This window comes from Lactuca virosa, chromosome 4, assembly GCF_052849685.1.
Source record: "Lactuca virosa cultivar CGN04683 chromosome 4, Lactuca_virosa_CGN04683_v6, whole genome shotgun sequence".
In the NCBI taxonomy this organism is placed as follows: Eukaryota; Viridiplantae; Streptophyta; class Magnoliopsida; order Asterales; family Asteraceae; genus Lactuca; species Lactuca virosa.
Window position 1 is genome coordinate 264,499,225 of NC_136429.1, and position 72,089 is coordinate 264,571,313.

At 37.7% G+C, this 72,089-nt stretch overlaps 2 protein-coding genes across 10 annotated transcripts; both read left to right on the forward strand.

Annotated features, from left to right (window-relative positions):
- Nucleotides 1-18,245: 18,245 nt before the first annotated feature.
- LOC145168826 (exopolygalacturonase-like) lies at nt 18,246-20,018 on the forward strand. Its single transcript, XM_079087502.1, has 4 exons — nt 18,246-18,379; nt 18,499-18,807; nt 19,041-19,556; nt 19,666-20,018. The coding sequence occupies exons 1-4, from the start codon at nt 18,251-18,253 to the stop codon at nt 19,891-19,893; spliced, it is 1,182 nt and encodes a 393-aa protein (XP_078943628.1). The 5' UTR covers nt 18,246-18,250; the 3' UTR covers nt 19,894-20,018.
- Nucleotides 20,019-37,562: 17,544 nt separating this feature from the next.
- LOC145108261 (protein HIGH CHLOROPHYLL FLUORESCENCE PHENOTYPE 173, chloroplastic-like) lies at nt 37,563-40,010 on the forward strand. 9 transcript variants are annotated; one of them, XM_079045283.1, is made up of 6 exons: nt 37,563-38,158; nt 38,420-38,576; nt 38,649-38,836; nt 39,408-39,536; nt 39,632-39,688; nt 39,783-40,010. In XM_079045283.1, the coding sequence occupies exons 3-6, from the start codon at nt 38,822-38,824 to the stop codon at nt 39,963-39,965; spliced, it is 384 nt and encodes a 127-aa protein (XP_078901409.1). In that variant the 5' UTR covers nt 37,563-38,158; nt 38,420-38,576; nt 38,649-38,821; the 3' UTR covers nt 39,966-40,010. The 9 variants fall into 9 exon arrangements, 5 of the variants coding, with proteins under 5 accessions (XP_078901409.1, XP_078901411.1, XP_078901410.1 ...); XM_079045285.1 differs by having other exon boundaries at nt 38,420-38,530; XM_079045284.1 differs by having other exon boundaries at nt 38,420-38,509.
- The last annotated feature ends 32,079 nt before the right edge of the window (nt 40,011-72,089 follow it).

Genomic DNA, 72,089 nt, shown 5'->3' on the forward strand with positions numbered 1-72,089 from the left:
ACGAGCACTCTGATGGTAGCGGTCCATCAAGTCATGGTGCATCTCAAAAGGGAAGTAGTCCTCATAGGACTTTTGGAGCTCGGCTGTCATAGTGGCCAACATGATACATGTCACTTTGGTAGAATCTCTCTCATGTGCCTGGTATTCAACGATCTCCTCAGGAGTACCAGATGACTCATTAAGTTCCTTAAGCTCCTTGTCGAGGACATATTCCTTGTCCTCATACCGAGTGACCATCCTGATGTTTCTGATCCAATCCATAAAGTTGGATCCATCAAAGATGACTCTCCCACAAAGGTTCATGAGAGAGAAGGAGCCAGTAGGGTTTGAGCCAGAAGCAGCATTGTTGGAAGACATCTGAAAGGAAGAAAGACAAGTTTAGTTTAGATATAAAGATAGTCCTTAACAAGACACCCAAATGTAATATTAAGGCTAGGACCCAACACAATATTTTATAACTTAGAAGAGGGATGTCGTAATCTAAGCCATAAAATATTTGAAGGTAGGTGAATGACGATTCACCAATTTCCACCATGAAAAACGAAATAAATTATTAGGTTTTAATTGGTTTTGAAACTCCTAGATTCTTTTGAGATTCATTGAACTTTTCAATGTCATATTTCAATCCCGAGTGTGCTCTTCAGGTTTTGTGACTGGGATGCCGAGGATCACAAAACAAGGTGTGAAGTAACCATCCAAATTACTTGGTACCCTTAATATTTACCCCTTAATCGATGTGCCGGTTAACCACACGGGCTCCATCGATACTATGATAAACATTAAGTTACCCTTTGCCTACCTTGTTAAGTCCAGGTTAGTGTGTCGGTTAACCACACACGCTCCACTAACGACTTAATTAAAGTGCAAAGTGTAATTTCTTGGGTTGGCACCTTATTCACATTTTCCTAAAGTAACTAAGATTGGGAATTTTATCAAACATTTAGTTACTTTATATTCCATCATACTTTTAATGAGGATTTAAAGTCCTTGTCCTACCCGTTCGGCTAACAACCCTCCACCAGTCAAGGAAGCGGTGGGTGAGAGTGGACACCCATTAAGCTGTCATTTTATAGGCAACAACCTTATACCCCCCTTATAGACCGGCTTCGTGAATGAGGCCTACTAACGGTAAAATGACTTGTTCTTATACATATATATATATATATATATATATATATATATATATATATATATATATATATATTATTAACTTATAGTATTATAAAGTAGAAGGGTTGAATTTTAACTTTTAAAATTCTAAGGGTTGGAACTAAAGTTTTTAAAGAGACTTTACATGTTCCAAAACTTGAGGGCAAGTTTTGTAACTTTCAAAACTTTTCATCTTTCATAACTTATGAGTTAATGGATTAATAAATGAGAGACTTTTCATTTTATGTAACCTATGTGTTTAATAATGGACTTTAAAAGAATGACTTTTGGTAATCCATAACTCGAGGACAAATTATGGATTCCATTAAAACACATAATGATCAAAAATTATACTAACAAGCAAGTTACAAATAATTCCTATGATCTTCTAAACTCATAAGTTCATGAATGTTCATATCAACAATTTCAAGAATCATAAATAAACCATATAAAACTTGAAATTTTTATAATAGCCATTGAAAATGGATTAGCATAACCACTACACCATCTAAAACAAGTTTTATAACACCCAAACAGTTTAGGGTAATGTTTCGAGTCCATTTCCAGCAGCAAAACTCGAAAATCTGCATTCAGGGGCTCCAACTCGTCGAGTGCACGAACCTACTCGACGAGTAGGATGAATTTACTCATGGACTCGTCGGGTCCCCCCATGGACTCGGCGAGTTCATGCCGCAGAATGCAGAAAACTGAGTTTTTTCAACAAGTTTGCATCAAGTATCAAACAAACAAGTCTAGGCTTTGATACCACTGAAGGGTTTTGAGCATTCTAACACTCCTATGGTGTGCATGCAACCCTAGAAACATTGGATCTATCTTTTACTATGATACATGCAAATTTGATTTTGCAAGGTTCTTAACCTATCTAGCATACATGGGGAACTTTTAAACATAAATGCTAGAAGAAGAACATACATTTTGTGGTTTGGATTCCTTGAGAACCTTGTGATCCTAGCACCTCAAGTGTGATGCCTCAAATGTCTCACACAACACCACAACACTTGGAATAACCTTGAGAGAAGTTTCACTAAACCTCAAAATCGGATTGCCCACTCTTATACAACTAGTAGTCCTGATTTTGCTAGACTAGGGGTCCTTATATAGGTGCGACACAAGTAGGGTTACACCATGTAAACCCTAATTGTCATGGCTTTCCATATTCCATGATCCATGGGTTTGTAACCTCCATGGACTATCCATGGAGCACCTTATAGGTTTTAACCCAATCCATACAAACCATGGATCGTTAGCCCACTACACAAGAATAGATGATTTACACAATCAACCCCATATATTTAATTAGTCTCTTTTTAATCACTTAATTATTTCCAAATTAATTCTTTGATCAATACTAATTAAATAATATTATTAATATATTAGAACTTATAATATATTAATAAACCTTAAGTGTCCATTCTCTCAATTTGGTCTATCCAAGTATTGAAATGCCATGCAACCCAAATGGACCATGCAAATCGGGTCAAGTACATTCCAGAAATAGTTATGAACTTAGACACCTAATCCAACAGATTGATGGTCTCTTCAACCAGTTACAGGGGGAATCTTGGTTTTCCAAGATAGATTTACATTCAGGCTACCATCAGATGAGAGTCAGAGACAAGGATGTACAGAAGACTGCTTTCTGGACTCACTATGGCCACTACGAGTTCGTGGTGATGCCCTTCGGGCTCACCAATGCTCCTGCCGCGTTCATGGACCTCATGAACCACGTATGCAGACCGATGTTGGATCGGTATGTGATAGTTTTCATTGATGACATCTTGGTTTATTCCAAGACGTAGGAGCAGCACGAGGAGCACTTGCGAGAGGTGTTAGATACCTTGAGGAGGCAGAGCTTGTATGCCAAGTTCTCCAAGTGTGAGTTCTGGTTGCACAAGGTGCAGTTTCTTGGGCACCTTGTCAACCAGAATGGTATTTTGGTTGACCCAGCCAAGGTGGAGGCTGTGTTGAGATGGGAGGTTCCGAAGTCTCCATCTGAGATTCGGAGTTTCCTGGGATTGGTAGGCTATTACCGGAGATTCATTCAGGACTTCTCCAAGATAGTCGTACCCTTGACTCGGTTGACGAAGAAGGTCGTGGTCTTTCGTTGGGGGCCTGAGCAGTAGGCAGACTTTGAGACATTGAGACAGAGACTATGTGAGGCGTCGATCCTAGCCCTGCCAGAGGGCGTGGAGGATTTCGTAGTGTTCTGCGATGTGACTATATTAGATTTGGGCGCAGTACTGATGCAGAGAGGGCACGTCATCGCCTACGCCTCGAGGCAGCTGAAGCCTCACGAGGCGAACTACCCGGCGCATGACTTGGAGTTGGGGGCGATCATCTTCGCCCTCAAGATATGGCGACATTACCTCTATGGGGTCCGTTGTACCATTTACCCGGATCACAAGAGTCTGAGGTACCTCATGGATCAGCCGAATCTGAACATGAGGCAGCGTCGGTGGCTAGATGTGGTGAACGATTACGACTGTGAGATCCTCTACCACCTGGAGAAGGCCAACGTCGTGGTCGATGCTCTTAGCCGTAAGGCAGCCCCGATCAGAGACATTTGCTTACGGATGACAGTAGTGACTCCACTGTAGGAGCAGATCCGAGAGGCCCAGTAGGAGGCTATGAAGGAGGAACATCAGAAGAGCGAGTGTATTGTGGGTCAGGTTTCCTCCTTCGACTATGATAGCTGTGGGTTGTTGACACTGCACCGTAGAGTGTGGGTTCCATATCATGGAGGGGTGCGCCAAGCTTTGATGGAGGAGGCGCACAAATCCCAATTCTCAATTCATCCTGAGGCGACGAAGATGTACAGAGATCTTCGTTCTGATTACTGGTGGCCCTGCATGAAGCGGGATGTAGCCCGGTACATTGAGAGATGCCTGACCTGTAGGAAGGTCAAGGCCGAGCACCAGAGGCCTCACGACAAGACACAGCCGTTGGATATCCCTATGTGGAAATGGGAAGATATCATTATGGATTTCATCATGAAGCTTCCCAGGACCGCACAGGGAGTGGATTCGATTTGGGTCATCGTGGATCGATTGACCAAGATTGCCCATTTCATACCGATCCAGGAGAGCATCTCGGCCGAGAAGCTGGCCGATATCTACATCTGAGAGGTAGTATCTCGACACGGAGTGCCAGTTTCCGTGAATTCTAATCGAGACGTGCGGTTCACTTTCCAGATTCTGGAAGAAGTTTCACGACGAGTTACGTACTCGTCTGCACTTTAGCACCGCTTTTCACCCGCAGACGGATGGTCAGAGCGAGCGGGCCATCCAGACTTTGGAGAATATGTTGCAGGCATGTGTTTTAGACTTCAGTGGTAGTTAGGATACCTACCTTCCCTTGGCAGAGTTTTCCTACAATAATAGCTACCACGCGAGCATCGACCGTCCTCCCTTTGAGATGTTGTACGGGAGAAAGTGCAGGACCCGGATTTGCTAGGGTGAGGTTGGGCAGAGAGTCCTGGGGAGTACCGAAGTGGTACTCAAGATGACAGAGAGGATCCAACAGGTCCGTAGCAGGCTTCAGACTGCTCATAGTCGGTAGAAAAGTTATACCGACAAGCGTCGTTCGGACCTGGAATTCCAGGTCGGGGATATGGTTCTCTTGAATGTGTCACCTTGGAAAGGTGTCATCCGGTTCAGGAAGCGGGGCAAGTTAGGCCCCAGGTACATCGGTCCTTTCAGGGTTGCTGCTCGGGTGGGCAAGGTGGCATATAGGTTGGATCTGCCATCCGAGCTTAGTCAGATTCATAGTACCTTTCACGTCTCCCAGCTGCGAAAGTGCCTGGTAGACGACTCTGCAGTGGTGCCTCTAGAGGATATTCAGACGGATGACAGCCTGAACTACATTGACCGACCAGTAGCTATCCTCGATAGGAAGTCGAAGGATCTAAGGAACTAGAGGGTTGAGCTGGTAAAGTTGCAATGGCAGCACCGAAAGGGCTCGGAATGGACTTGGGAGCCGGAGGACGAGATGAGGGAGCACTACCCCGAGCTTTTTCCTGATGCAGCAGCTGACTTCGAGGACGAATTCTAAAATAAGTGGGGGGATATTTGTAACGCCCGGTTCCCGGTACGTATTTTTAATTTAAGTTTTTGCATCTTTACTCTGGGACTCGACGAGTTGGAGGCCCAACTCATCGAGTAGATGTGAGTTTTGGGACGCGGGTGGAAGAGTCTACTCGCCGAGTCAGAAGCCCCGACTCGACGAGTAGACCTGCCTGGATGAAACCGTAAATTTGAGGGTTTGCACCCTATTTAAACACATTAAGTGGCCTCCACTCCAGCCTCCATCACCCTCAGACCCCATTCTCAAAACCCTAATCAGTTGTGAGTGTTCTTGAGCTATCTTGGTGCCATTTTTGTGATTTGAAGCTTGGAGAAGGAACGAAAGGCTTGGAGGTTCAAGAAAAGGGCAGTAGATCCAGAGTCTTGGTTGCATTTCCAGCTTGTTTAAGGGAAAAAGCTTCAACCTTGACTTCCCATTTGTTAGATCTTCTTTAGGGCTTGAATCTTGTCGTTTTTTGTGCAATGCTAAGTCGCTTTCTGGTGTAGAGTGTATAGTAGAGTGATGACTTCAGATCTTGAACCTTGGAGGGTTCTCATGGCATAAATGTGCCAACTTTATGGCCATGAGAGCCCCATGCATCTTGTAGACTTAATTTTTGGGCCTTTTGAGCTTGAAGACCCATGCATGGACGTAAAGTTCATGACTTTACGTGTTATATCGACCCTAGGAGGTCAGAACTACACTTTGGATGCAGTGAGCCCAACTGAAATTGACTTGGTAGACTTGGACTTTGGGGGACTCAGCGAGTCGCTAATACGACTCGGCGAGTCAGATTATGGTTCCCCAACCTTTTCAGTTCTGATCAATCTAGTTGAGTCTAGAAGAGAACTCAACAAGATGGATGTAAATATGGACTTGAAGATCAAAAGAACTCGACGAGTTGAAGGATGAATTCCACGAGTTCAAGGCAATGTCCCAACCGAGTTCAAGGAAGAACTCGGCGAGTCAAGGGCTAAACATTTCAACTTGGATGAAGAAGGACTCGACGAGTTCATGGATGAGCTCGGCGAGTCAGAAGCAAAAGGGTCCCGATTATGTATGAAGGAGAACTCCACGAGCTCTTGAAAGATTCAACGAGTAGGAGAGAAGTTCCAAGATTTTGGTGGATTATGGAACTCGACGAGTTGGTGGACCAACTTGGCGAGTTGAGTCAACCAAATGTTGACTTTAACCAAAACGTTGACTTTGACCAGGGTTTTGACCTTGACTTTGACTTTGACCTAAGTTGACCCTTGAAAGGGTTAAGAGTATGAAATGGTAATTAAGGAAGGTCGTTATGTGTAGGAGTTGAGAGGAGTTGATCCCAGCATCGAGGACAATTCAGACCCTTCACTACATTGAGGTGAGTTACCTTCCAGTAGAAGTGGGTCTACGGCCACAATGTCGGCCCACTAGTAGGGATTTGTTTGTTAGGTAATTGTCTTTGTGATAATTACTTAGGTTTGCCACTATCTGATATGTTCCATATGCACATATGTTATGATGCTAAGTGATAGTGGTCGTAGGGGGAATAGTCCCCATGTTATGGTTGTAAGGATCGAAGGGGTAGGTCGGGCACCCTAGTATACCTGAAAGTATGATTATGTTATGTTATTATGTGGTAGTAGTAGGGGTGAAATAGTCCCCGTAACTGGTTGAGATAAACCGGAGGGGTAGGTCGGATACCACAGTATGTCTGACAGGGGTACGTTAGGCACCCCGGTATGCCTAACAGAGTAGGTCGGGCACCCAGATATGCCTGACAGTATGTTTATAGTATGATATGTAGTATGATGGGGGAACTCACTAAGCTTTGTGCTTACAGTTTCCAGTTTTGTTTTCAGGTACCTCTTCTTCGAAGGGGAAGGAGCCGGCATGGTAGCAACGCATCACACACACAGGATTTCCGCATTATGAGATTCTCGGGATTATACTCTGACATTATTACTATTTTATGATTTGGTTTGAGACACGTGACTATGTTTTATGAAATGATATGATTTGATGATGTTTTTCAGTAAACCGTTTGATAAGTTACTTAATTAAAAACAAAAATTTTGGTCTGTAAAATTGGGATGTTACAAAAGGGTTGAAGATTCGGGTGATATGTCCAGGATAGAAGTTTCGGTTGCCTTGGGAAGGCCATTAATTGTGCAGGGTGATGGTTGTACCCTCAGGATGGTGGGTGTCAGTACTCGTGGGAAACATCAGTTGGTTCATGGAAAATAGTGGGAGTCGCGGGCGTAGCATGTGAGCTGTTTTCGGGGTAGGTGATTACAATGGACTTCGAGGACGAAGTGTAGTTTAATTAGGGGAGATTTGTAACACCCAGAATCTAGAAGGCCAGTTAAGGAAAGATAATCTTCATTCCTAAAGGTCAACTCGTCGAGTTTGGGCAAGAAACTCGACGTGTTGGAAAGTTGGGCCGCATGTTTTTGGAAGACCAACTCGACGAGTTGGACGAGGTTTGGAAACCCTAAAATCGGGACTTTGCACCCTACTTAAACAACTTAAGCCCTAGGATTTGGCCTTATTTCTAGCCTCCAAGTCCTAAACCCTAAAGCTATTTTGAGAGATTGTGATCCATTTTGAGTGTTTTTGGTGTGTGCTGAGGCAATTGGAAGAAGGAAGAGCTTGGAGACACAAGAATGAGCATATAGATCCAGAATCCTTGCCTCATTCTCGACATTTTGGTGGTAAAAATCTTGAACCTTGTCTAGTAGTTATGTAGATCTCCATTTAGTGTCCTTTTGCTTGTTTTGGTCCAAAGGAGATGATTATTGAGGAGTTGGACGTCCCAAGTGGATAACACTTCAGATCTAGGGTCTTGAGGGGCTTTCATGGCATAAATGTGCGAACTTTGTGGCCCTAGAAGCCCCATGCAACATCTAAGCTATTGTTTTGACCTTTCTAGCTCCAAATGGTCATGCATGTGGGTAAAGTTTAAGACTTTACGTGCCCTTCTAGTCCCTAGAGTCCAAATTTATCTTCTTATGCCCTATATTGAATTTTTGAGGACATTTGGATTTAGATTTAAGCCTTTTTGAAGTTAAGTTTTGAGCTTAATCTCTTTAGGGAGGATATTAATGGGTAAAGTTGGAAACTTTACCCTTATAAAGGCATTTCCAGTCGAGATCTGAAGTATAGGGTTTAGATCTGAAGAGTAATGGCTTAATGAGTTAAGAAGGGGTTAACAGAATGAGGAACTAGATGAGTTGATTTGAAATGTCCTGATTCTGTTGATAAGGAAGAACTCGACGAGTTCATGGAAAAACTTGACGAGTTGGATCGCAAAATCACAATTTTTTGATACATGGAAACTCGGCGAGTTGAAAGGGTAACTCGACGAGTTGAGTCAACTCGGACATTGACTTTGAATTTGACTTTGACTTTGACTTTGGCCAAGGTTGAATCTTAAAGGGGTAGTGTAGGGTTCAAAGTACTCCATGGATTATGGCAATGGGCCCCCTTGATGAAGTGTAGGTTAAAATCCCAAGACTTGTCTTATTCCCTATAAATAGTCATGTATTATTCATAATTAGGGTTAAGAGTGAGGAAAAATGTAGCCGTCAAACATTATGAGGTTTCTTATGTAGAGTTATATTCTTTAGTCTATTCTGAAAGTGTAATTTATTCGTCATGTTCATGAATAAATCGATTGATCATTCGACATACCTTCATAATTGTGTTTGTTCTTATTTTTCGCATCTTATTTATCAAATCGTTATTAGGGTTTTAATCCCAACAAGTGGTATCAGAGCGGGTCTTTGAAGATCTATTGATTTTTGAAGTATCGGTTCTTGATTTGATGATTTTCTGCACAAGTTATTGAAGATTTTTGGTGTTTTGGTGTTTTGGAATCAAAATTCTGTTCAAGAAACTGTTCATGGAGACTTATGTGTTCTGTTACTGTTCATCTGGTATTATTTCAATCGGATTCGTTTTTCTGTTCATATTTTTTTATTAGATCTGGTCATTAGTTTGATGTCGACAGTTCTATTCCCTTGTTTTAGCCCATTGATTTGTTCCTTGAATTGTTCTTAAGCCCAATTTCTTCCGACTACTCTTCATGTGTTTTGAGCCCACTTAATTTGATTTCAGTTCATTGGATTATACCCATATGTCGTTCTTTAACGTCGCTTGTTCTGTATCACACCGTCGTCACATTTTGAAATCCTCTGGTCAATCTAAGCGTTTCATTCTTATGTTTCGCTTAATTTCATGATTCGTGACTATGGTTTAATTTACTAATCGATTTGGTAATTGAATCTGATTTCTTATATCTAACTAGTAGTGTCCTGTTCTTATCTAAGTTGTTAGATTTGTTCAACATCGAATATGATCGACAATTGATGATGGTTTCCTGTTATCATTGACTGTGTTTTTGGGTCCAAAATTGTTCTTTGATGTTATTGAATATTATTCTTGATAAATCAATATTTCGTTTTGAGAACCGGTGATGAACAGACAATGAACAATGGGTGTTTGATCCGATAATGAATATGTAGAAGATGATTTTGATGTTTATCAAGTATTATGAAGGGTTTTGCAATCAGAATTGGGGCTCAATCGGAATGATTTGAGCATATGATTCGTTTTTACTGGATTCAAAAGTCAAAATCAGAAGTGTGGTTCGTATTGGATGGACTTGCAATCATGATTGGAACTCAGTCGTAGTGGTTGTGTATTTGTTCGCAATTGCTAGTCAAACGAAAAGTCAAAATTGAGATATTGCGAACGTCTCACCTGCGAACGATCGGGGATTGACGACCTGCGAACGATCGGAGCTTCATTATCTAGGCTCGCACTCCTTTTTCCACGAACGTTTCGAACCTTTGGATTCGAGGTTGACTGTGATTCGCATCGAGACTGAAAGCGAACTATCTTGAAGTTGGTATTTCAAATGGATTCGGAGTTTGGAATTCGGTGTTCTTGTCGGCTTGGAACTGGAATAATTGATCATGTCATTTGGATTCGGAATTTTTATTGCGAACCTGTGCTCGGAACGAAGTCTAGTTCGGAGATGTTTGATATCTTGGATTCAGAGTTCACAGTTTCGTGTTGTTCCAATTGCGAGTAACTGTTGCCGTCAGTTTTTATTCGATCAAAATGGGGAAGATGACTTAAGTTACACCTTTGGTCCCTGTTTTTTTCACAGCTTGGCAGATTTGGTTTATTTCCAGAAATTGTTACAAATAAAGGGGAAAATGATGCAGAATTATTATTTAGTCCCCTAACTTTCAGCAACGTGACAATTTCAACCCTATATTCCGAAAAGTTTACAATAGGCTGGTGAACAATTTTGGATTTTTTAATGTGCATATTTTTTTTGTGAGTAGAAACTTATGGATTCCAGCAAGTCTTGGCGGTTCGGAAAGTCGTTTTTCACGATAAGGTCAAATATTTTCGACTTTTTCGGATTTTAAACTTAAATGTTTATTTCATTTTGTCGCGGGGAAGCATAGTATTTGTTTATCCATTAAAGATCATTCTCATGACCATTTGAAGGTTTATAATCACGTTTTTTATTATAAATCGGGGGAGAATTTGATATGGCCATTCGAAAGTGGATTTGTGACTTTTCAAATTTGAAGATTTTTGATGAAGCTTGTGGTAGCGATATGAAGGCAGCTTGGGGAAAACTTACTTGAGCTCGGCTGATTGCACGCATCACACACTTTGTTCTTCTCAAAGTTCTTTTCTCTTTTCAGATTCTTTTCAAACTCCTTTTTATAAAATGGTTTTACTTTTCAAAATTTTCATACCAAGCCCTTAGTTTGAGTTCAGACACACCCGAGAGTATGTCCAAATCCCTCAAACCAAGGCTCTGATACCAACTTGTAACATCCCGAAATTCAAGGCCAAAAATTTCATTTTTAAATAAGTTATTATAAAACCAACAGTATAAGAAACATCCATAATACCATGTCATGTCAAAACCAAAGTAGAAATAATCAAAACATGTTATCAAAAAACAATATCAGAGTGTAATCCCAAATATCTCATGTGCGGAAAACCATAGTGTGATGCGCTGCGATCAAGCCAGCTCCTTTCCTTTGAAAACGAGTACCTGAAACCAAAACTGTAAACCGTAAGCACGAAGCTTAGTGAGTTCCCCCATCATACCACATACCATACATAACACATACTGCCAGGCATATCTGGGTGCCCGACCTACCCTACTGAGCATACCGGGGTGCTCAACCTACCCCACTGTCAGGCATACCGGGGTGCCCGACCTACCCCATGTCAGGCATATCTGGGTGCCTGACCTACCCTGCTGAGCATACCGGGGTGCTCAACCTACCCCTGCTAGGCATACCGGGGTGTCCGACCTACCCCTTCCGGTTTATCTCAACCGGTTACGGGGACTATTTCACCCCCTACTACTACCAGATAGAAACATAACATAATCATACTGTCAGACATATCTGGGGTGCCTGACCTACCCTTCGGTCCTAACAACCGAACTTGGGGACTATTCCCCTCCTACTACCACTATCACATATAACATATCATGCTAGCACATAAACATATCAGGTAGTAGCAAACATAGCAAACATAGACAATTATCACAAAGACAATCATCTACAACAACTCCTACTGGTGGGCCGGCATTGTGGCCGTAGACCCACCGCTACTGGAAGGTAACTCACCTCACACTGCTGAAGTCCCGAAGACACAATCCCACACTGCTGAAGTCCCGCAGACTCAACCCTAGCTGCTGGATGACAGACTCCCGAACTGTCAACACCAAAATAACACCCAATTAATAATTGGGTTCCACTACATAACCATAAGTACGTACTAGGGGTCATTACTACATTACCCCATGCTTGGCTTTATTCAAGCCCAAGGCCCAATCCATAGGCCCAAAAGTCAACTATGAGTCAAAGCCCATCATATGGCCCAATTTTCCAGATTGGGCCCAAACCCTTACAAGGTCTCACCATAAGGCCCAACCATTTAGTCCAGTCCAACATTCAACATTCTAATGGCCCAATATCACATAATCATAAAGGCCCAAACTATGGCCCATCTATGACCCAATTTTCCAAATTGGGCTCAACTCCTCATATGGGCCTTACCACAAAGCCCATTAATTATTCTAGTCCATTTGCTTGATCTTGAATGGCCTATTAATAACCAAATCATCAAGGCCCAATAGAAAGGCCCAAAAATAAACCCAAATGAAATTAGGGTTTCACATAAAATGACGATTAGGGTTAAGTGTTTCTCACTTAACCCATTAAGGAATTAATCCTCTAAGGACTTAATCCATTAAGTCCAATATTGCTTAGATTAATCTTTGCCAATGATTATTATTTAATATCTCAAGTTATTAAATAATTCCCGTGTGTCCCGATTAATTCCCCAAATTAGGGTTTCATGGCATTAGGGTTTTCCAAACCCTAATTAGAGTTTCCAACCCATCTTAGCCCAATAGGCCCATTAGCTAAGTCCTTAGATCCATTAGGGTCCATTAAGCTCATTAGACACATGTTTGGGCTTTAATGTCAATTAGGGCTTCATTGGGCCCATTAGGGTTTATTAGGCCCATTAGGGTTTATGTCCCTTGTCCAAACATCACCAACGAGTCACCATACAACGAGGCACACCGCCACCCGACACGGCGGCCGGTGGCGGCAGGAGGCGGCAGCCACCACCCTACGGTGGTGGTTTGAGATTTCTATTATTATTATCCAAATTGTAATTTTACACTTTACAATGCTAAAACTCAAAATGAACACACACTAAACAAAATAAACACACACACAACCACCTTATGGTGGCCGGTGGTGGTAGATGGTGGCAGCCACCACCTCACGGTAGTGGTGGTGGCCCTTCCTCGATTTTCCGGCCAAACCAAACCACACAACACACACTAAACTCACGGGATGACACCCACAACCCCCGACATGAACGATTCTGAAACAGCAGCTCACACAAAATAACGAAACGTCACCGCAACCGCCATCTCGACCACAGGCGACGGTCGGAGGCAGCAACAGCGTGATGGTGGCGGACTCGGGGTGTAACGGAGCAACAGAAGAATGAGAAGAGGATGTGTGTGACCTAACTACGAACATCACAACACCCACGAACAACGATTTATGATCACCTCGTGATCCTTCGTCTCCGCCGGCGACAGAACCAGGACGATGGCTGCTCCGGCGATTCTTCGGTGGTGGCGAGGAGGCGGCAATGACACAATAGCGAGACGTGTCTTCGCTGGCAGCCAACCCATGATGGCATCTCGATGGTGAGGCAGCAGGCGGCGTCGTTCGGGACTCCATCTGGTCGGAAAGCGAGAGAGACATCGGGCGGCGGCTGGGGAGAATGAGGAGGTAGCGCCGGAGGTTGGGAGGCATAAGGGGGAGGTGAGTGACAGCTGCAACATAAGGGCTTAGGGTTAGGGTGTACTTAACCCTTTATACCCGGTTCTCTTCAAATGTTTGCCATAATGACAAAAGTAGCCCTTCCTCTCCCCATTTCCTTCAAAATAATCCAATAATTACCCTTTGAACCCTCACCATTAAAATCCCATACAACTTAGGTACACAATTTACCAAACAGTCCCCCAAATTCTTAATGATAACATATTCAGCCCTTCCACCTCATTTCTTTTTAAAATAATTCCCGATAATTACCACGGAGCCCCTGTCTTCATAAATATTTATAAAAATGAGTCCCGAACACACACTATTAACCCCCGACTTCTAAAAATGTGTCAATTAACTCCTCGAACCCGACACCCTGCATATATAATTATCTATTTTAGGCTACCATTCGTTTACTAATTTATTTATTTAACTATTAAATAAACGGGTGTTACATCTTCAAAGACAATAAGTGATTTTGTTTCTTAATTCTGAAATGGGTTTTTATGGCGGTTTGGATTTCTTGAAGATCTTTGGGATTACATTAGAAAATGAAGTTTAAAAACATTACTTCAGTGCTTGGTTTATATATCCTAGAACCCGTTTTTGAAGACTATTGAAGAATCAAGATTCGTGGATCGCTTTTGATATTCCTCGTCGCAAGATCTTTTCTTATTTGCTAGATGCTTGTTTTGGAAGTTGAAGCCTTATCATCCATTTCATACTTTGAGGGGGAGAATGTAGGGTTCAAAGTACTCCATGGATTATGTCAATGGGCCCCATTGATGAAGTGTAGGTTAAAAGCCCAAGACTTGTCTTATTCCCTATAAATAGTCATGTATTATTCATAATTAGGGTTAAGAGTGAGGCAAAATGTAGCCGTCAAACATTATGAGGTTTCTTATGTAGAGTTAGATTCTTTAGTCTATTATGAAAGTGAATTTATTCCTCATGTTCATGAATAAATTCATTGATCATTCGACATATCTTCATAATTGTGTTTGTTCTTGTTTTCTGCATCTTATTCATCAAATCGTTATTAGGGTTGTAATCCCAACAAGTAGCTAGCATGATATGGTATCTAAGGGATTGTTTTGGTTTAGGGATTGAATAGAGCTGATTCCGGAGCAGAGACGTTTCAGCTATCATCCGACATTTTAGGTGAGTCTCCTCACTTTTTGTGTGGGTCGAAGGCACCAACATCGGCCCATTTGGTTTATGTATGGTTGGAAGACCCGAGGGTTAGCCCTTGGCATTATGTATGAAAGACCAGGAGGCGACTCCTGGTACACTGTATGCTATTTAGCTATGTAAAGTAGATTGTATGCTAGTTGTCTTTGTGATACTTGCATGGAAGACCCGGAGGTGGTTCCTGACACTTGTCTATAAGACCTAGGGTTGTGGCCCCCGACCTGGCAAGAAAGACCACGAGGTGGCTCGTGGCATAAGGGCAAGACTATGTGCGGCACATAGCATCTTATTTGATTATGATATATGATTGATACGTATGGCTCACGGTTATGTATGGCATGTACGGATATAATTGATATGTATGATATGTGGTATTTGGGGAAGTCACTAAGTTTCGTGTTTACGGTTTACAGTTTTGGTTTCAGGTACCTCCAATTTTCAAATATAGGAGCTCGGGACGATCGCAGCGCATATACCCATATCTTCCCGCAATATGTGATCTTTGGGATCAGACTCTGATATTACTTTTAATTGAAATGTTTTTAGTGTCTGGAACAAAGTTATTAAGTGTTTCTCCTATATTAAAAATGAAATTTTTACCTTGGATTTTTGGGTCGTTACAATTTTATGTGAAAATGTTTTGATGTGTGTCTTTGAGTCCCCAAGTTTATTGAGTTGATAAAAGGGAAATATTGGTAATAATATGTTTTAAAATATTAGCATTTCATGTTTTTAAATGATTATAAAAAGACATTGCTAGTTATTTTGTATGCGTCATTAAAGTGGATTTAGTTACTCATGATGAATTTTCGTTATATTGTAATGTGAATGCATTCAAAGTTTCCGCGATGAGATCCAGACAGGTCCCGCGAGGGGACGTGGTAACAACTGTTAGGATGGTAGTTCTCGTAGATAACAATTGTAACTTGCTTGGTTTAACAATGGTCTCACGATGATTTGTTCTCTCGTGGTCTGACAAGATTTGGTAACTTAACGACAATGGGTATAGAGTCTTCGTAGGCATAGACTATTTATGTGAGTTTATGTTTTGAGGCAGTAAAGTCCTTGTATGTGTGAGTTTATATTTTAGGAAATAAAGTCATTGTATGTGTGCGTTTATGTTTTAAGGATAATGTTAACTGTGCTTGAGCATTTGGAGCATTTTGGAATATTTGGAGCACTTGGGAGTGGAATGGAGCAACATGTTGCGCCACTAGGCCATGTTGCGTCACTATGGAGTATTAGTATGGAATACTAAATTAGTATGGAATACTAAATTTAAAACAAATAAAAGATTTAGGAGTATTTTCTACAAATATCCTCATCATAAGTATATGATTTATGTTTATATAAATAGTGAAAAGATTAGTAAATATATATTCCATAAAAACGTACCATTTATATAATAAGGTTCTAGCACTATACATCTCTTTTATTTGGCTTTGGCAAAAAATATACGAAACTATATTAATTAGATCCCCAATTGCATAATCTCTTGTGATGTCTGGAATAGGCTCAAAACCTGGTGGCGCACGCTCCCAGACTCCCTGACATCAGTGACAGACGTGTTGTTTTGGGGAAATGGCACATCAAACATCACTCTTCAGCTCCAGTCAGCTATAATGCTAGTCTACATATGGGTCATTTGGAGTTACAGGAATTCGAAGGCCCATTCAGAAAAAATAAAATCTCACAATGGTCTGGCAAATGATATCCAAACGATATCACACTTATGGATAAGCGCAAGGTTAAAAAACAGGTCAATTGGATGGAAGGACTGGTGTTTCGATCCAATCAATACAATACGCTGATTGTAAGTGATATACTCTTGGGATGTGGCCCTGGTTTGTTGCCAAAATAAAAAAAAATCTTGTTGTATTCTGATGTGGTTGCGGTGTTCCAATCAGGGTGTTTATATTGTTTCAACTTTAATTAGTTGTACGATTGATGTTGGTGTCGCATTGACTGGGGGGTGGGTGGGTGGGTGGGGGCAAGGGTTATACTTTGGTGTCTCTTGGTGACATATCTTGGCGCAACTAGTGTGTGTTCGGCGTGTGTTTCAATTCATAGGGTAGGCATCAAATAGGATATACGCTGCGCCGGATGTTCTTTCGTGTGTTTAATTGATTCTTTCGTGTGTGTATTGGGTGGTGGTGGGGGGGGGGGATAAGCTTTGGTGTGTGTAAGTGTTTCTTTGATTTTCTTTTCATTCTCTTGTATTGGAATATTCTCCCAAATGCAGGAAAACACAGTTCATTTAGCCCACTCGAATCAGAAGGTGAAGGTGTTGCTGTTGGAAATATTGTTAAAATTACCCCTAGCAATGGGGTGGCGGTATCATTGAAGCTGTCTACCAGGCTTGATGCATAAAGAGATGATGATATCAGTTGCGACCTCAGATCATGGATATGTAGATATTGGAGAGTAGTTCCAGTTCAAAAAATGCCCTTATTGGGTGATGGGATAGCCGTAAAGCCATTTGTCGGTGTTACTGGTCATGGATTGTCTGCTCCACAAAATTTGGTCTCAAGGAAGCCTTAAACTCTTGAGTATATTAAGGCAATTCCAAAATTGATTCCTTCACTCGCTTCTTCCTCAAATTCTGTGGCTGTTGTCTTTTCGTGAGCCCCAGCGATACACCATTTCATGTCGGTCATCAAATGGTATGAGTAATTGGCCTTAAAATAAAGGCCGGTATTCAATGTTGGATGTTGATGCTGTCTTTCTCCTAGATATTCTCTTCATTGGACACTAGGTACCTCTTTCAGACATTTAGATATTACACACCAGGTGTTTTGGTGTTGCTTTTAAATTCATATTTATTTTCTCTTTGTCCTTATGTATATGTAGTCTATTTCCTCTAACTGTCCCCGCTCCTAGCTAGTTCTTTCTAATATATATATTTCAAAAAAAAAAAAAAAATTAGAACTTAAAAATTTTCTTTTAGGAAACTATTTGATTTGTATGATTTTTTTTTTTTTTTCCGATTTGAATTATTAGATTTTCGTAGTCAAACATCCAAAACAACGAATTTTTATATATAAAAAAATTCATAGATGACATACAGTTTCGCATATAATCACAAGGGAAAATGATGACCATTTTGCTCAATTTTCATTTTTTATAGTTATATTGTGAAAAACTTTTAAAAAACAACTATTCTGGCCATTTTCTTCTAAGCTAATAGCCTAATACTTATATTTTCAAATATATTAATAATTAATAAATAAGTTATAAATGCTGACCAAACGATTCACTTATTTTCGGGTCTTTTTTAATAATTCTAACATATATTAAATATAAATATAATATCGAGTAAATCAAGTAAAAGATAAGGAGACACTAAATTTACGGAATTTAAGTACGTCAGATTTGGAGCTTTACGCCTTTACTATATAAGTGCTTAAGAAATCAGGAAAACAATCAATGCACAACAAACAACAATAATGGTCTCCTTCATCCATTGGCTTCCGTTCTTGTTGATTCTCGCCGATGCCCGGAGACCTCACATTCCGAAAACCTTCAATGTCATGTCTTATGGTGCACGTCCCGATCGAATCACCGATAACAGCATGGTATATACATTCTTGATTCCGATTCCTCACTTCATCATCATTTCAATATAATCCTTATCAAGTTCTTCAGATTTCCACTTGATTTACACCTGTGAAATTCTCCGATCTGTTTTCGTTAGGCATTTCTTCGCGCATGGAAGGATGCTTGTGAGCAAGACGGCGGAGGTAGGGTTTGGATCCCGAGAGGTGAGTACAAGCTTGATTCCGTCGTGTTCGTCGGACCTTGTAAGGGACCTGTAGATTTTATTATCAGGGGATTGCTTGAAGCTTCAACTGATCCATCTAAGTTTTTCGTTGATCACTGGATCGCTTTCAAGTATGTCGATCAGTTGGTGGTCCGAGGCGGCGGTTATTTGCTTGGTAACGGCCGTTCAGCATGGCGGTTCAATGACTGCGCCACCAATTCCCGTTGCAAACCACTTCCCGTCGTAAGTCCATCCATTTTTTTCCTGATTAAAACTGTAATCATGTTGCAAATCTGGAATCCGAAAAGAGTAGTGATATTAATTTCTAAGCTCGATTCATTTGACCATTAAAAATAGTTTGTAACGGATGTTAAAGTTCATGGTCATGAAGAAAGTTGAACGTCATACAATTGTAACTAAAGTCACGTTCATATCAATTTCATTCTGATATGTTTTTTTTCTTTAACTTGTAACAGACGATGCGATTTGATTTTGTGTCTAACTCAAAAGTAAACTACATCCACTCAATCGACAGCAAAAACGCTCATTTCAATCTATTCGCATGCCACAACATGAACATGAGCCATATTCGGATCCTTGCTCCAGCCACCAGCCCAAACACCGATGGAATCCACATCGGGAGCTCAAGCAAAATCAAGATCACAAAGAGTCTCATAAGCACCGGTGATGATTGCATATCAATGATTGCAGGTAGCAAAGACATCATGGTTTCAGAGGTTCATTGTGGGCCCGGACATGGGTTTAGCATCGGTAGCCTAGGTGGGTCCCACAATGAAGAACACGTAAATGGTATATATATACAAAATTCCACTTTAAGAGGTACTCAAAATGGATTAAGAATCAAAACATGGGCACCCTCTCCTCCTAGCCTCGCTTCTGATTTTACTTTTGAAGACATCATCATGGAAAATGTCAATAACCCTATTTTCATCGACCAACAATATTGTCCCCAGCCTCCTTGCAACGGCCAGGTAAATGTTATTATTACTGTTACTATACAATATTATTGAACTGTTATGTAAGCTACCTAGCAGACAGTTGGCTGTCTATCTGACGGGGTTTGTGATGTTTGTTTTGTAGGCGCAATCGAATGTTCAAATAAGGAATGTGACATTTAGAAAAGTGCATGGTACATCGAGTTCTAAGATTGCAGTTAAAATACAATGTAGCAAACACGTGCCATGTGAAGGTGTCAACCTCGTGAATATTAACTTGGAATATCGTGGGCCAGAGGGTCCTGTGTCTTCATCTTGCTTGAACGTTAAAGGGAAATCATATGGTCGACAACTTCCAGCGGGGTGTTTATAGCAAATTAAAGTTTCCTTGTTTTTTTTTTTTTTTTTAAAGAAAGCCTGAAGATGTTTAAATTTAGCTTTGTGTAAATGAAACTTTGGAGGATTTTGTAATGGGATTTCCTTGTTTTTCTTTTTTAATCTTGTTTGGCTTTTTCCTTTTTTGTATTTCAAACACATTATTTGAACATTCGTAGATCATTGTGGGACCCGTGAAGTGTTTGGATAACGACGCCTTTTTTTAAGATTGGTTGGGTCTGGTCATCATGCTACCACTGTTTCGCGCCTGAAACGTGAAGAATTTACTTTTTAACCTAAAGAAATTAATAGTGTCGATTATTAACATAATATTGTGTGGACGTGTGGACAATGTTATTTTATAAGAATTACTAAAAGAAAAAGTTATTTACCGATGTGAATACGTTAAACATCACACAACTATTGTCATTTTCATGTATTTCGCTAATTCTTATTCATTTTTGTTTTCACATTTCGTTTTTCACTCATTTTTATTCTTACAGAACACGACTCAATAAACATTCTGACAACATTATGACAGAATAAGAATAATAAAAAAATAGTCTATAATAACCTTATAGACGATTTAATTAGTGAGAATACATGATAATGACAATAGTTATGCCAGATTGAGCATATTCACATTATCAAACAACATATTTTCTTTGTCAATCTCACAGAATAGCAATGTCTACAAGTCCGCACAAAGGATGTCTATCCACATTTGAACCTAACTCTCTCTTTCTCTCTCTCTCTCTCTCTCTCTCTCTCTCTCTCTATATATATATATATATATATATATATATATATATATATATATATATATATATATATACACACACACACACATGTAGGCACTTATTAGGATTTAATCATATTTTTTATATGTGACATTTGTTTGTGTGACATTTTTATCTGTATGAAATATTCGTTTGTGTGATAGTTAAGCTTAATGCATAGGGATGAACTTTATGTTATTGTTATTTGTATGTGTATGTGTGTGTGTGTGTCTATATATATATATATATATATATATATATATATATATATATATATATATATATATATATACACACTCACACACATACATATAGAGGTAGGTTCATTTGTTGTAATTATCTATTGTGTGGATGTAGGAATCAATATAGGCCAATCATTTCAAAAACCTAAATAAGGATAAAATGGTAATCTTACCTATAACCTTACAATCACCGATCCGTTTCGTCTTCTCAACTTAACCCAAAACCACAACAGTCATCGGACACCACGACCACCACAACCACAATAACCCCTAAACTACGTGAGATCTGGTTTTTAATTGAGGGTTTTCAAACCCTAAAATCACCATCAGATTCTAAAGATTCTAAGTTCAAACGATTATGAAGATTGGCTGCTAATGAGAATCATGCATCTCTATCAATACCAAAATCGCCATCATATTCCCTGGCTTTGGCATCTATTGCCTTCTATGCCATCTAAACAGACCGCGGTGCATTGAAATTCTTGAATTCTGATATCGTATCCATAAATATCCACTTTAATCATCGATCTCCGCTTACCTACTACTTTCTTTTTCCGCCTCAAATAGATTGCAATTAGGATTATCAACTTGGGTGAGAACCACCGACGTCTCCAGCAAAACTGATTTGTCAAACTTTCTGATTCGTATCTTCTCCTCCTTTAAATTTATCGGGTTATTTATCTATTTATTTTTATTCCACAAGAAATCAATGGCAGTCAAGTTTCGCCCACTTTATCTCGTTTTCAGGTCATGGTCACGACTTACAGATAAATACAACCAATGATACTTTTCTCTTCCCTTCACGTTTCTGCTATGATATGTCATATCATAATAAAGATATTCCTGAATAGGTTGTTGAAGAATTCAAAGGAAATAATGGTAATTCCATGGATAAAGAGGTGTCCCCATTACATGTGAAGCAGTTTGAGTTGTATCCAAGCCTTGACATTGTTAAAAATGATAACTTAGTTGTTAAATGTTGTATAACTAATAAGAACCCAATAACCATGGATATGAGCACCCCTTACAACCAAGTTTAAGCTTTGTTTAAATTACAAGATAGTTGCTCTTGATGGTAAAGATCCTGATCATATTGTAGAGTTATGCAATGAGGTGCGATGTGTGAAATCATTATTTTCATTGAAGCTAAAATAACATTTCATATTGCATCAGGTTGTCCAAGAAGACTGGAGTCGCATCTACAGATTGCAACGGATCATCAATTTCTTCCATTATATTGTTATTCTTTAAGAATGTATTCTTCAAGAATGCATTCTTTAAGAATGTATTGTACATACATGTAAAAGAAAGGGCGGGTTTGATCAACAGAAAAAGTAGAAGGATTGAAAAACAACTGAGAAAGGATGGTTTTAATTGTAAAAGGTGTTGAAGAATCATATCCTATCAGTTTTACTGTTAAGGTAAATGGGGATACATAGTGTCAACATGTGAGAAGTAGAAAAAATATTCTTTCAGAATGGATTAGCAATATATTTTGTCAGAATGGATTAGCAACAATACTCTCTCATAATGGATTAGTGTTTTACTTAAATTTCAATGTTTTTATTTGATTTTTAACCATTATCAATTTTATTCTTTAAGAATAAATATAATTATTAATTATTATTGATCGTATTCTTTCAAAATGAATGTAATTTATGTTTATAGTTGTATTCTTTAATAATGAATATAATTACTGATTCTAAAATAACTAAATTCGTTGAATATAAAATATGTATTCATTAAAAATTATTAATCTTGATAATATATGTTTATAGTATTCTGTCATAATATAATATTTTTTTCAAGATACTCATAAACACATTCTTTTAGAATGTTCAAATTCATATAATTATTATCCATAAAAAAATAGATTCTTAAAGTTAAGAGAATTAATAATTTCCTAAAATTTCTGAGTTTCCTTTTGTAAATTTATCTTAATTGACAAAACTACCCTTATAAAGAACTTAGATGGTATTTTCAATTATCTTTAATGCAATAATATTTATTAATTACTTTCTTAAAATAACTAAAATAATTGGTCCACTATCAATCCTACATCTACACAACAGATAGTTAGAACAAAATAACCTAACCTTATATATATATATATATATATATATATATATATATATATATATATATATATATATATATATATATATATATATATATATATTTCACCTAATATTTTAACGTTTTGAGCTATGTATCGATACAAATGAACATAAAATGTGCTTATGATGTTTGGAATTGATATTTTTTAGATTTATATGTTGCTAAGCAGAAAGGAAGAAAAATGGAGAGGATAAAGTGTTGGATCTATATATACTCAATAATCATTTTAGAATTATATTGTAAATAACATATGATCCTATAGGGTCACAATGATAACAATTTGACACAAATATAAATGTTTATAAGAATTTTATTCTTAGTAAAGATTTAATAACTCTTGTAATTAAATGGAAATTAATATTTTATGAAAATGATAATTTCCAAATTTTTATTTAATTCATATGGTCTGAATTAATTAATTTATAACACTTATATCATTTACAAGATAAATGTATTTATAAAGTGTACGTGTATATATTACTTAAGCTTAAAGGTAAGATCAAATAAAAGGTTTACATATAATTGATAAAGTATCAATTTTATATAAAATGGAAGAGTATATTTGTTATATTTATATAAAAGTTATGCATAATAGATAAGGTATCAAATTATATAAAAGGAATAGTGTATGTTTTATATTTTATAAAAGTTACGTTTATATAAAAGATACACATTGGCTTGGAGTGTTAAACATTCCATTTTCTATTCTAAAACCATGGAAATACATAAAGGATTGTCCACAGCTTGTTAACTTGGTTAAAATACTAGGCGCACACTCTTACAATGACCATACTTGCATGTGATGGAAGTATGGGTCTTAAAGCATGTGTATGATAGTATTTAAAGAAGTGACGCTTTCATTTTCACTAGCTTTTGGTCTCTTTCTTTTTGTCCAAAAATCACAAGAACATACACGATCTTTTCTCTCTTACTTTTGAAGCTAGTGTGTGAAGTCATAAGAATGTCACTCCTTTAAGAAAAAAATTGTTTTGTGCTTAAGGGCTTAAGAGGTTCTTGATACAAGGTTAAACGAGCATTCACTGGGTCTTAATTTTGTTGGTGGATACATTATAGAAGAGTTCTACTTTGATCTATTTGTCATCTACTTCAACTCCCCAATTGTCAAGTGAGATCAAATGCTCCATAGGTTGTCTTTTAAACATTTATGTGTTATTTATAATATTTCTAGTTCATGTAAATGTATCCTTGGTGGTTTTGTTAAAATGGTTGTAACATCATGGTTTCCAGGTATTTACCCTTTTAACCTTGTTGTGATAATTTTTGGCACTTTGGTCCAAACGTCAGGCGTTTGAAATAGGACGCTAGGTGTTTAAATGTCAAAAGTTCTATGATAGACGCCAGGAGTTTTCATGCAGACACCAAACCCTAATTTTTAGGGTTTGCACCCTATTTAAAGAACATTATGTCCTCAAACCCCTTCACTACTCCAGCCTCCATCCTCATTTTGAAAACCCTAAGTGTGTACGAGAGTTTGAAGACTTGGTTCATCTTCTTGGTATCATTTAGTGTTCTTGATAAGAGAAGGAAGATCTTTGGAGTATTGTGGTTGCTCTCTAGCTTATGGATCTTGACATCTTGCAGAATCATTTTGAGGTATAAAGTTCAGATCTTGATGCCTCCTTTATTATATATTGATTTAGGGCTAGTTTATGTTCTTTTTGGTCCTAAAGAATTGATCTTTGTGAGTTTGGAATGCTCCAGAGGTTTGGATTGTCCTTTCAAATATAATAGTGAGTCTAGAATCATAAAAATTCAATCTTGGGTCTTCATAAGCTTCCATGCACGAGTTTTGGAGCCTTAAAGTTGATTTTGAGTTAGGATCTTGGTGTTGGGCTCATTGTAGCCATACATGGCCATAAAGTTTGCAACTTTATGGCTTTAGATGTTCCATTGTGATTGGATCTGAAGTTTGGACATGAGATCTTAAGCCATTAAGATATAGGTTTGGAAGTTGGTAATCAACGAGCAAACGCCAGGCGTCATAGGGTGGAACGCCAGGTGTTCTCAGCAGAAGCACAATGGATCGATTTTGGGCCTTAGGCCGTTACGGGTTTTGCGCTTAGTTTAGTTAGGCTTGTATATTAAGGGAAAATGGTCTTTTTTCCTCATCATGATGAGGAATGGACTAGACCATGGGTTTAGGTTAAACCCTAATTATTGTTTAGGTTTGTTTTGGTTTTTGTTTAGCGTGAGGAGCAGTGTTAGCCGCAGATCGAGTGTTGTTTCAATTATCATCAGTAGAGGTGAGTTTTCCTCACTGTACTTATGGGTCGAAGGTACCAAGGTTGGCCCATTGGATTGATATCCTGTTATACATTGATATGCTGAGTATGGAATAAATCTGCATGATTATATGCTAGTTGCTGATATGCTTAGTATGGTAGATCTGTAGGACTATCTGTGATTCTGTCTGCATGATATACTGTATATGTTTGTTATATGTTATATGTCAACATATTCTGGTGGGTTGAGGTTGTATTTCTTGATGTTTGTCCAAGGGTTGATTCTGTCTATTGATGGCTTCCAGAATCAACCCTTGAGGTTTGTCCAATGGCCTAAATGCAGAGAAGGTACATTTGAACAAGACAGGTTGTGGAACTGCTTCTGTGATGGCATAAAAGGCACCAAAAAGTGGATGAGTGGGAAGAAACTTGATCGTGATCTTGATATAATCACTGTAGCTTTCATGATCGTCAAAAATGCCTCTGTAGTTGCTTGTTGCTATGGAAGGAGTGAGATCCTTGATCGTTGATCCCGATCCAGTAGGTTTAGCAGAGCAAGATGCCTTGGATTGTTTCTTTGAGACTCCTGATTTCACCATTGTTGCAGAAAAGGTTTTGAAGAACTTGCACAGAAAGTGTTTTTGCAAGAAGGTGAAGAAGGAGAAGATCGTCTATAAGAGTTCAGAAAGCGTAAAGCTTTCTTGGGGAAGAAGAGGGGTTTTTATACCTCGGATTTCAAAAAGATTAACATTCATTTAATAAAATATGTAAAAACCTTTGAGTTTTTATCTTTATCGATTTAAAACAAATTGAATCAAAAACATGTTTTCCGGGAAAAGAGGGGCATTTAATGTTGTTGCATGTACATGATGATGCGCCGTATAATCGTGGGGTGAAAACGTTTTCATCCGTTGAATAAAGTGGGGAAGTGGAAAGGATGTGACCCCAACAGTTGCTTGATAGGATTGGCTAAGTAAAAGGGGATTTTCAAAAAAGATTTATTTTAAGGAAAATCAGCATGTTTATCCTTTAACCAAAAATAGGCCTGGTTATGAAAAGTATTTTGAAGAGTAACCGTTTTTCATGTGCGACAAATTGAATGTAGAAGAATGTTTAACATTCATTAAGTAGCACAATATGAAATTTAATGCGTCTGAGGCAAGATGACTTCGGGTTGTTTGATGAATCAGCGGGAGATGATACTGAAGAGTGTCCTCATCACGAAGATTATAAATACAAAGAAATAAAGAGACCCGAGGAGTAAATAGACCATAAATGGTATTATGTAAACAGAGCACACCGAGGAGTAACTTATGAAGAATGAACTACATCAATTATTCTAGAGATGGCAAAGGTAAGTAAAATCTTTCAAGAATTTGTTTTGATAAAAGAAAAGAAGCAATTTTACTCACAACCGAAGACTATGAGGTCTTCGTTCATTACCCTTTCAAGAAATTGAGCGTCTGGATTCATCATTCCTAACATTTCAAAAATTCCATTCAATTTTGTAGAATCAAGTGCCTTGGCGAAAACATCAACAATTTCCTCATGAGTTGGAACAAAAATTAATTCAATGTTACATTTGAGGATATGGTCCTTGATGAAGTGATACCGTAGCTCTATGTGTTTCATCTTCAAGTGGTGAATAGGATTGTGTGAAATGGCTATTGCACTCTCTAAATCACAGTAGATGGGTACCCGTAGTCCAAAAGTTGTGTCTTCATCCAGAGGACCTGAGAGCAGCAACTGGCTGTGGCCACATATTCAACATCTACGGTGGAGAGGGAAACACAATTATGTTTCCTTGACGACCAACTTACTAATCTTCCACCTAGAAACTGACATCCTCCCGAGGTGCTCTTTCGATCAAGTCTACACCCTGCATGATCTGCGTTAGTGAACGCCTGCAGACTGAAGTCGTTTCCTGCTGGATACTAGAGACCTAAGGCCTTACTCCCTTTGAGATACCTGGAAATCTACTTGGTTGCGGTTAAGTGAGATACTTTGGGATCAGACTGGTATCTAGCACATAAACTCGTGGTGAAGACTATATCGGGTCTACTTGCAGTGAGGTACATCAATGAACCAATCATTCCTCGGTATATCTTATAATCAACTGAATCTCGGGTAGGGTCAGCTGAGATCTTATACCCGAAGGCCATGGGGACCTTTTCTGAGGAGCAATTATCCAGTGAAAATTTCTTTAACAACTCACTTGTATATTTTTATTGATGGATGAAAATTCCTTGAGCTACCTGTTTGACCTGAAGACCTAGAAAGAAATTAATCTCTCTATTCGTTCTCATTTGGAATTTGTTGGTCGTGAGCTTGGAAAAATCATCCACCATTCCTTGATCAGTTGAGCCGAAAATGATATCATCCACATAGATTTGAATGAGCATCAAGTGTTTATCATTTACTCGTCTGAAAAGAGTATGATCTATTACACCTCGTTTGTACCCGGAGTTGACAAGAAACTATGAAAGAGTCTCATACCAAGCCCTAGGTGACTGCTTTAACCCGTAGATCGTTTTCTCCAGCTTATAACAATGGTTGGGAAACTCTAAACTTTCGAAGCCTGGAGGTTGTAGCAAATACATTTCTTCTTTTAGTTCACCATTAAGAAAAGCACTCGTCACATCCATTTGATGGATCTTGATGTTCTTATGAGTTTCATACGCTAGAAAAATATGTATGGCTTCCATCCTTGCAACTGGTGCATATGTTTCATCATAGTCAACACCCTTTAGTTGACTATACCCTTTTGCAACCAAACGAGCCTTGTTGCGAACCACCGCACCTGATTCATCTAATTTTTTCTTGTAAACATATCTGGTTCCGACTACAGTGTGGCCTTTAGGCTTCTTGTAACACTTGAATCTCAATATGTTTCATTATTTCCCCTTGTGTATTTATAAGTTGCATTTTGGTCCTTGTGTAGTATGTGGGGCGTACCACATGGTACGCTTGGTGTACAAGTTATGAAGCAAGTACGCGGTGAGTACCACATGGTACACCTAGCGTACTCATGTGAGGCCATGACCGGATTCCAGACACGTACGCGGGGTGTACATCCATGTACTCGGGGCGTACGTGTGATTTAATGAAAACCCTAATTTCAGGGTTGGACACTATATAAACACATTTGTGGCTCGTAAAACCCTCATTTCTCAATGTCCACTAACCTCATAGTCTCATGCACGAAACCCTAAATCGCTCCTTTACGTTGAGCTCATTGTGTCCATTTTGGTGTGTTTTTGTCCATAATCAAGAACTAGAAGCTTGGTGCAAGATTGTTGATCAAGGAAGAGCTTGTGGATCTTGATTCTCTACTTTATTTCAAGCTTGTTTGAGGTAAAAAAGCTATGAACTTTCCCATTAGAAGTTTAGATCTAGTTTATATGAGTTTTGGACCCTTTTTGGCCCCATGAATGAGATCTAGTGGTTTGATACCACTCCAGGAGCTATGAGTTGCCACTCTTGGTGTTTCTAAGGTTCAAGGTCCATAAATTTGGCACCTTTTGGGCTTAGAATCACCCATGCATGAGATTATGTCCATTTAGTGAAAGTAAAGTGCTATATCTTGATTTTGGGTCCTTTTGGGGCATGAAAAGTCACCAAGTCAGTGACTTTATGGTTCTAGATGCTTATTAGGGTTTAGATCTATGGTTTGGACCCTGGTCTTAAGCATTAAGAGCTTAAAGTGGGTTTTGGCTTAATGGGTGAGTACGCTAGGCTTTCAAGTCTATACGCGCATCGTACAAGCCTTTTTGTGTGTACGCTTAGCGTACAGTTGAGTACGCCCCGCGTACTTAGTCTGTTGGGTATTATATTTTGGGCTTCGATATTGGGCCTTTCTTTTGGAATTAGACGTTTTCATTCTTGTTGGGCCATCTGAGTGAAAGTGTTTTGGACCAAGAGAAAGGATGGGCTTTAGGGTAAGGCCCATGTAAGGGTTTGAGGCCCAATTTGGAAAATTGGGCCATAAGTGGGCCTTGGATGATTAATTGGTTTTTGGGCCTTTTATATTGTGAGTTTGGGCCTTAGTCTTGGACCAAACTAGGTGAGGGGTAAAATGGTCTTTTTAAACCCAGTATGGATTGGAACCCAAATGTTAACTGTATGATATTTTGTATTGATATCTCGGGGATTCGTCGGACCAGCAGCCAGGGATTTTTAGTGAGATTTAGCAGTCGAGGTGAGTTTCCTCACTGAGTTAGCGGTTCTAAGGCACCAATGATGGCCCTTGTTATTTAAGTTAGGATGTTAGGAGTCTGCGTGACCCTTTCATGTGTTATGCGTTGCTTTGTATATCGGGCGGGGATCGATGTCGGGCGAGGCCCGATAACTGAATCATATGCTATTGTTTTATGAACATTGTATGTGTGTTAGCATGATTATGTGATATATTTGTTGTATGTGTATAATGGGCGGGGCCTAAGAATAACAGATTTGTATACCGAGCGGAGCCCGAAGGAGGGCGGGGGCCCAGTACGTGTTTTATTATGTATAGTATGTGGTAGTTTGGGGAACTCACTAAGCTTTGTGCTTACGATTTTTAGTTTTTGTTTCAAGTACCTCTGGTTCCAAGGGGAAGAGCTCGGGATGACTGCATCGCACACACCACATAGTTATGCTTTTGTGATTTACTCTGATGGATATGATGTTTAATACACTTATTTTCATTTGGATTGTATTGATGATGTTCTTGGAATGCCGATTGCTTTAAATTAAAAATGAATTTTTGGGTCATATTTTTGGGACGTTTCAAGTTGGTATTAGAGCCTTAGTTTGAGGGATTATAGCACACTCTCGGGTGATTCTGAACTCAAGCTAAGGGTTTGGTAGAATTTCAAAAAGAAAAATGTTTTATAAAAGGGTTTCTAATAAAAGAAAAAGGGTGTAGTGCATGCAATCAACCGAGCTCAAGTAAGTTTTCCCAAATTACCTATACATATTATTTGATATGATTTGATCTGTTAATCTGTGAATCGCGTGCTAGTTAGGGCTAAGGATCTGCTCAGGTTTTGCATGATTGAATGTTAGGAGAGATGCATTTATATGCCTATTGTATGAGCTTATAGACTTGCACGCTAGTGCTGATCAGTCAGTGATAGGATGGCCTGTTTAGGTGATGCTTGATTCTGGTTACTTGATGCTCGAATGCTGTTTGCTTTGTGCTTTTGGGAGTTCTAACTAGCTTCAACTAGCTATTAAGAGAATATGCAAAGTTAAATATTATGGGAACTAAATAATTTTAGAAGGTTAGGTTTTAATTCTATTGCGCAGCTCTTGTCTGAGCCCAACCGTTGTAGTGTGAGACCTTTCATTCGAAGAATTATCTGGTTTTAGTGGTATGTAATTGTATTTGTGAGCTATTTAGAGGGAGTTAGCGGGAGTTCCTTCTACATCTGATGGCAGAGAGTGGTATGGAGTTTTCCATAGGAAAACCTAGGATGAGGTCTAGTGCTAAGAGCCTTAGCTGTGAGGGAAAGTTGTATGGATATAGAGTAACTTGGTTGAGTCAAGACAATTCTTAAGGAAAGTACGGATAGATGTGGAAGGTAGTATGGGCCCATATTACTGGAAGCAGAGGATTTGTACTCGATTCAAGGAGCGTTGCGATGAAACCAAGGAGCTTTTGGAGTTTGTGATTCCTCGATATATATATATTTCGATGCGTATTCTGATGGTTTATATGGTCTATTTTCAGTATGGTGACATTGAGAGGCAGACCTGTTGGCAGTTCTGGTGTTGGTGAGGGTTCAGGCTCAGGATATGGAGTCGGGCAGCTCGATGAGCAGACTTGGGAGTTCAACTCGTCTGAGATTACTCGTTGCATTCTTGATCAGACTCCTGTGATCATCGGCAAGCTCAAGGAGTGTATTCTGGAGGTTCTGGATGAACGGTTGAGCTCTTTTTGTTCTAAGATGATGGAACTAGTGGGAGCACGTTCTTTGACATTTAGGGTGTAACATCCCAAATTTCGAGTCCAAAAATTTCTTTTTAAAAACATTACTGATTCATAGCATTAAGTCATTCAAACATACTAAAAGGGGTTTATATGACAAATCATAGTTTCATTTCCAAAACACTTGTTTAGTTATCAGAGTAAACATCCCAGGCTAACTTGTCATGGTGTGTGCACTGCAACCCTTCCGAGCTCCTCTTCTGAAAACTGAATACCTGAAACCAAAACTGAAAACCGTAAGCACGAAGCTTAGTGAGTTCCCCAGATACCACATACCATACAAACCAACTGATCCATACATACCATACGTAACCATGAGCCATACATAACAAACATATCCATAATCAAGTAAAGTGCTATGTGCCAAACATAGTCTTGCTGTATTGCCACGGGCCGCACGTGGTCTTTCTTGTCAAGCCTGGGGGCCACTCCCTGGGTCTTACAGACAAGTGCCAAGGGCCACCCCCTGGTCTTCCATGCAAGCATCACAAAGACAACTATACCTACTACTCTACTAGGCTACTCAACATACAGTGTGCCAGGAGCCACCTCCTGGTCTCTCATTCATAATAGTATACAGTGTGCCAGGAGCCACCTCCTGGTCTTTCATACATGTTGCCTAGGGCTAACCCCTGGGTCTTCCTACCATACATAATAACATACTGTGTGCCAGGAGCCTCCTCCTGGTCTTTCATGCATAATGCCTAGGGCTAACCCCCGGTTCTTCCTACCATACATAAACTAAATGGGTCAGCATTGTGGCCGTAGACCCATACAAACAGTGAGGAGACTCACCTCGCACTGCTGAACTTTGCTGATAACCCTCTGGCTGCTGTCCGACCACTCTCTGAACCGCTGCTCCGCTAGCTCCCCGAGCTACTAATATCAATAAAACACTTAGTTCCAAACTGAACTCTAGAAGTCAAACTAAGTCAACTCTGGTTAAAGTCAAAGTCCTGGTTAAAGTCAACCTTCCAGTTGACTCAACTCACCGAGTCAACCCGAAGACTCGCCGAGTCCTTAAACTCAGAAGCTCTCAAAATACGACCCAACTCGCCGAGTCACCCCAGGACTCGTCGAGTTCAACGATCTCTGAGTCCCATCCTGTCCAACTCACTGAGTCACCGCTCAACTCACTGATCTGCGTCTTAACCAGAAGAGGTTGAGGGTTCTCCGACCTGACTCGTCGAGTCCAAGAACAGACTCGCCGAGTCCTAGGCAATCTTCAACAGACTCGCCGAGTTGTTCTTCCAACTCGCCGAGCCCATGCACATATTCATACAACTCGTCGAGTACACCCATGTGACTCGCCGAGTCTCTCCAGTTCTCAATCCATACAGTGGCTTTTCGAGCCATGTAGGGGCTCCAATCCATAGATCCACTCTTCTACAGTCTATCCCCCACGTAAAGTTGCAAACTTTATGTGAAACCAAGGAGCTAAAGGCCCAAAACACTCTAGGGTTAGGGTTTAAGGCAAAGGGGCTTCGCCAATAACTTATTGACGTAAACTTTATGACCTTCTGGACCATCACAAGTCTAGATCTGAGGTAGCAACCTCAGATCTAGGCCTCTAACTCGACATAAATCTCAATCATGCCCAAAATGCCCCAAATCTCAAACATAAGATAGATCTATTTGCAATAAAGCCAAAGCAACAGCTTATTACCTCCAATATATGCTCCAACTGAAAAGGATCCCGGATCTACACCACTCCTTTGCAGCAAGCCTCTTGATCTTCAAGCCTCTTTCCACCAAAATCACTTATCTAGGCTCTAAATTGCTTCCAAGGGCTCTCACTCACGATTTATGGTTTCTGGATCTCAAAAGGGGAGTAAAGAGGCTGGGGAAGGGATGTAATGTTCTTTAAATAGGGCACAACCCCCTGGGATTAGGGTTTTTCTCGCCCATACCAGACTCGCCGAGTCCACTAGCCGACTCGCCGAGTCGGTCACTTACTCTATGCCCCTGATCCCGCTTCGACTCGTCGAGTTCCTCCCTGGACTCGACGAGTTGACTCTTAACTTAGAGCCTTTCCTTCCTTTTCTTGGTCTTTCTGATTTTGGGTGTTACATAGGGAGTTTTGTGCATGTGGAGCTCCGGACTATCATGGGGAAAAGGACCACATAGCGAGCAGGCAATGGTTAGCAGATGTTGTTATTGCCTTCCGCACCAGCCATTGCCCCGAGGAGGACAGGGTCAGACTAGCTTCCTGCCTTTTGAAGGACAGGGGACGACACTGGTGGGAAGAGGTAGGACGTGTAGTGGGTGATGATGTTGTTGACGTGATGTCATGGGATTATTTTTCGACTAGGTTCCGAGCTGAGTTCACACCGGTGATTGAGGTGCAGTAGCTGGCGCGAGAGTTTCATGATCTCCTCCAGACTACGGAGACGGTGGCTTAAATCACCGTGATGTTCTGGGAGAGGACGCTTCTGGTTGCGCAGTATGTGGTGGATAAGGAGATGAAGAAGGCCCGATATCATGAGATGTTGAGGAGTGACATTTGGCAGTTTGTGAGCCGATCCAGCTGCAAGACGTTGGAGGATATGATAACGCGAGCTAGGGAGAGGGAGATTGATCTGGAGATGGAGAAGAAAAGAAAGCCAGATTCTATACCAAGTGTTGAGGGTTCGGGCAAGAGGACTAAGGTATCTGAGTCTAGATCGAAGGGTCACTAGGTCCAGAGCCGCTGTCGCAAGTGCGGCGGTGTGCATAAGGGACCGTGTAGGGTTAGTGGTTCTGGGTGCTTCAAGTGCGGCCGAACGGGTTATTATAGCAGGGATTGTACTGCTACCAAAACCCAATGATCTGATCTGATTTGTTTTCATTGCAATCAGAGGGGCTATAAGAAGGCCCATTTTCCGAGTTTGGCTGCAGCAGGACCGGTGTCAGCAACTGCTCCTGCAACTCTTCGGATTACTGACGACGGATAAGGTCGGGCAGACGCGCCTGTGGCAAAGAGCAGGGCTTTCCAGTTGACGACCGAAGAGGCTCGTGCAGCTCCCTACGTGGTGACAGGTATGTATCTTCTCCTTATCTCTTTATTTATATTGAATTTCTTGCTTATGTTTATGTGTTTTATTTTAGGATCGTTCCTTGTGAACGGTATTTCAGCATTGGTATTGTTTGATTCGGGGGCTACCCGATCCTTTGTATCACTTGCGCTTAGCAAGAGATTTGTTGGAGCTCCGAGGGAGCTGGATTATCCTCTTGATGTTGAAATTGATGATGATAGGTTTATTCGGGTTGGGAGAGTTCATCGGGGTTGTACTCTTCAGTTGTTCAGTGAGCAGTATTTGGTGGATTTAGTTCTCATTCCATTGCGGGGGAACAAGGCTATCATGGGGATGGATTGGTTGAGCTCTAATGGGGCAGTGATCGATTATGAGCAGCAGTTGGTATGGGTTCGGACTCCGAGGGGGGGGGGGAGAGTTAGTGGTTTATGGAGATAGATCTCAGCGTGGGCCGATTTTGTGTTCAGCAGCGAGGGCCATAGGCTATTTTCAGCAAGGTTGTTCAGGATATGTCGCCTATGTTATGGATACCTGGGATAAGGGTAAAGCGACCGTGGATGATGTGCAGATTGTGCAGGATTACCCGAATGTATACCCAGAGGATTTGCTTGGGGTGCCTACGGAGAGATAGGTTGAGTTCAGGATTGATCTGGTTCTAGGTGTGGCTCCGATAGCCAAAGCACCATATCGATTGGCTCCTCCCGAGATGCAGGAGTTGTCTACACAACTGCAGGAGCTGTTAGACAAGGGATTTATTCCACCGAGCAGTTCGCCTTGGGGAGCACCGATTTTGTTTGTAAAGAAGAAGGATGGGTCTCATCGTATGTGTATTGACTACCGGGAGTTGAATAAGGTAACAGTAAAGAACCGTTATCCACTCCCGAGGGTTGATGATCTTGTTGACCAACTTCATGGTGCATCTTGGTTCTCCAAGATTGATTTGCGGTCGGGGTATCATCAGATGCGGGTCAGGGATGAGGATGTGTAAAAGACCACTTTCCGGACTCGTTATGGTCATTACGAGTTCGTGGTGACGCCTTTTGGGCTCACCAATGCTCCAGCCGCGTTCACAGATCTCATGAACCGCGTGTGCAAACCGATGCTGGATCGGTCTGTGATAGTATTCATTGATGATATCTTGGTTTATTCTAAGACCCAGGAGCAAAATGAGGCGCACTTGAGGGAAGTGCTAGAGACGTTGAGGAGGGAGAGACTTTTTGCAAAGTTCTGCAAGTGTGAGTTCTGGTTGCACGAGGTGCAATTTCTGGGGCACCTTATCAACCGTGACAACCGTCAAAATTCGAGTCGGTTCTAGATTTGAATAAACTTAGTTGCACGTATAGTCATGACACATGCTATACTTAGTAGCTAGAAGCTAAGTTATAACCTACTAGAAACTTGGAAATAATTAGAAACAAAGGATAGTGTACTTAGATTTCACATTGATATGTGAATTCTACAACTACTTTAATTGTAGCGACTATCCAATTTCAGGTCATTCCTTGACTTGAACATCTTTTCATGAATCATACAGATACATCATGCACTTGACCTAGTAGTATTAATTAGGCCTGAGTCTCGTAGGAACTTAAGTCAAAGTTGAAACTATGACTAGTATACTTGGTTCTTCAATTTCATGTGAATCTCGGAACCACTACATAGAAATGCCAATAAACCGACAAAAAGAAATTAAAACATTATTTCTAACTTGAATAAGAGTTAGGAAACCCAAAAATAATTTGAAGTCTCAAAAATTCAATTTGTTTTGATATCCAAAGATTAAGAAATTTCTTAAAACCCTAAAAGCCCTAAAAACCTAAATTTTTATAAATCTAACATCAAAATTTATAAAAATGGTTATGAACCTTATAATAACATCTTAGAATAATTAATATTTGGAAATATAATCAAGTAAAATATAATTTAAGGTATCAACATATATCCCTCATTATTAGTTTAAAAATCAAGAGTTTTAAGAATTAAAACTAAACCAAAAACACATTTTATAAAATTGGATAATTTTATAAGAACTAAGGATTTAAAATTTAAAATAATGGAAATGAGAGGGAGATTGGGTATCCAGAGAGACAAAATCTCTCTTTTCTCTCTTTTCTTCTTTCTAAAACCCCCCATTCTTTCCCACTATGAATTAACTCCAAAACCCACAAAATTTCTAGCAAATATCTCTCATTTTACTCAAGAATATTCATCATTTGAAGTTGGTCTTCAAGGTAAAATCAATTTCCTTACATTTTGTTCACTTTTCTGTAAAACAAATATCAAGTTTTATTTCACTTTCTTCCTCTTCTACACTTTTCTTTGAGATTATTCACATACATGTTCATGCAGGTCAAATTTGATGAAGATGGTGGTAACATTTCACCCAAAAACAACATGCATGTTGTTAGAAGGTGAAATCCAATGATCAAAACCTAAATCAAATCCATCAACTTGAGTTGTACAAGCTCTAAAGATCCAAAACCACATGCATTCAAGTTTTTCATTTATAAACATCATTCTGAACAAAATAAGTTATATCATGGTTTCCAAATCATAATGCATGTGATGAACATCAAGCTTAAAGGCTTGATGATCAAAGTACATTGTTAAGAATGCTTATAAATGATTTATTCACAAATAAATATCTAAAAATCATTTTGTGCTCAAATCCAATTTTTACCAGAATCCAAACTACTAAATAAGATGATCTGGACATTTTCAGAAAATAAATCGTTTTTCTCGATTTATTGTAATTTTTTAAAGAAAATTGAGCAATAATTCATATAAAATGTTTTTTATGGTCAATAAATTATGATAAATCTATGATATGACAAATGCACTGATTAAATAAGTTTCTAAAAGTTGTATGCATTTATATTACTGTTTTCTATTTAGTTTGATATTATTTTTGTTAAAGAAAAACAATTTGTAAAATCCACGTATTTATTCCACAAACCATATTTGATCATTTTCACACCTTATATACATTATACCTCATGTAAAAATTTACAGATTTTTCCATGAACATTTCTTAATTTTACCGATTTAATAATGGTTTAAGGGTTTTAATTGATAATACGTAGCTACATTTGTCCAAAAATTATGAAACTTTATCGGAATATCTTAAAATACCTATTAACTATAAATAAAAAGTTTGGTGAATTTTGTTTACTGTTTATTAATTATATATACATACTAATTTAAAAGTGTTGGTGAACAAGACTTGGCTGTCATTTGGCTGGATTTTTTTTATTTTCTTTCTCTTTTGTTTAGTTTCTGAATTTAATTTATATAATAGTTAATTCACAGATCATGGGTCGGTGCCTGCTACGTGTTATCTTCTGTAAACCCACCCCTTCCCCAACCGATGACATAACGATTCGTGTCATTGTTTCTTCCAATAATCACCGCTCAAGCTTCCGTCACCGCCTCAAATACCTCTATGATAACTTCGTCCTGGTTACGTCCACCGCTACGATAATAGTTCACCCTCACCATCTACATAGCTCATCTCTTCCTGGGATACCATCGCTCCGTCTGATGTTTCCACCTTTGACGACCCAACACATGAGGAAGGACGTAGAAGCCGCCGTCGGTGGTCGTGTTGAGGGCGTCGACGACATCGACGCCGGTGGAATTCGATCTAAGCTAAGAAGAAGACGGTGAAGCACCATCGGACCATTCACTGTTTGCCGCCGTCTCTATTGATATCTCCCCCTTCTGTTCCCGCCGCCTTCTTCCTTGATCACTCTCCTTCCGCATATCAAATGAATCACCATATCTCCACTATGAAAACATGGGGTTCATTCATCTGGGTGGATTTGCACACAATCCATCTTTATATTTGGTGTTACAGAGGAACCTAATGGTTTTAGGGAGCGACATCATCAATACGGGTATGTTTCTTCTTACTCTTTTCCATTAATGGAACTATCTATTTTAACGACATGGTTTATTTTCCTTTGAAGTTGGATGTTATCAAAGGTTGGTTGGATGATGAAACCATACATAAGTGTCATTCAGTAACAAATTTATGAGTTGTTTGATGAAATGCTTGACACATAATTAAACCCATAATTGTACTTTATACTTATCAAAATGAGCATTGTTGGTTATCTTACCTGCTAATCTGTACTATAACTTGTAATTGTGTTCAGTGGGTAATAAAGGTAGTAGGATGCAAAAGCTTCTCCCTAATGATAAGACGAAGCAACACAACTGATCTCCTACAAGATTTTATGTACAGGGTATTGCCAATTTTACTTTTGGTACTTACTTTCATCCCAGTTAACGCAGAAATTTGAATGGTCTTAGGTTATTGCCTTTCTCCTAACCTTGATTAGATTAATTTATATTAGTGAATCCACTTAATGGTTTGAATTTCAGTACACTTCGACCCTATTTTAAATCCAGTCCAGCAATCGGCCCACCAACAACCACGCCTTCTGCTTTGTTGTTGCATCATTTAAGGAGCCAATTGGTCCTTGGGGTGATGATAATTTCACTTTTAAAGGTGTCTTGGAGCATTTAAGTGTGACAAAAGATCGATCAGATTGTTTATGGTATATCACCAGGTATACACCATCACAACACTAAGTACCTTTTTAATATTATGAGGGTTAATTTCTTAACCCTATAAACTGATTCTCAATCTCTCATCCTTTTGTAAGCTTGCTATGCATCATTTAGGAAAAGGGTTAGATGCAAGAAGTAACAATATACTTTCATTGTACTTTGATATTTTAAGACAATGCCTATTTGCTTCAATTACATGCAAAATATATGTTTCTGATGAGGATGTTTTGCACTGGGAGGAAAATGCAAGTAATCCATCACTTGTCATTGATAGCATGCGTGATTTGGTTTGCATCTTCATTAATGGCAAACTTATAGGTAACTAACTAATTGTCATTATATCATTATATAATCATTATCTACTATTTCAGTAACCTACTTATGCTTTATGATTATATGATTATCTAGAGATCATTACCAACTTATAAAAACAGTGGGCTTGCAGGTAATAATAATAATAATAATAAATCATAAAATATGTTTGCTGAAGTTTGGATATAATAGAGTTTATATTAATATGTAATTCCATAGACTTGATTCTCTCTATTTTCATGGAATTTAATGATTCAGAACTATGGCGCCTTTCTTGAGAAAGATGGAGCAGGGTTTCAGGGTCAGATTACTCTAACTGGATTCAAGAATGGGGATGTAAATATCACACATTCACCATGGACATATCAGCTACTTTCATATGTTTTTGTATTATAGCATCATGCTTTCATTTCTTTCTATTACAATGTTATATTTTCAAGTTTTTTCTTATAAAGGAACTATACTTTGAATGATCTACCCAGGAAGAACCCGGGGGACAACGAGCTTTGATTTTTGATCAAGGAAACAGGATATCGCAGGTGGGAATAGGGATAGTGATATAAAAATATAAAAATAAAAAATTAATTTTTTAATTTTTTTTATTAATGACATGAAGTTGCTAATTACTTATAGGGGATCAGCTGTGCTGACGTGGCGGATGTATGTGAAAAGGCATTGCATGACTCAACTGCTAGGAACAAGAGTTTTGACGTCTGTAACATATGTTTTTATATATCTTTTTTGACTAAATGTAAGATTTTAAAATTTCAGATTTGGTGTTCGATTTACCAGACATCTGGTGCTCAATGTAACTGAATAAAATCTTTCTGAATTGTCCATTTCTTTGGCGTATCCATCCAACCCCACAACTCCAACACCCGCAACGCGGGATTCTTTCCTAGTTGTTCATGAATTAATGCTTATTTATGAGAATAAATAAAGGAAAAATAGTTAAACTATTCTAAAATTCACAAGAAATAATTATATTTTCTTGTATTACATTCTAAACACAAATAAAAGTTTTGGGAAACTTTCTAAACTGTTTGATATTTATTTTCATTTTTAATAAAATAAATACACAAAAATCATAAAATCAGGTTAAGTTGTTTAAAAACCAATTTTAATAATTTTTACCAGATTATATGCATTTTATATAAGTTTTTTAAAAATATTTGAAATTTTTATTAACTGGTTTCTATTTTTCTTGAATCTGTGAGGATTCAAGTGGTTAAATAAAAGAAAAATATCTATACATATCGAAATGCATGGAAACGTTTCTGGAAGTCCTAGACTTCAGTTGGAACACAAATAAAAAAGTTTGGTGATTTTTAATTATTGTTTGATATTTAATAAACATTTCTTGGTGCAAAAGACATTTAAATTATAAAACTGAGTTTTATTGATCAAAATTGGCATTTATTAATTTTCCCAGTTTAGGGACACTGTGAAGCAGTAAGACAAAAAATTTAAGAATTTTCCGTGATAATTTACAAATTTTCCCAATTTTATGATATTTTCAAGGAATTAAATTGGTGAAAAATAGTTAGACAAATAAAAAATTCAAGAAGATTTATTTTAATGTCTTTGACTTCAGTTAAAACTAAAATACAAAGTTTCGGAAATTTTACAACTTATTTGATTTAGTTTTGAATATTTAACAATTTGAAACGCTTTCCAAAATGTTATAGTTACACTTCAATTGACATTGCCAAAAATAAGATTGTTAACTTAAATTTGTTATTTAACAAATTGATCCATGGAAATATGAATTTACAGAAAAATGTTTGTAACTTATACAAAACCTAATTTTGACACAATGTTGGCATAAATCTATTGTAGAAATGAAGTATACTAGTGTTACATTTTCGACTAGAGACTTACTAGTGTGTAACCTTATCGTAGGGAATCAGTAGTAGGACGTGAGGGAAGTTAGCTCAAGGCATCACAAATACCTTCACGCATCACTGTGAGTATTTACAGCCCCTTTTTACTGTTTTCATGTTTTGGGGTGGAAAACATGATAATGTTTTATGAGATATCCGTACTATTTTATGAACTTGTGGAACTTTGTTTTACAAACTTGCTAAACTCTATTCTGTTAACTTGTTGAGCCTTGTTTTATGAACTTAATGAACTTGGAACGATATTGTTTTATGAACTTGATGAACTTGGAACAATACTCTTTTATGAACTTTCTGTTATGAACTTTATGCTATGAACTCTTGATATGAACTTGTTATGAACATTGTATGTTAAGTCCCTAAGAACCGAACTACAACCTATTAACTCGTATATCGAGCTGACAGTCTTATGGATATCACTATTTGGGGTGGACAGCCCCCACTCACCCAGAACCGTGAGTGCATATTTCCGTGAACTGACATCATGGGAACCATGGACATGATGGAATGGGGCAAGAACGGTCGTTACACTTGGTTGTGAATGGAGTGCTTTGGCATTCAACACTGATTTAGAGTTGGAACTTTTGCTGAAAAAATCTATATTTTCTTACTGAAATGATGTACCTATATAAACCTGTGAACTCACCAACTATTTTATAGTTGACCTCATTTTTGCATGATTTTCAGGAAAAGGTCAGTGAGCCAGTTTAAGACGCTACAATGATTTATGTTTATTGCTCTAGTTATGTACTAGACTATGTAGTATGGAACTAAAATATAATATTGTTTCAAATATGATGTAAACATAAAAATGCTCAATGATTATGGTTGGTAATCCTATTTACCTTGTGTTATGAGACCTTAGCTTGTCACCCTTCGTGTTTCCGCTTTGACGGGGTGTGACAGATTTGGTATCAGAGCCGAATGTTATAGAAAAAACCGGTTTTCCCTTTCCCTTGGGAAAGCCTAAACTATAACCAACGAGTTAATAATCATGCCATCTAGTATAACTAAACCGGGTAGTGCATTACTGGACCTTAATTAGACATAGCCTGATCACCTATGTATAATTAAGGAAGAGCAAGTGCAAGACCGGATTTGGTTATAATAAGTGGTATGAACAACCTAGGATCTGTTTAGAATCTAAATAAAAAATAAAAGCCCTTAGGTGTACATAGCTATCAAGTTACATTAGGCTACTAAAATGCTTCTAAATGTTAGGATTCCTTTTGTATAGTTTAGTTAGGTCAAACTCTACATTATCGGATGCCCATTCGTTAACCCATTCAGTACTGATCCGTAAAAGGACCCCTCTACGGGATCGGAGTCCGGAGACCTACGCACTATTCTGTTGTGTCATCGACTCCTTAGGTCAACATCTTCATTGTCTTACACCGCATACCTTACCGACGGGCGAAGTTATATCACTAGTCGCCCTAGGATGCTATAAGGACGTAACTCCAATTGTCTTGTAGTGTGCTGCTAGCATAACAAAAATATCTTCTAAATCTAGAAACCCCTCAAGTTATCTGGAATATAATTTAATGCATAAGATGAAAACGCCTTGTGAGCTTCAGGAGCTAAATAAAAAATATTTTTAAATGACATACAACCACATCTCTTATTTCCACGAGCTTTTACCTCAACCCCTAAGGTCGGATCCCTTCCAAAATTGTTCCAGTTCAAAGGGTGTAATGTGGAGTGAAATCGGTCTATTACAAAATCATTTGAGATCCGGAGGAGATATTACCTCTCGAACATCATTATAGAGAACTACTTCACGATGGAAGGTACCACAATGGCATAGTCTTCTTATCCCATTTCGGGGAACGTTTGGTCTAGTGCATATTGTCGTATACGTTATGTTGCCAACTAATAATATGAAAAAGGCCTTGGCCACTCCTTCTAGGTCATTCTCTCTCTTTGGAGATTGATTCTTCGAAAGGCTTAAGTGACTTCTCAAATGTGTATGTATGGGGTTGCTCCTATCCATAAGAACTTCTTAGGAATTTTCGGATATACTTCTTTCGAGCGAGTTTTAGAATACCATCAACTATATTTCTCTCTATGCCCATTCCTAATATTTACATAGCAATCCTTAGGTCCTTCTCCTCAACCAATCTAGAGAACTATTTTCCAACCTTTTGATATCCAACATATAAACTGAAAAACCAACATGTTAGATGTCTCGCCTTCAACCCAAAAATAATTCCAAAGGAATTGCCTTAACCTTTCGTGCCTGGGCAGGTTGTGTTTAGAATTGACCTAATTTGTGGGGTAACACCTAAAATTAAAGCGTTGTACCGCTTAGCAACCTTCCGAAATACAAGAGCTATATGGTCAATTCCATAAACCCCTCTAAAAAAGGGTTCTTTCGTCTAAATTCTTCATGATGGGGTGCACCGACGCTATCCGTTAAAGAGAAAGATGGATCGATCAAATGTACATCGATTATAAAGAACTGAATAAGTTGACCATCAAACACTGATACTCTCTTCCATGAATCAACGATCTGTTCGACCAACTATAAAATTCCTCGTACTTCTCTAAGATCACCCAACCACTAAATGTAGTGACCCAAAAGTTAGGAAGTTCTTTTTGTAAAACCAATAAGAAGATGTATTCAAATTGGTAGAGCACAAGTTATGCAACACTTCGGCCCTGATTGTACCAAAGGGTGTGAACAATGTCACAAAATATTGTGACACATTGCACCAATCCTAGGATTGTGCATTGATGCAAAAGGACGAGATTATTGCATACACTTCGAGGTAATCGATGGTGCATGAGTAGAGCTATACCACACACGACCTAGAGTTAGGAACATTAGTATTCACCCTTAAAATGTAGAGACAGCACTTATATGAAACCAAATGCACTATATTTACTGACCACAAAGGCCTTCAACATATCCCAGAGCAAAGATGCTTAAACATGAGGCAAAGGCAATGAGTAGCTTGCAAAGGCAGTATAGCTCATTGGAAGATTGCAGACTCGAGTGAATAACTTGACTCCTCCTATTGATACAAATAAGACTTCATGCACTGCTGGTGCGTACTCACTATTCGAAACTGTATCCCTGACTTCATTCCTGCTCATTCCATTAGAGTTGGATTTCCATTTCAGTATTCATGTATGCTTCGTAAGGGCATAATAATCATCTTTGACATTTTTGACAATTCTCTCATTTAGGTATTCCATTTTTCCTAAATATGATTTCGAGTTTGAGCATGTCATTTCAGAACATTTTGGTCCTAATATGTTTATATTACATTATCAGAACGTTGATTTCAAAACATCTCTTAATTTACTCTTTTACGTCACTTTTCGTATTATAAATCATGAAAGTTTCCAAAATTAGAAAATTTTAAAACTTTGATATTTTCCAGAAAATTACTACCATTATGTTCTTAACTATTATATTTGACACACCAAGTGTATGTTATCTCTTTTTCTAAGAGTTTTTATAAATGAAGTTTAAATTTTAAACAAGGGGCATGGATTTTTGGACATTGTACACTTAGCTTCTTGATCCAAGCCTATTATTTCTTTCCCTCGATGCAACTTTCTATGTGATAAGAAAAACATAGTATCACACCTTGGGTCATTTTCAAAATACTCACTTTTCGCTTTTAACAACAACTTAATTAATTTCCTTATGGAATTTCTAGCATCGCTCATGTCAAACTTGGAGTGTTTACTTCCATTGATGTTCTTGCATCCTTATCAACCCTTTATGACTCATTCTCACTATGTAGTAAAGTATTCTTACTCCATCTATTATGATCAACTTCGTCATTAGAACGTACTTCGGAACTAGAAGCTTCCTCCAAATAGAGCGTACCTTGTTTATGATCTATAGAAACCACTAAATTTCTTTATGTTGCTTTACATGGCTAACCACCATAAATATCTTGGTGACCCTAACCGTCGAGTTGGTATACCTTTATTGAAATTCTCTTAAGGACTGGAAAGAACTTGACTTTCCACAAGTTCTAAAATTGTACCAAAGGTTTATTTGGGGACCACATCCCAATAAGAATGATACCTCAGCTCATATTGTGTGCTACTCAAACTATCCCATTGTAGTTCTTGGGATTCTTTATGGAACTTATGGAATGACTAGAAGGAAGCGACACCCCATGTCTTATTAATTAGGATTCTACTGAGTTATTAATATAGTAAATAAGAGCATCATCATTAGAATCTTTGGCAACATTCACCTCTTTCCTACTCTTATTCGTAGACGTTTTTGGCACTGACATCAGAAGCCCTCGTTAGCTTTGGAGTTTCAACATGAGATGTCTTTCCTATTGTTCAGTTAACATCTCTTACCCGACTTAGATATTTCCCTTGGCACTATATCTATACATGTCCTTATCAAGGATCCAGTCGTGAATGATTTCAAAAATTAGCTATCCTACCCTATTGGAGTTGCTAACCATTGCCCCGGTGCTGGGCAAACTATCAAGTAAATGATAGTAATAGCAATTACAAGACTACATCTTATCACCCAAAGTCAACAAAGGCTAGTCTTGAGGTAATTAAGATGTGCTTATTCACATGAATTGTCCCAAATATACGCTTTCATATTCATGTTCCATAGTCAACGAGTCAAGTGCACCTTGTTTGCAGTAGAGGATGTTTCATGCATTTTGGACAATGCTCATATTAAATTGTGGGTTGTCTCCACACTGGCAAGGATGTATGCACATCCGTCACTATTAATAATTTTAGCACTCCAAGTGTTTTGATGGTCCAAATGCTTCTGATCCTCTTGCAATATATATAAGGTATTCAAACCACTGGGTGGTATCTACAATTTATTTTATTAGAGATTGACAATGAGTGCTAAAGGGATGATCCATTTGGGTAGAGGTGGATCTATTGGCGAAATCTACACCATTTCTTCCCATTCGAGAGGATTACCAAATAGAAAATCTTGCCCATATTTATATAGACGATATCATAGTACGTCATGGAGTACCTATTCTCATTTTTATGGATAAAGAGTCTACTTGTGTCACAAATATGGTAGTCACTTCAAAAAGCCTCGGTACATGATTAAACATAAGTACTACTTATCATCCTCAGACGGATGGGAAAGTGAATGAACTATCCGAACTTTGGAAAACATACTCTGAGCCCGTATGATCAGCTTAGTAGGTAGTTGGAACACCCATTTACGATTAGTTGAGTTTTCTTATAACAACAACTATCACGCCAGTGGTAAATGTGCTCCCCTTCAAAGCACTGCACGGGCTTAAGTGTGGACCACCACTTTGTTGGCTAGAAATTGGTGATAGAAACTAATGAGGCTTGATAGAGTTCAACAAACCACCAATAAAATCATGATAATATATGATAGCCTGGAAGGTGCATGCGATCGTTAGAAGAGCTATGATGATGAGCGTAGGAAACCCTTTGAATTTGAAGTGCGAGACAAGGTACTCTTAAAAGTATCGCCATGGAACAGATTTGTATGCTTTGGAAAAAGAGGCATCGCTATGTAGGACCCTTCGAGATTATTGAAATGATCGGTCCAGTGACATATAAGCTCAAGATAGTAGAAGAACTTAGTGCGATACACGACATATTCCATGTGTTGAACCTCAAAAAGTTCTTGGCGGAGGAATCCCTGAATGTACCTCTCGAGGACCTCCAAATTAATAATCGACTAAAATTTGTGGATGAACTGTGACAACCGTCAAAATTTGAGACATTTCTAGATTTGAATAAACTTAGTTGCACATGTGGGCATGACACATACTAGACTTTGTAACTAGGAACTATGTTATAACCAACTAGAAAATTGGAAACTAGTAGAATCGAAGGATAAGGTACTTAGATTTCACATTGGTATGTGAATTCTACAACTACTTAACTGTAATGACTATTCATATTTGGGTCATTCCTTGAATTGAACATCTTTGCATGAATCATGTAGACACATCATGCACTTGACCTAGAAGTACAAATTAGGTCAAAGTCTCATTGAAACTTAATTCAAAGTTGAAACTAGGACTAGTATACTTCATTCATCAAATTCACTTGAATCTCGGTACCACTATATAGAATGCCAATAAACCGATATAAATTAATTAGAAACATTATTTCTAACTTGAATAAGAGTTAGGAAACCCCAAATAATGTGAAGTCTCAAAGATTCAATTTATTTTGATATCCAAAGATTTACAGAATTCCTTAAAACCCCAAAAGTCATAAAAACTTAAATTTTTGAAGTTTTATATTGAAATCCCATAAAAGTTTTTATAAACACTATAATATAAAATTAATATATTTAAAATATGGAAATATAATCAAGGAAATTAATTTAATTCATTAACATTAACCTTACATTTATAAGCTAAAAATCCAAGAGTTATGAACAAAATTTATATAAAATACACATTTTATATAAATTGAAAGAAATTTTCTAAAAATTAAGGAATTAATAAAAAAAAGAAAATCAAATCAAATATCCTCTCTCCTCTTCAAAATTAGGAGTCCCTCTCTCTCCCCTTATTTCTCCTTCTAAAGTCAATCATTTTCACTTCCCATTCACTCCACCTTTCTCTTTGTCTCTCTAAAAACTTCTCTTTCCCTTCTCTCTAAAGCTGACGAACATAGAAGCCAAATCTGTGGGAGAGATTTAGTCAGTCAATTCTTCATGAGTTTCTAACCATCTATGTATTTTGGTGGACGATTTTGGTGGAGCATAACCCCAAAGAGATGACGAGAGAGATGAGCTATCCAGAGAGATAGAATCTCACTTTTCTCTCTTCACTTCTCTCTAAAACCCCCATTCTTTCCCTCTATGAATTAGCTCCAAAACCCATGAAATTTCCAGAAAATATCCCTCATTTTACTAAAGAATATTCATCATTTGAAGTTGATCTGCAAGGTAAAATCAATTTCCTTACATTTTGTTCACTTTTCTTTCAAAAATATCAAGTTTTCTTGCATTTTTCTTCTCCATAAACACTTTTCTTTGAGATTATTCACATGCATGTTCATGCATGTCGAATTTGATGATAATGGTGGTAGGATTTCACCCAAAAACAACATGAATGTTGTTAGAAGGTGAAATCGAATGATCAAAACCTAAATCAAATCCATCAACTTGAGTTTTACAAGTTTTAATGATCCAAAACCACTTGCATTCAATTTTTCATTTAGAAACATAATTTTGAACAAAATAAGTTCATTCATGGTCTTCAAATCATAATGCATGTGATAAACATCAAACTTAAAGACTTGATGATCAAAGTACATTGTTAAGAATGTTTATAAATGATTTATTTATAAATAAATATCTAAAACTTCTATTCTGCTCAAATATGATTTTTCTCAGAATCCAAACAATAAAATAAGATGATCTGGAAATTTTCAGATTATAACACGTTTTTTGCGATTTATTGTAGTGTTTTCAAGAAAATAGAGCAATAATTCATATAAAATACTTTTGATGGTTAATAAATTCTGGTAAAATTTGGGTATCACCTATGAACTGAGTAAAGACTTTTCATGAAGTTGTATGCATTTCTAAGGTTGTTTTCAATTTATTGCTAATTTATTTATTTTGTAGAGAAATAAATAGAAATATATACTTATGAATGTACAAAACAATATTTCATAATTTTTGCATCTTCTGGACATTATAAAAACTCCATGAAAAATTTCCAGGTTTTTCCAAGACAATTGCTTATTTTTCCTGATTTAATGAATGTTTAAGGGATTAAATTGATGAAAAATAGCTATACTTATCCAAAAATTATGAAACTTCATCAGAATATATTATATTACATATAAATCATAAATAAAAATCTTAGTGAATTTTACCTACTATTTAATAAATTTTCACGAGTTAATGCTTATTTAAATGAATAAAACAAAGACAAATAGTTAAACTGTTGGAAAACCAACTTTGATATTTGTAACATACACGTTTAGTTATCGTATTTTGTAATTTATAAGTGAATAATATTATGAAATATTATGTGTTTTGAGTGTTGAGTTATAACATATAGTTTTTACTAGAATTGAAGTAAAACTATGTTTAGAATCACTTGGAAAATATTGGAAGTCTTATGAGATTCCAATCAAAAGTCAAATATTGAAATTTAACGAAAATATAAAATTTGAAATAAGTAAAATTTTATTATTCAAAGTTATAAAGAATCTCGTTAGAAACATTTAGGCGAAAACCTCATCGAAATCTGAGTTATAACGAAGAAGTTATGACTATGTGAAGATTCGCGACAGAACCGGCACGATGCCGTATGGCGTAAGAAGTGCGTTTTCGCTAAAATACTTTCTAGCCCTTATGATCTACATGAAAGTTGTATTATTTGTTAAACCGAGAATTTTCATAAAAAGAACGTCCAAATCTGACTTCGTATGAGGAAGTTATGATTTTTCTAAGTTTCGGAATAGCAATAGACAGCTAAAAACTCGAAATAAAGATCGAGTGTTTTTTAGCCGATACAACTTAAACGAGAATCGAAGATCTCATTAATAGTAGCACAACGGTAAAAAGACAGACAGAAACGGACGTTAGATGAAGAAGTTATGAATTTGTAACAGACTTTTCTTGTCCCGGCCTGTTAAAAATTATAACTCTAAAAATAAAGTCAAAATTAGCCGACGGAGTCTAAACGAAAGTTGTAGAGTATTATCTCACCTACGCGTGGATATAAAGAACGACAAAAACGGAGCTCGTATACAAAAAGTACGAATTTTTAAAGTTTGGAAATTCGGAGTACGCCCAACGTACAGGAGTACGCCCAACGTACTCGTGTTCACGGTCCAAGATTGGCCACGTCACCCAAACTCTCGCATACGACACGTATCATATGAACTCGATACGTCTGATGCCACGCATCAGGGTACGCCCAGCGTATTGAGCCGCAATCCATTACGCTCCGTGTAATAGAGTGTACGCCCAACGAAGAGGTTATCAGGGCAGTACGCCCCGCGTACTTGAAGATTACGCCCAACGTAATCCGGGTTTCAGCCCCTATAAATAGTGAGCAAGACCTCCGGGTCTTTGTTTACAAAACCTATTCTCTCTCACTCTCTACTTCTTCATTACCCACTTTTAACCCCCCGAAGCCCCGATATCATCCCCGACACTCGAAGCAAGTCCCGACGCTCCGAAGTTCCCGAGAAAATCATATTTTTTAACTGAAACTCTACCCGAGTAAGGCCGGTTTTCAACTAAAATTCCCGGTTTCGTCACAGAAAGTCATATTTAGAGCCGAAGTGCTTCCTAAATTATCATTTAATCCCCGGTTATTTCACGGTGAGTTCAATGTGCTTTCCCATGTTATTATGATAATGAACTATACCTTTAACCATGAAGTGTATGACATAAGCATCACTTGGGTACTGGTATGTAGCCTTCGGAGAAGGAGTTCCTTGAACTTAAGCAAGGAGGAATGACCCTGAATGAATATGAAACTCAGTTCAATCAAAAATCACGGTTTGCTACAAATTATATTCCAACTGAAGACGAGAAAATTCAGTTATTCATGGAGGGACTACGACATGAAATCCACGATTTTGTAGCCAATCGGGATGTTCTGTCCTTTGACAAAGCTATTGAGTATGCTCGAAAGCGAGAGCATGACTTAGAGATACGTGGTGCCACTTTTTCTGTTCTGAAGCATCCACGTGTTGACCGAACTGTTCCTATTTCCTCTATTCAACCAGCCCAATCTATTCGAGCTAATTCCGGTAAACAAGTGCAATCTCATAATGCCTCTCGTGGCCGCAGTAGGTCACAATCTTCTTCTCTTCAATCGACATCGTGTCGAAATTGTGGAAAGAATCATCCGGGCGAATGCAGACTAGAAAAAGGATCAGTGGTCTGTTTTGGATGTGGAGAAATAGGTCACAAGAAGCCCGTTTGCCCAATGAAGGATGTTACATGTTTTTCTTGTGGTATTATTGGCCACAGGAAACGCTTCTGTCCTACTCTTACTAGCCAAGTGACGGGAAATCAAGCTTCTGTTCAACAACTTGCGAGAAGTCAAGCTCCTATTCAACAACGAAAGAGTACTCCAACTAAAAAGGAGGAGGTGCCAAAAGCTAAAGGCTGTGCATTCCAGATTACCACGGAGGAGGAACGCGAGGACCCGAATGTTGTGACGGGTACATTTCTTGTCAACTCTAGACTTGCTCACATTTTATTTGATTCTGGTCCCTCAGATTCTTTTGTGTCTCATGAATTTGCGCATTCTTTTCAAATTGCTTGCTATGCACTCGCGCAACCATTTCACGTAGATACTGCGGGAAGTATATCATTACTTGCTGATAAAATCTATAGGGATTGTGTCATAGAAATTGAAGGCTACAATTTTCTTGCTAATTTGATTCCTATCTCCTTGCCCAACTTTGATATTATTCTCGGCATGGATTGGTTGTCAAAGAACCATGCAGAACTCTTGTGCTATGAAAAGATAGTACATATTCCCATTGAAGGGGAGAATCCTACTTCTGCCTACGGTGAACAAAGAAACTTAAAAATAATCTCTTTCCTAAAAGCTCGTAAATTCATATCGTAGGGGTGTTCTATCTATCTGGCCTATACCGTCGATATCTCAAAAGAGGAGAAGAAAACGGTAAATGACGTTCCTGTTGTTAATGAATATCCTGATGTTTTCTCCGATGATTTGCCTGGAATTCCTCCGGACATGCAAGTAGAATTCCAAATTGAACTTGTGCCTCGTGCTGCTCCGATTGCGAAGACTCCTTATCGTCTTGCGCCGGCTGAGATGAAAGAAATGATGATCCAACTGCAGGAATTACTTGACAAAGGCTTCATTCGACGGAGTCCCTCTCCTTGGGGTGCTCCCATATTGTTTGTCAAGAAGAAGGACAGATCGATGCGAATGTGTATTGATTACTGTGAGCTAAATAAGGTGACTATCAATAATAAGTACCCACTACCTCGCATTGACGATTTATTTGATCAACTTCAGGGTGTTAGCTATTTCTCGAAGATTGATTTTAGATCTGGCTATCATCAGTTGAAAGTACACGAGCAGGATGTACCGAAGACTGCCTTTCGTACTCGTTATGGGCATTATGAATTCCTTGTCATGCCATTCGGTTTGACAAATGCTCCTGCCGTATTCATGGATATGATGAATCGCGTATGCCGTCCAATGCTCGATAAATCTGTCATCCTATTCATTGATGATATTCTAATCTATTCCAAGTCTGAATCTGATCATGCCGTTCATATTCGTGAAATATTAGAATTTCTTCGAAAGGAGAAACTATATGCTAAATTCTCGAAATGTGAACTTTGGTTTCGCGAAGTTCAATTTCTTGGCCATGTGATTTCTGGTGACGGTATATCCATAGATCCTACCAAAATCGAAGCCATCCAGAATTGGGAAGCGCCTCGTAATGCTTCCGAAATTCGCAGTTTCTTGGGTCTCGCGGTTTATTACCGGAGATTCATTAAAGATTTTTCGCGTATAGCTGTACCTCTCACGAGTCTTACATGAAAGGAAGCAAAGTTCGAATGGGGTGAAGCCCAAGAAAAAGCTTTCTCAACTCTAAAAGATCTTTTGACTCATGCTCCGATCTTATCACTTCCAGAAGGTGATAATGATTTTTCTGTATATAGCGACGCTTCAAGGTTAGGACTAGGTTGCGTGTTGATGCAACATGGTAAAGTGATAGCCTATGCGTCAAGACAACTTAAAGAGTATGAAAAGAATTATCCCACCCATGACCTCGAACTCACTACAGTGGTATTTGCCCTAAAACTTTGGAGACATTATCTTTTTGGTACAAAATGCCAATTGTTTACCGACCACAAAAGTCTCAAGTATATATTCAGTCAACAAACTCTGAATATGAGACAACAACGAGCCATGGAGCTGATCAAAGACTATGACTGTGAAATCCTGTATCATCCTGGAAAGGCCAATGTAGTTGCCGATGCACTTAGCAGAAAGGTTTATTGTAATAGTGTGTGTTATGTTATTACTCACACTACAGTAAAGTTCACTATTCTTGATGAACTAGAGAAATGTCAAGTAGAGGCCTTAAAGCCAGAAAATATGAAGAAGGAAGGGATGGTGCGTTATGTTGATGTTTTACTTGATGATCCACGAGGATTGAAGGTATTTAAGAATCGGCTATGGATTCCAAAGATTGGTGGATTAAGACGGAAGATTTTAGATGAATCCCATAAGTCTATGCTGTCAATACATCCTGGTACAAGTAAAATGTACTATGATGTTCGAGCTGATTATTGGTGGCCTGGATTGAAGAGAGACAATGGAAGATACGTGCAGGAATGCTTAGTATGTTTACAAGTCAAAGCGGAACACCAAAATCCATATGGTAGTCCAGAAGGTATTAATGTCCCTATGTGGAAATGGGAGGAGCTGTCCATGGATTTTATTACCAAATTGCCAAAGACTGCTAGACCGCATGATAGCATTTGGGTAATTGTCGACCGCCTAACTAAAAGCGCCCATTTTCTCGCCATGCGTGAAACAGCCCCGATGGAGAAATATGCACAAGCGTACTTGGATGAAATTGTTGCAAGACATGGTGTGCCACTAAAGATTATTTCCGATCGTGATACTTGCTTTACTTCTCATTTTTGGGCAAGTATGCAACGTGAATTAGGATCTCGGATTGCTCTCAGCACAACTTATCATTCCCAAACAGATGTTCAGACGGAGAGAACAATCCAAACAGTAGAAGATATTCTTCGTGCATGCGTCTTGGAGTTCGGTGGTAACTGGGATAAGTATTTACCCCTTGTCGAATTTTCGTATAATAACAGTTACCACGCTTCAATCAAAATGCCACCATATGAAGCATTATATGGTCGGAAATTCTGTACTCCATTATGTTGGCGTGATATAGGACAGAAAATCCTTGGTGGCCGTGAAATGATTCAAGACACCATTGACAAGATTCAAATTGTACGAGAAAGAATGAAAGCGGCCCAGGATCGACAGAAGTCCTATGCGGAAAAGAGAAGACAACCCATAGAATTCCAGGTGGGCGATTTCGTAATGTTGCAGGTATCTCCTTGGAAAGGCATTATGTGATTTGGGAAGAAAGGAAAACTAACTCCTAGATTCGTTGGTCCTTTCAAAATCATCCAGAGGATTGGTCAACAAGCATACCGCTTAGAATTACCTAAAGATTTGGCAGGTATACATGATGTATTTCATGTGAGTTATGTGCGTAAATGTTTAAGCATATATGATGAAACGGTTCCATTATCCGAGGTGAAACTGGATAATAAGTTAACATATGTAGAAGAGCCTCAAGAGATCGTAAACGAAAGAACGACTAATTTACGTAATAAAGAAGTGGAGTTGGTGCTTGTCAAGTGGAAACACCATCGAGGCCCAAATTATACTTGGTAAAATAAGAATGAGATAAGAACGAAATATCCCCATTTGTTTAAATCGTTATAATTTCGGGGACGAAATCCTCAAAAGGAGGAGGTATTTGTAACATACACGTTCAGTTATCGTATTTTGTAATTTAAAAGTGAATAATATTATGAAATATTATGTGGTTTTGAGTGTTGAGTTCTAACAGATAGTTTTTACTAGAATTGAAGTAAAACTATGTTTAGAATCACTCGGAAAATATTGGAAGTCTTATGAGATTCCAATCAAAAGTCAAATATTGAAATTTAACGAAAATATAAAATTTGAAATAAGTAAAATTTTATTATTCAAAGTTGTAAAGAATCTTGTTAGAAACATTTAGGCGAAAAAACTCATCGAAATCTGAGTTATAACGAAGAAGTTATGACTATTTGAAGTTTCGCGACAGAATGGGCACGATGCCGTATGACGTAAGAAGTGAGTTTTCGCTAAACTACTTTCTAGCCCTTATGATATAAATGAAAGTCGTAGTATTCGTTAAACCAAGAATTTTCATAAAAAGAACGTCCAAATCTGACTTCGTATGAGGAAGTTATGATTTTTCTAAGTTTCGGAATAACAGTGCACAGCTAAAAACTCGAAATAAAGATCGAGTGATTTTTAGCCGATACAACTTAAACGAAAATCGAAGATCTCGATAATAGTAGCACAACGGTAAAAAGACAAACAAAAACGGACGCTAGATGAAGAAGTTATGAATTTTTAACGAACTTTTCCTGTCCCGGCCTATTAAAAATTATAACTTTAAAAATAAAGTAAAAATTAGCCGACGAAGTCTAAACGAAAGTTGTAGAGTATCATCTCACCTACGCGTGGATATAAACAACGTCAAAAACGGAGCTCGTGTACAAAAGATACAAATTTTTGAAGTTTGGAAATTCGGAGTACGCCCAGCGTACTCGTGTTCACGGTCCAAGATTGGCCACGTCACCCAAACTCTCGCATACGACACGTATCATACGAACTCGACACGTCTAATGCCACACATTATGGTACGCCCAACGTACATGGTGTACGCCCAACGTACTGAGCCGCAATCCATTACGCTCCGTGTAATAGAGTGTACGCCCAGCGAAGAGGTTATCAGGGCAGTACGCCCCGCGTACTTGAAGATTACGCCCAACGTAATCCGGGTTTCATCACCTATAAATAGTGACCAAGACCTCCGGGTTTTTGTTTACAAAACCTATTCTCTCTCACTCTCTACTTCTTCATTACCCACTTTTAACCCCCGAAGCCCCAGTATCATCCCCGACATCCGAAGCAAGTCCCGACGCTCCGAAGTTCCCGAGAAAATCATATTTTCTAACCGAAACTCTGCCCGAGTAAGGCCGATTTCAACTAAAATTCCCGGTTTCGTCACAGAAAGTCATATTTAGAGCCAAAGTGCTGCCCAAATTATCATTTAATCCCCGGTTATTTCACGGTGAGTTCAATATAGGGACAATTTTATGTTATGTGTTATATGTTCAATGTGCTTTCCCATGTTATTATGATAATGAGCTATACCTTTGACCACGAAGTGTATGACATAAGCATCACTTGGGTACTGGTATGTAGCCATTGGACATGAAGTGTATGACATAAGCATCACTTTAGCATTAGCAGAATGCTAAGATAGGGCTGAAAGCCTGTGTATTCTAGCAAAATGATATTCTGAAATTACATTTTTTGCGCCACTTGGGCTGAAGTCTTATTGATGTATATCAAGTATTAAAGTTGTTATGTCTCATTGATTACAAATCTTTAAATCTGATTATTCGTTGATATGGAAAGCCTGTCATATGATACTCATTTGCCTTTCTTATTCCTTGTCCCTCTTTGCTTCTGTCATATTGATACGTATATGGCATAATGTTATATTGTAACTGTTATTGAACTCACTAAGCGTCACCCGCTTATCCCTCTCAATGTTTAAACTATTGCAGGTGATAAGCATCCAGTATAGTTTTGTACTGGTAGAAGATGTAGAATAGATAATATTATAACTTTTGTAATGTATTCCTGGGAAAATATGTAATATATAAAACTTTTGTAAAAATCTTAATAGTCGGTTTGTATCCAGTCTATGTAAATAAACTATCAATGTAAAATATTGTTTTATGAATATGCATGTAGCATGTTTTGGAGTAACAATATTGTGAAGTATGAAAGTTTGGGTCTTTCAGAAAGACGAAAGTTTGGGTTCTTTCAATCATGGTATCAAGGCAATTGTTTAAGTGAACTAAATATCACGGATTGGTATTTAGACTTAAACCGTTGGAAGTTCAATATATGAACGGATTTATTAGGGGTATATGGATACAAACCATAGGAAATATTTAGGTAAAGTATTAGGTAATAATAAATCCTAATATTCTAAATACTATGTTGCTCCAAATTTTCAGAAGAATGGCTGAACAGGAAGGTAGCCATACAGCAGAAGTGGGTGGAGATCCTAAACCTGGTGAAGTAAATACTCCAGTATCCCCTCGTGATGAGCGACTCTTGGGTAAACTTACTGGTATTATTCAGCAGACTCTCAAAGAACACAAGAAGAATAACGATAAAGGCAAAGAGAAAGCCACTGGAGAATCTTCAAAAGGGGAGGTGAAGCGTCCTTCGTTCAAAGATTTCAAGAGTAGTGGTGCTACATAGTTTTCAGGTACCCTTAATCCTATTGTTGTTCTTACCTGGATCCAGAACACGGAAAAAGTATTTTGTATCTCTCATGTGACAAATGAAGACAAAGTTAATTATGCCCCCGCAATGTTCACTGGAGAAGCCATGGTCAGGTGGGAAGCAACATTTGAAGCTCTTAAAGAGTATGATCAGGAGAATTTATCTTGGGGAATGTTCAAAACTCGCTTACTAGAAAAGTATTGTCCTCTAGATATGAGGAGAAGATTGGAGAAGGAGTTCCTTGAACTTAAGCAAGGAGGAATGACCGTGAATGAATATGAAACTCAGTTCAATCAAAAATCACAGTTTGCTACAAATTATATTCCAACTGAAGACGAGAAAATTCAGTTATTCATGGAGGGACTACGACATGAAATCCACGATTTTGTAGCCAATCGGGATGTTCTGTCCTTTGACAAAGCTGTTAAGTATGCTCGAAAGCGCGAGCATGACTTAGAGATACGTGGTGCCACTTTTTCTGTTCTGAAGCATCAACGTGTTGACCGAACTGTTCCTATCTACTCTATTCAACCAGCCCAATCTATTCGAGCTGATTCCGGTAAACAAGTGCAATCTCATAATGCCTCTCGTGGCCGCGGTAGGTCACAATCTTTTTCTCTTCAATCGCCACCGTGTCGAAATTGTGGAAAGAATCATTCGGGCGAATGCAGACTAGAAAAAGGACCAGTGGTCTGTTTTGGATGTGGAGAAATAGGTCACAAGAAGCCCGTTTGCCCAATGAAGGATGTTACATGTTTTGCTTGTGGTATTACTGGCCACAGGAAGCCCTTCTGTCCTACTCTTACTAGCCAAGTGACAGGAAATCAAGCTTCTGTTCAACAACTTGCGAGAAGTCAAGCTCCTGTTGAACAACGAAAGAGTACTCCAACTAAAAAGGAGGAGGTGCCAAAAGCTAAAGGATGTGCATTCCATATTACCACGGAGGAGGCACGCGAGGACCTGAATGTTGTGACGGGTACATTTCTTGTCAACTCTAGACCTGCTCACATTTTATTTGATTCTGGTGCCTCAGATTCTTTTGTGTCTTATGAATTTGCGCATTCTTTTCAAATTGCTTGCTATGCACTCGTGCAACCATTTCACGTAGATACTGCGAGAAGTATATCATTACTTACTGATAAAATCTATAGGGATTGTGTCATAGAAATTGAAGGCTACAATTTTCTTGCTAATTTGATTCCTATCTCCTTGCCCAACTTTGATATTATTCTCGGCATGGATTGGTTGTCAAAGAACCATGCAAAGCTCTTATGCTATGAAAAGATAGTACGTATTCCCATTGAAGTGGAGAATCCTACTTATGCCTACGGTGAACAAAGAAACTTAAAAATAATCTCTTTCCTAAAAGCTCGTAAATTCATATCGAAGGGGTGTTCTATCTATCTGGCCTATACCGTCGATATCTCAAAAGAGGAGAAGAAAACGGTAAATGACGTTCCTGTTGTTAATGAATATCCTGATGTTTTCCCTGATGATTTGCTTGGACTTCGTCCGGACAGGCAAGTAGAATTCCGAATTGACCTTGTGCCTAGTGCTGCTCCGATTACGAAGACTCCTTATCGTCTTGCGCCGGCTGAGATGAAAGAAATGATGATCCAACTGCAGGAATTACTTGACAAAGGCTTCATTCGACGAAGTCCCTCTCCTTGGGGTGCTCCCATATTGTTTGTCAAGAAGAAGGACGGATCGATGCAAATGTGTATTGATTACCGTGAGCTAAATAAGGTGACTATCAAGAACGAGTACCCACTACCTCGCATTGACGATTTATTTGATCAACTTCAGGGTGTTAGCTATTTCTCGAAGATTGATTTTAGATCTGGCTATCATCATTTGAAAGTACACGAGCAGGATGTACCGAAGACTGCCTTTCGTACTCGTTATGGGCATTATGAATTCCTTGTCATGCCTTCGGTTTGACAAATGCTCCTGCCGTATTCATGGATATGATGAATCGTGTATGCCGTCCAATGCTCGATAAATCTGTCATCCTATTCATTGATGATATTCTAATCTATTCCAAGTCTGAATCTGATCACGCCATTCATATTCGTGAAATATTAGAATTTCTTCGAAAGGAGAAACTATATGCTAAATTCTCGAAATGTGAATTTTGGCTTCGCGAAGTTCAATTTATCGGCCATGTGATTTCTGGTGACGGTATATCCGTAGATCCTACCAAAATCGAAGCCATCCAGAATTGGGAAGCGCCTCGTAATGGTTTCGAAATTCGCAGTTTCTTGGGTCTCACGGTTTATTACCGGAGATTCATTAAAGATTTTTCGCGTATAGCTATATCTCTCACGAGTCTTACACGAAAGGAAGCAAAGTTCGAATGGGGTGAAGCCCAAGAAAAAGCTTTCTCAACTCTAAAAGATCTTTTTTCTCATGCTCCGATCTTATCACTTCCAGAAGGTGATAATGATTTTTCTGTATATAGCGACGCTTCAAGGTTAGGACTAGGTTGCGTGTTGATGCAACATGGTAAAGTGATAGCCTATGCGTCAAGACAACTTAAAGAGTATGAAAAGAATTATCCCACCCATGACCTCGAACTCACTACAGTGGTATTTGCCCTAAAACTTTGGAGACATTATCTTTTTGGTACAAAATGCCAATTGTTTACCGACCACAAAAGTCTCAAGTATATATTCAGTCAACAAACTCTGAATATGAGACAACAACGAGCCATGGAGCTGATCAAAGACTATGACTGTGAAATCCTGTATCATCCTGGAAAGGCCAATGTAGTTGCCGATGCACTTAGCAGAAAGGTTTATTGTAATAGTGTGTGTTATGTTATTACTCACACTACAGTAAAGTTCACTATTCTTGATGAACTAGAGAAATGTCAAGTAGAGGCCTTAAAGCCAGAAAATATGAAGAAGGAAGGGATGGTGCGTTATGTTGATGTTTTACTTGATGATCCACGAGGATTGAAGGTATTTAAGAATCGGCTATGGATTCCAAAGATTGGTGGATTAAGACGGAAGATTTTAGATGAATCCCATAAGTCTATGCTGTCAATACATCCTGGTACAAGTAAAATGTACTATGATGTTCGAGCTGATTATTGGTGGCCTGGATTGAAGAGAGACAATGGAAGATACGTGCAGGAATGCTTAGTATGTTTACAAGTCAAAGCGGAACACCAAAATCCATATGGTAGTCCAGAAGGTATTAATGTCCCTATGTGGAAATGGGAGGAGCTGTCCATGGATTTTATTACCAAATTGCCAAAGACTGCTAGACCGCATGATAGCATTTGGGTAATTGTCGACCGCCTAACTAAAAGCGCCCATTTTCTCGCCATGCGTGAAACAGCCCCGATGGAGAAATATGCACAAGCGTACTTGGATGAAATTGTTGCAAGACATGGTGTGCCACTAAAGATTATTTCCGATCGTGATACTCGCTTTACTTCTCATTTTTGGGCAAGTATGCAACGTGAATTAGGATCTCGGATTGATCTCAGCACAACTTATCATCCCCAAACAGATGTTCAGACGGAGAGAACAATCCAAACAGTAGAAGATATTCTTCGTGCATGCGTCTTGGAGTTCGGTGGTAACTGGGATAAGTATTTACCCCTTGTCGAATTTTCGTATAATAACAGTTACCACGCTTCAATCAAAATGCCACCATATGAAGCATTATATGGTCGGAAATGCCGTACTCCATTATGTTGGCGTGATATAGGACAGAAAATCCTTGGAGGCTGTGAAATGATTCAAGACACCACTGACAAGATTCAAATTGTACGAGAAAGAATGAAAGCGGCCCAGGATCGATAGAAGTCCTATGCGGAAAAGAGAAGACGACCCATAGAATTCCAGGTGGGTGATTTCGTAATGCTGAAGGTATCCCCATGGAAAGGCATTATGCAATTTGGGAAGAAACGAAAACTAAGTCCTAGATTTGTTGGTCCTTTCAAAATCATCAAGAGGATTGGTAAACAAGCATACCGCTTAGAATTACCCGAAGATTTGGCAAGTATACATGATGTATTTCATGTGAGTTATGTGCGTAAATGTTTAAGCATATATTATGAAACGGTTCCGTTATCCGACGTGAAACTGGATAATAAGTTAACATATGTATAAGAGCCTCAAGAGATCGTAAACGAAAGAACGACTAATTTACGTAATAAAGAAGTGGAGTTGGTGCTTGTCAAGTGGAAACACCATCGAGGCCCAAATTATACTTGGTAAAATAAGAATGAGATAAGAACGAAATATCCCCATTTGTTTAAATCGTTGTAATTTCGGGGACGAAATCCTCAAAAGGAGGAGGTATTTGTAACATACACGTTCAGTTATCGTATTTTGTAATTTAAAAGTGAATAATATTATGAAATATTATGTGATTTTCAGTGTTGAGTTATAACAGATAGTTTTTACTAGAATTGAAGTAAAACTATGTTTAGAATCACTCGGAAAATATTGGAAGTCTTATGAGATTCCAATCAAAAGTCAAATATTGAAATTTAACGAAAATATAAAATTTTAAATAAGCAAAATTTTATTATTCAAAGTTTTAAAGAATCTCGTTAGAAACATTTAGGCGAAAACCTCATCGAAATCTGAGTTATAACGAAGAAGTTATGACTATTTGAAGTTTCGCGACAGAACCGGCACGATGCCGTATGACGTAAGAAGTGAGTTTTCGCTAAAATACTTTCTAGCCCTTATGATCTAAATGAAAGTCGTATTATTCATTAAACCGAGAATTTTCATAAAAAGAACGTCCAAATCTGACTTTGTATGAGGAAGTTATGATTTTTCTATGTTTCGAAATAGCAGTAGACAGCTAAAAACTCGAAATAAAGATCGAGTGATTTTTAGCCGATACAACTTAAACGAGAATCGAAGATCTCGTTAATAGTAGCACAACGGTAAAAAGACAGACAAAAACGGACGTTAGATGAAGAAGTTATGAATTTTTAATGAACTTTTCCTGTCCCGGCCTGTTAAAAATTATAACTTTAAAAATAAAGTCAAAATTAGCCGACAAAGTCTAAACGAAAGTTGTAGAGTATCATCTTACCTACGCGTGGATATAAAGAACGTCAAAAACGGAGCTCGTATACAAAAGATACAAAATTTTGAAGTTTGGAAATTCGGAGTACGCCCAGCGTACTCGTGTTCACGGTCCAAGATTGGCCACGTCACCCAAACTCTCGCATACGACACGTATCATACGAACTCGACACGTCTAATGCCACACATTATGGTACGCCCAGCGTACATGGTGTACGCCCAACGTACTGAGCCGCAATCCATTACGCTCCGTGTAATAGAGTGTACGCCCAGCGAAGAGGTTATCAGGGCAGTACGCCCCGCGTACTTGAAGATTACGCCCAACGTAATCCGGGTTTCATCACCTATAAATAGTGACCAAGACCTCCGGGTTTTTGTTTACAAAACCTATTCTCTCTCACTCTCTACTTCTTCATTACCCACTTTTAACCCCCCGAAGCCCCGGTATCATCCCCGGCATCCGAAGCAAGTCCCGACGCTCCGAAGTTCCCGAGAAAATCATATTTTTTAACCGAAACTCTACCCGAGTAAGGCCGATTTTCAACTAAAATTCCCGGTTTCATCACAGAAAGTCATATTTAGAGCCAAAGTGCTGCCCAAATTATCATTTAATCCCCGGTTATTTCACGGTGAGTTCAATATGGGGACAATTTTATGTTATGTGTTATATGTTCAATGTGCTTTCCCATGTTATTATGATAACGAGCTATACCTTTGACCACGAAGTGTATTACATAAGCATCACTTGGGTACTGGTATGTAGCCATTGGCCATGAAGTGTATGACATAAGCATCACTTTGGCATTAGCAGAATACTAAGATAGGGCTGAAAGCCTGTGTATTCTTGCAAAATGATATTCTGAAATTACATTTTCTGCACCACTTGGGCTGAGGTCTTACTGATGTATATCAAGTATTGAAATTGTTATGTCTCATTGATTATAAATCTTTGAATCTGATTATTCGTTGATATGGAAAGCCTGTCATATGATACTCATTTGCCTTTCTTATTCCTTGTCCCTCTTTGCTTCTGTCATATTGATATGTATATGGCATAATGTTATATTGGAACTGTTATTGAACTCACTAAGCGTCACCCGCTTATCCCTCTCAATGTTTAAACTATTGCAGGTGATAAGCATCTAGTATAGTTTTGTACTGGTAGAAGATGTAGAATAGATAATATTATAACTTTTGTAATGTATTCCTGGGAAAATATGTAATATATAAAACTTTGTAAAAATCTTAATAGTCGGTTTGTATCCAGTGTATGTAAATAAACTATTAATATAAAATATTGTTTTATGAATATGCATGTAGCATGTTTTGGAGTAACAATATTGTGAAGTATGAAAGTTTGGATCTTTCAGAAATACGAAAGTTTGGGTTCTTTCAATATTTTCCAACTTATTTATGTTAAATAACAATGGCCCAAAATGTTTGGAGAATTTTATAAACTAATTTCTATATATTTTGATTATTGCTATATTAAATACACAAAAATCATAAAATCTGGTTAAACTATTTGAAAATCAATTTTAGTATTTTTCCTAGTTTATATATATATATATATATATATATATATATATATATATATATATATATATATTGTATAACAGTTTTACAAAAAGATTGAGAATTTTTATTAACTGCTTATTATTTTTCACGATTATATAATGTTTTCAAGGAATTAAATGGTGGAAAAATGGTTAAACATATTTAAAAATCATGGAAAATTACAAGAGTGTTCTAAATTATAGTTAGAACTGAAATGTAAAGTTTGGAAATTTTTAGAACTGATTTGATTTAGTTTTAAATTTTTAGTTTGTAAAGCCCTTCCAAAAGTGTTAAAATGCATTTCGAATAATAACATAAAATGAGATTTGTCACTTGCAAATGTTAATAAGTCAATTGGTATATTGAAATCAAAATTTCCCAGAAAATGTTTATAACTTAACGATATTAAAATTTTGACACAATATTGACATAATTCTACTATAGAAATTAAGTATACTAGTGTTAGATTTTCGACTAGAGACTTACTAGTGTGTAACCTTATCATAAGAATTCAGTAGTAGGACGTGAGGGAAGTTAGATCAAGGCATCACAAATACCTTCACGTATCATTGTGAGTATTCACGACCCCATATTTTCGGTTTTAAATGTTTTGGGGTGGAAAAACATGTCCAAAAACTGTTTATTGTTCGTTGTATTTAATTTGACTTGTATCAAACTTGGTTGCTATATTTTGCTGTGTATGTGTATGCTATTGTTAATTCATGAGACCTTATCGCGTTTAAGTCCCTGAAATCAGTTCACACAACTCATTAACTCATTTGAGCCCATGGTCATTATGGATAGCGCTATTAGGAGGTAGATAACTCCTCATTCACACGATTCGCTTGAGTGCATTTTACCATTATTTCTCCTTATGTTAGCGATAGACATAGCATTCAAGTGGGTATTCGGTCTTAGGCTTGGGTTGTGAACTCATGATTTGATCACTACACACATACAAACCTTGTTTCTCATTATATCAATGAACTTTTATTACTGGAAACTTATTTACTTGTCTTAGCATTGAACTTGTTTGCTCCTTGTAGCAATGAACTTGTTTGCTCTTTGTAGCAGTGAACCTGTTTACTCATTTGAGCAATGAACTTTGTTTATCATATTAGCAACAAACTTCTATTTATGGAAACTTTATTACTCGTTTTAGCAACAAACTTCTATTCATGAAAACTTATTTACTTATTTTAGCAATGAACATTTATTTATGGAAACTGTTATCAATATTCTGATTATCATGACTTCAAACTATATTATGTTATAAACCTATGAGTACTCACCAACTATTTCGGTAGTTGAGCGCTCATTTTACATGCTTTTTCAGGAACTCGTCTATAAGATGACACTTAGGGACACGTCACTTGTAGGAGCATTCACATGTGTTGTTTTTCAGTTACGTTGTAATTTCTTTTAAAAGTTGTTCAAACCCATTGTAAATTCTAATGCTTTTAATACTATGGTTGGTGTTGTATTTATCTTTTGCTATGAAACCCTTTGTACTGCCACACACCGTATTTCAGCTTTAGCGAGGTGTGACATGAACTCATAGAAATCATCAATCGAGAATTTAAACAGCTTAAACAAAGCAGAATCCAATTTTGTGAAATTTCGTTGGAATTCTAAGCACGAACCTGAGTTACATGGAAACTTGATGATTTCATGAAGAACAAATATCCTCAACTATTTTCTACGTATGAACCAGTGGTACCGCCAATTGAATTTCGCGGCGAAATTATTTCAACTGGGGGAGACTGTGACAACAATCAAAATTCGACCCTGTTCTAGATTTGAATAAACTTAGTTGCACGTATAGGCACGACACATGATAGACTTAGTAGCTAGAAGCTAAGTTATAACCTACTAGAAAGTTGGAAACAATTAGAAACGAAGGATAGTGTACTTAGATTTCACATTGATATGTGAATTCTACAACTACATTAACTGTATCGACTATCCAAATTCAGGTCATTCCTTGACTTGAACATCTTTGCATGAATCATACAGACACATCATGCACTTGACCTAGTAGTATAAATTAGGTCCGAATCTCGTAGGAACTTAAGTCAAAGTTGAAATTATGACTACTATACTTGGTTCCTTCAATTCCATGTGAATCTCGGAACCACTACATAGAAATACCAATAAACCGACAAAAAGAAATTAAAACATTATTTCTAACTTGAATAAGAGTTAGGAAACCCAAAAATAATTTGAAGTCTCAAAAATTCAATTTGTTTTGATATCCAAATATTAACAATTTTCTTAAAACCCTAAAAAGCCTAAAAACCTAAATTTTTATAAATCTAACATCTAGGTTTATAAAAATGGTTATAAACCTCATAATAACATCTTAGAATAATTAATATTTGGAAATATAATCAAGTAAAATATAATTTAAGGTATCAACATATATCCCTAATTATTAGTTTAAAAATCAAGAGTTTTAAGAATTAAAACTAAACCAAAAACACGTTTTATAAAAATGGATAATTTTATAAAAACTAAGGATTTAAAATTTAAAATAATGGAAATGAGAGGGAGCCCCTCTCATCCACAAAAATTCGGCCTACACCTCCCAAGACCACTCACTTCCCAATTTTTCAATCATTTTGATCACTTCCACACTCTTCTCCTTCCTCACTTCTTTCTCTAAAATTGTTATCTCCCTTCTCTCTAGACAAATACGAACATAGAAGCATAATAACTAGGAGAGAATTTTGTATTCGATTCTTCATGAGCTCGCATACATCTCTGTATTTTGGTGGCCAATTTTGGTGGAGAGAAACCCCAAATAGATGACGAGAGAGATTGGATATCCAGAGAGACATAATCTCTCTTTTGTCTCTTTTCTTCTCTCTAAGACCCCCCATTCTTTCCCACTATGAATTAACTCCAAAACCAACGAATTTACAACAAATATCTCTCATTTTACTCAATAATATTCATCATTTGAAGTTGGTCTTCAAGGTAAAATCTATTTCCTTATATTTTGTTCACTTTTCTGTAAAAAAATATCAAGTTTTATTGCATTTTTTCCCTCTTCTACAATTTTCATTGAGATTATTCACATGCATGTTGAATTTGATGAAGATGGTGGTAGGATTTCACCCACAAACACATGCATGTTGTTAGAAGGTGAAATCCAATGATCAAAACCTACATCAAATCCATCAACTTGAGTTTTACAAGTTCTAGAGATCCAAAACCACATGCATTCAAGTTTTTCATTTAGAAACATCATTTTGAACAAAATAAGTTCATTCATGGTTTTCAAATCATAATGCATGTAATGAACATCAAGCTTAAATGCTTAATGATCAAAGTACATTGTTAAGAATGCTTATAAATGATTTATTCACCAATAAATATCTAAAAATCATTTTCTACTCAAATCTGATTTTTCCCAAAATCCAAACTACTAAATAAGATGATCTGGAAATTTTCTGAAATAAATCGTTTTTCTCGATTTATTGTAATTTTTTCAAGAAAATAGAGCAATAATTCGCATAAAATGCTTTTTATGGTCAATAAATTATGGTAAATTTCTGATATGACCTATGCAATGATTAAAGACATTTCATAAACTTGCCTGCATTTATGTGACTGTTTTCTATTTAGTTTGATCTTATTTTGTTGAAGAAAAACAGTTTGTAAAACCCATGTATTTATTTCAAAAACCATATTTGATAATTTTTGCACCTTTTATATATATATATATATATATATATATATATATATATATATATATATATATATATATATATATATATAATTCAGACTTCATGTAAAAAATTACATACTTGTTCATGAATATTTATTATTTTTACCGATTTAATAATGGTTTAAGGGATTTAATTAATAATAAATAGCTACACTTGTCCAAAAATTATAAAAATTTATCAGAATATCTTAAAATACCTATTAATTGTAAATCAAAAGTTTGGTGAAATTTTCTTACTGTTTATTAATTGTTCATGAATTAATGCTTATTTATGAGAATAAATAAAGGAAAAATAGTTAAACTATTGTAAAAATCACAAGAAATCATTTTAAACACAAATAAAAGTTTTGGGAAACTTTCTAAACTATTTGATATTTTTTTCCATTAAATCGACTAATATAGTTGAATACATATTGATGGAAGGCAAACGGGCAACAAGTTGCGCCGCTAGCCCTTTCTGGATGACAAAACTAATTCTTTTGAAAACAACATATGTGGATCTAGGAGATATGACATTAGAATACAAAAAAATCATAAAAAAAGTTATGTAGTTCAAAAACCAATTTTGATATTTTTACCAGATTATATATATTGTATATAAGTTTCTTAAAAATATTTGAAATTTTTATTAACTGGTTTCTATTTTTCTTGAATTTGTGAGGATTCAAGTGGTTAAATAAAGGAAAAATATCTATACATATCGAAAATTTATGGGAACATTTTGGAAGTCCATGACTTCAGTTGAAACACACATAAAAAGTTTGGTGATTTTTAATTACTGTTTGATATTTAATTAACATTTCTTGGTGCAAAAGACATTAAAATTATAAAACCGAGTTTTATTGATCAAAATTGGCATTTATTAATTTTCCCAGTTTAGGGACACTGTGAAGCAGTGACACAAAAATTTTAAGAATTTTCCATGATAATTTACTTTTTTTGGCAATTTTATGATATTTTCAAGGAATTAAATTGGTGAAAAATAGTTAGACAAATTAAAAATTCAAGAAGATTTATTTTAATGTCTTTGACTTCAGTTAAAACTAAAATACAAAGTTTTGGAAAATTTACAACTTATTTGATTTAGTTTTGAATATTTAACAAATTGAAACACTTTCCAAAATGTTATAGTTATACTTCAATTGACATTGCCAAAAATGGGATTTTTCACTTAAATTTGTTATTTAACAAATTGATCCATGGAAATCTGAATTTACAGAAAAATGTTTGTAACTTGTACAAAACCTAATTTTGACACAACATTGGTATAATTCTATTGTAGAAATAAAGTATACTAGTGTTACATTTTCGACTAGAGACTTACTTGTGTGTAACCTTATCGTTGGGAATCAGTAGTAAGACGTGAGGGAAGTTAGCTCAAGGCATCACAAATACCTTCACGCATCATTGTGAGTATTCACAACCCCCTTTTTACTGTTTTCATGTTTTGGGGTGGAAAGCACGCTAATGTTTTATGAGTTATCCGTACTATTTTATGAACTTATGGAACTTTGGTTTATGAACTTGCTGAACTCTATTTTATGAACTTGTTCAACCTTGTTTTATGAACTTAATGAACTTGGAACAATATTGTTTTATGAACTATATAAACTTGGAACGATGCTCTTTTATGACCTTTCTGTTATGAACTTTATGCTATGAACTCTTGATATGAACTTTGTGATATGAACATGTTATGAACTTTGTATGTTATGTCCCCATTGAACCAAACTACAACCTATTAACTCGTATTTCGAGCCGACAGTCTTATGGATAACACTATTTGGGGTTGACAACCCTTACTCACCCAGAATCGTGAGTGCATATTTCCGTGAACTGACATCATGGGAACCATGGACATGATGGAATGTGTCAAGAACGGTCGTTGGGCTTGGTTGTGAACGAAGTGCTTTGGCATTCAACACTCATTTAGAGTTGGAACTTTTGCTGAACAAATCTATATTTTCTTACTGAAATTATGTACCTTTATAAATCTATGAACTCACCAACTATTTTATAGTTTACCCTCCTTTTTTCATGCTTTTCAGGAAACGGTCAGTGAGCCAGTTTAAGACGCCTCAATGATTTATGTTTCTTGCTCTTGTTATTTACTAGAGTATGTAGTATGGAACTAAAATGTAATATTGTTTTGAATATGATGTAAACATAAAAATGCTCAATGATTATTGTTGGTAATCCTATTTACCTTGTGTTATGAGACCTTAGCCTGTCACCGTTTGTGTTTTCGCTTTGCTGGGGTGTGACATATTTGGTATCAGAGCCGAAGGTTATAGAGAATACTAATTTTCCCTTTCCCTTGGGAATGCCTAAACTATAACCAATGAGTTAATAATCATGCCATCTACTATAACTAAATCGGTTAGTGCACTACTGGACCTTAATTAGACACAACATGATCACCTATGTATAATTAAGGAAGAGCAAGTGCAAGACCGAAATTGGTTATAATAAGTGGTATGAACAACCTAGGATCTGCTTAGACTCTAAATAAAAAATAAGAAACCTTAGGCTTACATAGCTATCAAGTTACATTAGGCTACTAAAATGCTTCTAAACGCTAGGATTCCTTTTGTATAGTTTAGTTAGGTCAAACTCTACATTTCCCTCTCCCGGATCGGCCAAAGAATCATGATACATTTTCAGATGCCCATTCGTTAACCCATTCGGTATTGAGCCGTAAAAGGACCCCTCTATGGGATCGGAGTCTGGAGAGGAGGTTAATAGTCAGTAACCTACCCAGGAGACCTACACACTATTCAGTTGTGTCATCGACTCCTTAGGTCAACATCTTCATTGTGTTACACCACATACCCTACCGACGGGCCAAGTTATATCACTAGTCGCCTTAGGATGCTATAAGGACGTAACTCCAGTTGTCTTGTAGTGTGCTATTAGCATAACAAAAATATCTTCTAAATCTAGAAACCCCTCAAGTTATGTGGAATATAACGTAATGCATAATATGAAAACGCCTTGTGAGCTTCAAGAGCTAACTACAAAATATTTTTAAATGACATATAAGAACATCTCTTATTTCCATGAGATTTTACCTCAACCCTAAGGTCGGATCCCTTCCAACTTTGTTCCAGTTCAAAGGGTGTAATGTGGAGTGAAATCGACCATATACAACATCATTCCAGATCCGAAGGAGATATTACCATATATTTTATCATGAAGCTTCCTGATACTGCGCCCAGAGTGGATTCGATATGGGTCATCGTGGATCGTTTGACCAAGAGCGTGCATTTCATTCCTGTTTAGGAGAGTATTTTTGCAGAGAAGTTGGTCGAGGTTTATATTAGGGAGGTTGTGGCACGTCATGGGGTTCCGATATCAATGATTTCTGACAGAGTTGTTCGATGTACTTCCCGGCTTTGGAAGACGTCTCATGACGACGAGTTGGGCACTCGTCTCCATTCCAACACAACATTCCATCCGCAGACCGATGGTCAGAGTGAGGGCGGACGATTCAGACCCTAGAGGATATGTTGCGAGCGTGTGTTCTGGATTTCGATGGGAGTTGGGATACGTATCTTCCTTTTGCGGAATTTTCATATAACAACAGTTGTCACGCCAGTATTGATCGACCTTCGTTTGAGATGCTCTATGGGAGGAAATGTAGGACCCCGATTTGTTGGAGCGAGGTCGGTCAGCGGGTTATAGGGAGTACCGAGGTGGTACTCAACACCGCTGAGTTGATTCAGCAGGTTCGGAGCAGGCTCCAGACAGCTCAGAGTCGGCAGAAGAGTTATGCCGACAGGTGTCGGTCACACTTAGATATCCACATGGGAGATATGGTTCTCCTGAAGGTTTTACCTTGGAAATGTGTCATCCGGTTCAGGAAGCGGGGCAAACTGGGCCCCGGGTATATTAGTCCTTTTAGGGTTTTGGCTTGGGTGGGTCGGGTTGCTTATCACTTGGATCTTCCAGATGAGCTCAATCAGATTCATAGCACGTTCTACGTCTGTCAGCTGCATAAGTGCTTAGTTGTCACAACTGGCAAAATTAGGTTAAGATGTGAATTCCTAAACAATATAATCTCCTTGTATAAGCCCAAAAACTCGATCCAATAAGCCAACTCCAATCATCTTTGGGCCTTAGCCCAAAAATCATCAACCCAAAACCTTTATTGGATCAAGATTTCTTTATTGGGCCCTAATGGGCCGATAACTTCTTCACTTAGTTCTTTTGGGCCAAAAACTGCCTCTTGGGTTTGGTTAGCCCATTTAAAAAAAAAGAAAAAAAAAGAACAGGTGATGGACAAAGGAGTTGCCACCACAACATTGCCTCTCATGTTTCCAAGCATTGACCACCATACTTCAAGGCAAGACATGTTTGTCCACCATACACCCAAGCCTCTCTCTTTCCCCTCCTCTCTCTAAAAATCCGTCCAAACACTCCCTCCTCACCACTTTCACTTCAAATTTTCCTCCATCTCATTTCCTCTCAAGCTCCATTATTCTCTCCAAGAAGATTTCGAGCTCTTCTTCATCAAAGAACAAGTTCTAAGCTCCTTGAACCACCTCCATTTCGAGATCTCACCAAAAACTCAAGCTAGGATCAAA

What these genes read in the sequence shown, in the direction of transcription:
- LOC145108261 (XM_079045282.1), top strand. An exon ending in AGCTACTTTCATATGTTTTT is followed by an intron (nt 39,537 to 39,631) that starts GTATTATAGCAT and finishes TGATCTACCCAG; the next exon opens with GAAGAACCCGGGGGACAACG. An exon ending in AAGGAAACAGGATATCGCAG is followed by an intron (nt 39,689 to 39,782) that starts GTGGGAATAGGG and finishes AATTACTTATAG; the next exon opens with GGGATCAGCTGTGCTGACGT.
- LOC145168826 (XM_079087502.1), top strand. Translation starts at nt 18,251, where the DNA reads ATGGTCTCCTTCATCCATTGGCTTCCGTTCTTGTTGATTCTCGCCGAT. An exon ending in GTTGCAAACCACTTCCCGTC is followed by an intron (nt 18,808 to 19,040) that starts GTAAGTCCATCC and finishes AACTTGTAACAG; the next exon opens with ACGATGCGATTTGATTTTGT. An exon ending in AGCCTCCTTGCAACGGCCAG is followed by an intron (nt 19,557 to 19,665) that starts GTAAATGTTATT and finishes TTTGTTTTGTAG; the next exon opens with GCGCAATCGAATGTTCAAAT.